The 60,948-nt window shown below is 45.6% G+C and overlaps 1 protein-coding gene across 1 annotated transcript; it reads right to left on the bottom strand.

Moving 5' to 3' along the window:
* Positions 1–1,530: 1,530 nt before the first annotated feature.
* ZNF831 (zinc finger protein 831) lies at positions 1,531–27,956 on the bottom strand. Its single transcript, XM_025470566.3, has 5 exons — positions 24,282–27,956; positions 23,075–23,211; positions 7,026–7,177; positions 2,982–3,131; positions 1,531–2,075 (listed from the first exon to the last, which is right to left on the bottom strand). Exons 1-4 carry the CDS (start codon positions 27,954–27,956, stop codon positions 3,085–3,087), a joined length of 4,011 nt encoding a protein of 1,336 aa, XP_025326351.1. The 3' UTR covers positions 1,531–2,075; positions 2,982–3,084.
* Between the last annotated feature and the right edge of the window lie 32,992 nt (positions 27,957–60,948).

The raw sequence follows: 60,948 nt of genomic DNA, 5'->3' as shown, positions 1-60,948 counted from the left end.
ACAGAATTCAATGATGTTGTGTTCATCTCCACTGTGCCCCCCATTCTGAAAAGAAAAGTATTCATTTCAGAGCAGTGACCTCATCAGGAGAAACGCATCAGGAACTGGGTAACCACAACAAGAGAATCAGTAGCTGCTTCCACTCAGGTGGTGTCATCTACTTTATATGGATGTGTGGGTTTTTCAATGGCTTTTTCTAATGGAAAAACAGCCTTCAAGTGTAAGCACATGCACACGTGTGCACATACACACACACACACACACACACACACACACACACACACACCTGCAAAATTTCTCTTCTTATATGAGACCCCAGCTTGGGAAGTAAACAACAGAGAAACTGAGGTCATGACAAGGGTTAGTGGCCAGCTTCCCCTCCACTAGAAGAGATGGTCTTTTGTTGACCTACACCAGCTGGTTCAAGTTGGCATGGAGTAATTGCCAAATAGAGAAGTGCCCCCCAAGTCCTAAGCTGCCACCAGATGAGAAACACTTCCCTTGTCCCCCACTGCAGCAGGGTCCATCACACATTTCATCTACCCTCTGACCTTTGAGATGCTGCTTCCCACCCTACCCAGAAGACCCAACTGCAGTAGCTTAATCCCCACCACAACAAACCACTCCATTAAGATGTCCTAACAGTTGCATTTCAGAGGCTTAATGCTAAAACCAAATGGAGTACACTGCACGGCAAAGCACGGCCACTACAGAGTGGTTTCCCATTCCCCCTCCTTAGAGGGAGGGTTTCTTGTAGGTCTTTGAACAGCCAGGATAGACAACCTGCCTCTTTTCTTTCCTTCCTTTACCTCAGTGGTCCTCAAACATCTTGTACATAAGAATTTCTGCTCAGAACTATAGACACCAAGCACACTCTTATAATTGAGTTATAGAATTTTCAGAGACAATATTGCCCAGAGGCAAATCTCCCACTCAAGATTTGGTCCCACCATTGTGTAAGAGAGGACCCCAAGTTAAAAGATATCAAGGTGACCATCCTCAGGTTCAAAGTCTCCATGTGTAACTCTCCGGAGCTTCCATCTGTACAACCGAGGTGGCATTAGAGAGAGACTTTCCTTAAGGTCAAAGATGGTGGTGCCACCAAACTGAGTCCAGCAAAGGTAAGGGAAGATGGATATTTCTTTTTAGATGAAAAAGTTTCTTTCATAAGGAAAATCAAGATAAGGTTTCTTTTAGGCTGCTTAGCTCACTGCCATCCAAACTAGACACCCACTGGACTCTTTATTATTGATGCCTCTCCAAAATACAATCAGAAATGAAACCTACAGGTTGCCTGCCCTTCCCCTTCATTCTCAAAGAAGCTTTAGCTCAACTAGGCTGAGCTTCAAGGTGACTTCCTTCTGTTCAGTTCTTCATTCAACAAATGCTTACTAAGAACCTGACACCATGCTATGCACAGGTCCAAAGGCAGAGATGACCCATCAGCTTGACAAACAGGGCCCTTATTAATTGTGATCACTGCCACTGGGGAAAGACACCTAAAATGAATCCATTCACCATAGGGACCAAAATTTCATAGCAAATAGTGGGGAATTAAGGACTTTGAGAATTTATCTTGGAAATGAAAGCTGTGGAAGTAAGCTGATAAACCAACAAAGATAAAACAGAAATAAGCCTTCAGTGTGAGCGGTTATAATGGCAAACTATAAGCTAATTGTTGAAATCAACAAAGGTTAATCCAGTGCTGATGGGGGCAGAGTACATTTTTACACAAAACTGCAGAGCACACCAATGAGCTATTCTTCAGTTTACATTTACTTTCATAAGAAGAGGGAGAGGGATTTTCCCCCTCAAATTATTATAGGGCCTTGTCAATTTTTCCCAAGGGCTTCTCTCAACTCTCCAGCATGCACCTCGTTCTCTTGGAATTATCCTCCTCAGATCTCTCTTGTCCATTTGTCATCTAGTCAGATTCTGTCAATGAGTTTCAATCAATCCAGTCGTCACTTCCATCAACTTCATGAAATTCTATGGCCTGAGCATGATTTGTGGTTTCACTTGGCAATCAATTTACATTATATTGTGAAAATTCATCTGAATGGCAGGGGTGAAAGCTAATGGTGAGGAGAGAGAGACAGAGAGAAAGTGGTATTTAAAAGGGGTCTAAATTTAGAAGGAGTCAGTTTATTGGAGAATATTCTTATTCTGTGACAATCATTACACCTCCTCAGGCAACCTCTGACTGGGGTGTCCCATAAAGAAAGTTTAGATTACAAGGTCCTCCCTTAGGTAGGTGTGTGCTCTACTTGGGACATTCAATGACTTGATATCTTAGAAAGTATCTTTTAAAAAAAAAAAAAAGAAAGTATCTTTTGATGAATCCCTGTGATGAGGAACCTTGAGCTTCTGAGATTAAAGCCACCTAACAACCATACCTACACCGTGATCCTGAAGTCCACAGGAATGAAGAAGCAAGTTCTCCAAAACGGCAGTACTCCTGCCAACTGACAGTTACCACTGCTACTGATAATTCATTGCTATTGATAGCAATGCATTGATATTTTAAAAAGAGACTTCCAGCTTCCCCCACCCCCTTGCTGGAAACTTGGACGGGATAGACTACTGGATTCAGGTTTAAAAACAGACTCAGTTCTCAGGAGAGTCTCAAAGACTTCAATCACTCTACAATTTTATAAATTAGGTCTTTATCTTTCCTAACTCCTCTGGCCTTCTGCTTGCAGATGACTTCACTGCCAAGCCATCTGTTAATTGCAATGATTAGTATCAAGCTATCAGAATAGTTTAAAGAAGAGGGAAATTAAGCATCCTTTTAAAAAATATTTTTCAGAAAGATCCTCTTCCTCTCATCTTTATAAATTGTTGACAGGAAGAGTCACTAAAGCTGAAGAGGACAATGAATCGGTTATGACATCTTCTTTCAGCCCCCAGACACAAGTATTCTTGCCTACTTATTTGAAGAGGCTCTACTGATTCGAATTAGGGTCAAAGGTTTTCTCTACCTTTTAATTGGGAAGTTCCCCTCAATGACAATTCTCAACTTCTCTGTTGCATTTTGTCAAGTTCCTCCTCGAAGTTACAGCCCCTAGGTCACCTAAAATTCTATCATTGTCCTGCCGTGGAAAACAGGTCCTCCTTCTCCTCCATGCCCTCTGAAAGAAAAATATACACAGCTGCATGCATTCACAGGCACTTGTGCGTGCGCACGCACGCACACACACACACACACACACACAGACATGGCAAGGTCAGCTTCCTCACTCAGAAGCCAGCCCTGATCTCTCCATGAGGGACCTGCCAGGTCAAAGGATAGAAGAAAATTGTTTGTAGATGGTGGGTGACCAACGCCCATCATTAGGTTCCTTTGAAGTAATGGCACTTTGTCTTCAAACACCCAACACTCAGAGTGCCCGTCACTCCACTGTGAAATATTGGTATGGGCAAGCAGTGGCAATAAAAATCCTCAAGCCCCTTTGATTTCCAGGAGGTATTTATTTTAATGCATTCTGCCACCCTCTGACTCGATGGTGTCCATCATGACCTGTCCACCCTGGGCTGGCTGGCTTACCCAACCAGCCATTCCTATTCCCACTCTGACACTTCAATAAGGGACAGGGGGTGATTAATACTCCCTGGGCCAATGCTTAGCCCACATCCCGCAGGCTCACACCTGCTTTTAATGGACATCCTCCACGCTTCTCCTAATTGCGGAGGGAGCCCTTTGAAAATGGGCACCAGTGACCCGGGCCTCTAGCTCAATCCGCTTCTCAAATAATAAACACGAAAGCATAGACATTTGTCACCACTCTGGGCTGTTGCTGGGGCATTATAATACTTATGTGTGGGGCTACATCCCAGGGGACATTTGAACTACGGATGGCCTCTCCTTTCTTTTCTTAGCTCCACAGATTGTGTTTCTGACTTTTTTGTTTCTTTGGGTCTGTTTTTATCTACCATTCATTGTGGCCCAGTTTGCTCTGAGGCTTTGCTATGAAAAGCTGATGCTGAGATAAGTAGATACAAGTGGGATTTTTCCCAACATGGAGGGAGTCTCCAGATGTCCTCCATGAGTCCATGTGGTTGGGAGCAGGACCACACCCTGAGGCTTTGGGAAAGTGACAAGTCAGAGGCTTCTGCCTGGTGTCTCTGCTCATGCTGGGGTTGACCCCCCAGGGTCACTGTGAGCACATGGGGCAATGTGCACAGTAGGAAGAGGCACCTGCTTCACTGCTGGGCTGTGGCAGGGAAAGAGAGGAGCTGACAGCCTCAGAGTCAGAGTGCAAGACTGGGCAAACTGGGTGGTAACTGGACCACAGGCCCTGTAGGCACAATTCACACAGCCATATGTGGAGGGCCTGCCCATGCCCTACCCAGCCTAGGGCTAGGGCTTCTCCCTAAAGAGAAACTAATGGGTCCTCTAGCCCAACACACCCATCCTGGTACTGAAGCTACTTCTAGCCACTTGAACAACTCTTTCCCCAAGTGTGAACATGTCCTGCTGGTGGTGGCCTGGGTGACTCCCTTTAATGATTATGTATTGGTTTGGTTTATAATAGAACTTTCCTACCCAAACTGCACATGATAAGAGCACAGACAACGTGCATCATTGAACACTAAATGTCCATGTGGGCCACCACTTTTCTCACTTAGAAACACATTTTTAGGTCAACTGTGGCCCCCAACATGGTATGTCCCAGTCTTAACCTGAAGAACCTGTGGCAGTTGGACAAAGAATCTTTGCAGACGTAATTAAATTAAGACTCTTAAAATGAGATCATCCTGGATTTAGGATCAGCTCTAAATCCAATGACAAGTATACTTATAAGGGAAACAGAGGGGGAAATCTGATTCACAGAAACACAGGGAGAAGTCTATGTACAGATGGAAGCAGAAGCCGGAGAGATGCACCCACAAGCCAGGGGCCACCCGGAGCCACGAAAAGCTGAAAGAGGCAGGAAGGCTCCTTCCCTAAAGCTTCTGGAGACAGTGTGAGACAACTGGCCTCCGTAACCATAAGAAAATTATTTTTTGTTGTTTTAAGCCACCAAGTTTGTGGCAAGTTCTTCAACAGCCATAGGAACTAGTACAGGTGGTGCCTAGTGGAGCACTGGCTTCAGTGGCTGGCCCCTGCCTCCCACGGGGCCCAGTGCACACTGGCCAATCAGGGCTCCATTGGCCTTTTCCAGGGTCTGCATTCTTGCCCATGAGCCCCTACTTACCACTCCTCAGTCCAGAAAGCCTCTGCTGTATTCTCCCTACATGTGCATTTCCAGATGAAGCCCTACATCTCTGGAGAAAACTTCCCCTTTGGGTTTCTCCCCCAGTGCTGACCTTGTCCTCTGCAAACAAGAAAAATTTATTACATGCCCCACACTCATTTGGCACTCAGCACCTGCCAGTTTTTACGCAGGTATGCTTATCGTGCTCAGCAGATAGTAACAATCGACATTTATCATCTGCCGTAGAGTCTGCACGGTGCCTGCTGCATATAGCAGCTCACCTGACACTCACACTGAGCCACTGGGTAGGTAAAACCTTTATCAACAGCTTAGCTGTGCAGACACAGATCCCAAGGGGGCAGCTAACTGACCTGCTGTGTCATCCCCAGTATGATTTGAGCAAAGGGTTGAACACCTAGTAAGTCCACTGGCCTGTCTTCACCCTAGACCACAGCAGGGATTGTTCCTCTCCTCTTCAATGCACAGCACAATGCTTAGGAATATAAACATGGCAGCTGACGTGAGCTTCCAGCAGTGGCCTGACTTAGCTCTCTTTAAGGCACTGGCAAGAGAGCTGGTGGGAAGGTTCTGCCATTTGGAACAACAGGCAGAGTTCCAGTTGGTTCTGTGGAGGGGGCAGGTATCACCCAAGCAACCCCCTTGGGCAGTTCCCTTGGCTGCATCTATTTGAGAAGAAGGAAAGTAACAGAGCTGAGGATGTGGGCCACAGAAGTGAAGAAAGGATCAGCAGGGCTCTCTGGGGCCTTCGGCCTCCCATCCCCACCTCATCCCAGCCTCACCCACACCATCATAACCCCCCACATTCCATAGCAAAGATGATGCTTTTCCTGGCCAACCTGGGGAGCAAATACTTACCTTGATTTAAATTCTAAGAAACAGCACACAAATCCTTGTCCTTGCCTCTAGGAGAAGCTTTTGGGGATGGCAGGGATGGGAGCAAGGTAGAGCCATCTGCCTGCAGGGGGCACTGGAGCTACACAAAGGGGGAGGGGAAGTATCCCCCCCCCCCCAAACTGTCCCCAAGGACCAAAACCTCAGCCATCAGACACAGCCCAAGGTCAGCCCCTGAGCCAAACAGACAATAATCAGCCACAAAAGGATGGTAATTTGGTCACTGCTGGCCAGATGGGACCCTGCAGCCTTTCCACAGATGCTCTTCATTTTTCCCAGTCAACACCTTGCATAGGGGCTAAGGCTGGGCTGCTGTTGGGGAAAGGGGGAAGGTAGAGAGAGAATGGAGGTCCCGAGAAGCGCAGCCATTTGCCCTGGTTGCCCAGCAATTACAGCTGAAAATAGGCCTTTTTCCTGGAAGCGCTCTGCATTAGTTCATCCTTGATTTATTTCTGAGCATGACAAAGCGTGCGCCTCTGCTGGCCTCCATGTAAGCAATGTTCCCTGCAGCTCCCACGCGTACTAACTGCTCATCTTTCTCTTCCACGCTGACTCTCAAGCCCCCCACTGACCCCCTGCAGCCTGAAATGGCCCTATAGAAAGAATCAAGTAAACTTCCTTTTAAAAGATAGGAGAAAGCGGAGGCACCAAGAGTTCTGACTCATGTTCCCGAGGTCCTGGAGCAAATCTGTCCCCGGCAAGGGACCCAGCACACATGGCCAGGAGTAAAGAAAGTGTGCTGACTTCTCTATATTCTCACCCAGGATTCTCCCCACTAGTTTGAGGCCAAACCTGTGTCATCATTCCTTCAGGGCAAGGATGGCTGGCTCCTGCCCATCCTGCATCCCCAACCTCCATAAGGCGCCTGATGCCTCTGTGTGCCCAGTGTAGATTTGCCTCCAAGAAGAACATTACCTGTCATTTCTGAAGAAGGCTGCTTGGGGGTTCCGTGTGGACCCAGCCCCTCGAGTTGGGGGAGGTGGCAGTCTTTTCTCAGCACCCTGAGTTGCCTGCGGGGTCCGCTCCCCCTCCGTTGAGTGCGGCTCTGTAAGAAACTCCCTTTGTACCTGTGGGATAGAGAAGCACGTGTGCAGTAGCCCGCCCTGGCAATATGGGCCCAGAAGCCCCCACACACAAACATTTACAAAGGCCATGCTCAATAAACCCCAAATCCCTGTGGGATGCAGCTTGTCAACTTAGAAATTCCTTATCCTTCCTGTCCTCCTTTTCCCCTCTAGGATGTGGAGACAATACTGGGACCTAACTCTATGAGGTCATTGGAGGGACTACACAAGATCATGTGGATGAAGTGCTTTCCATGCTATTCAGCACATAGCAAATGCTTACTAAAGGCTAGTGGATGTAATTAAATACTGAATCATATGGTCCTGACTACTTAAAAAACATGCTGCTCAATACAACTTCCAGCAATGACAGCAATGTTCTATAATCTGCACTGACCATGTGCAGCTATTGAGCATTTGAAATGTAGTTAGTATTTCTGAGGAACTGAATTTTACTTTATTTGATTTTAATCAATTTAAATAGCCATGTGGGACCAATGGCTTACTGTATTGGACACTATAGGCTTGGAGGATCTACTTTGAAAAAACGGGCACCACAGACTTTCCATCGAGAGAAGCCCTTCCAGATCATCTCATCTCATCTCCAAAACAGTATTCACATCCCAGTGGGAGGGCATGGCAAGGGTTGAGAAAGAATATACTAGAGCTTTTATTTATTTTCTTCCAGACTTTCTTGTATCTATTGCTATATGCCCTTTATAATATACATAATACATTAGTAAAGTACAATGTGTGTATAATTTCTAAGTAAATAGTTATGCATTTATTGGCATATTCAACCAAAAGTGCAACCAAAAACAGACAGCAAGCTGGTCTCATGCCACCATTTTGCGGCCCAAGAACCAAGACGCAGCGCAGCTGCTAGGAGCCCTAAGACACACAATACTGTGTGGCCAGGTGGAGCTAGACCCTTGATCCAGCACTCCATACCACTTTGCTATAGGCCACCATCAGTAGTCAGCTCTCTGAAAAGACCTTTGCACTGCTTCTCTCTACCCAGTCAAGTCACAAGGATGCCCCTTCTTTTACAAGCCTCAGTTTATGAGAATTCTACTCCCAGATGCTCTTCAGCCTGGAGGGAAGGTGAGGCGACCTGCCTGGCCATTCTCCTTTGTCATTTGAGCTACTGCCAGCCTCCAGCTGCAGCCCCCTAATCACCACGGCTGCTCACAGAATTTTAAATAAGATCTGCAGAATGCTGTATTCTCTTAGGCACTGATTTTTATGGCATCACAACAATGAGAAAGTGCCTTTTTTGTTCATCTTTTCTGGAGTCCGTGTTTGGGAGAGGCGCCACTCACATGGCACTGCTGCCTCCCTGGCCTTGGGCAGGAGCTGTCATTCCCCAGGGGTGCCTGCCTTGTTCTTTGAAGCAGTCGTCCCCGCTTGTCAAGTCCACAGGTTCCTGAAAGAGCTATCTGAGCCAGGGTAGGGAGCTAATCACAAGCCCCTGAACCAGTCAGGGCTCCTGCTGGGCCTGGGCGGAGAGTGATTTCAAAGTGTAGAGACAAAGGGAGGTAGGAAGGTGGGGGGCTGCAGGGAGAAGTCTTCTCTATGTGCTGCCGTGTCACCTTTACCCCAAGTCAGTGGGTGACTGCCACAAGCTTGCAGGTGTTAAGAATGGCACAGTTTGAACTGCAGGGAGGTTTTGCTTTTTGGAAAGTGGCCTAGTGAGGGACTGCTCAATGAAAATCATTAGGAGACTGTGAAAGAGTCCCAACCCCTGAATTCAGGTCTCAGGAAAGTGGAATCTTGGCCCTTTTGCCCTTGGGAGAGCCCAAGTGGATCTTGGTGTTGCCTTCAAAGCAGTATTTTGTTTAGTCATGGGCAGGGTCTGTTGCTCCCTCTCCTGGGTTCTCTAGAACATTCTGTATGCACCCCTCCTGGAGCATCATCCTCTGGGCATGAACACACAGGGCGTGGCAGGGGAAGCAAGCCTGTCACCATCACCAGCCAAACAAGGCCTCCTGCAGTTTAGCAGATGCCATGAGGACCTGTCTCAACTGCCATCACTCAGCTGCATATTGTATTCCAGATGCCAGGATGTTGGCTGCTAATGACTCATATTTACCCCCTTCTCAAGAGGGCTGCCCTTTGGCTGATGGGAGCCATCTTGCCTGAAGAGGCCTGGGTGAGCTTGCACATTCCCCAGGAAGGACCCTTAGCCACTGACTGACGGTTGCAGGGATGATAGCTCTGCCCCTTCCTCTCTGAGCAGGACCATCTCTGGTGCATCTCATACTCCAGAGCTTCCCATGGGATGAGGCAGGACTAGAGACTCAACACCAAACCTTGTTTCATCCTTCCCTTGCCCTGGTCTGCTTCCCTCACTCCTGAGAGCCCTCTCTCCGCAAATCCCCTATCCAGGAATGCTCATCTCAGGCTCTGCTTCTGGGGAGCCCAACCTCACACACAGGAGTGGAGCATTTCCCTTCTCCTCTGTCTCCCAGTGGCCTATGTCCCCCAGAGATGCTCCAAACATCCTGAGCTATGCTAGGATCCTTATAAATATGTAGTGTTGCTTTTGTGTGTGACATTGTTCCATGGAGCCATTCTTTTTCTCACCGCGGTTTTACTCAAGGTTATCTTCACAATCAACCTAGGTTTCTGTATTTATGTCTAATTCGCTGTGAGCCAACCTGCAGAGTGGTTCACAGGGTTTTGAATAAATCTGGCCATTTAGGGCCCAGATTTTAAATTTAGCTTCTATACTTGATGTGTATCCCCTGCGCTCCTGGTCTCTCTCCAGAGGTCTTCCTTTAAGAGTCTATGTTACTACTAGTTATGTAAGATCAGCACAATGTTTTTGTTGATAGGCCTCATGGAAAACTCATCAGAAAAAAGCCTTTTTACCCCACATTAGCCCCAGCAGAGATACTGGTGGCTGGCTGGCCAAGGTCAAGGACTCAGGAGGCACCAGTTTTAACTAGAGTTCAGTGAGTTGCTCTCAAGAGGAGGCAGGGTAAAGTTTGTGTCATGGATCTTGAGGCTGGCAGAAAGCCACTGGCCAGCCTGCCTACTCTAGCCACACCCTCCCTGCCCCACACACACTCACTGCCCCTTTGATCAGCCAAGTCTGAGGGAAGGAAGGTAGATTCAAGGAGAGGGTCAGGCCCCTTCACACAGGCTTATGGGGGGGGGGGGGGTGCAGCGGGGAAGGGAAACGTGTGTTGTCATACTGTTCCTCTCATTTGCTCCGACAGGGAATAAGGAAGCAAAAGGAAGCAGAGTGGAGCATGCAAACCTCCAGTGTCCCACTAAACAGGAGAGCCCTGGTGAATGTGACAGATGTCTCAGCCAGGGGTGATGGCAGCCAACACAGCTCTTGTGTGCATCTCCACCTCACCTCAGAGATTGTGCTGTCTCCCCTGAGAGTGCTACCTCACTGCACAAGTAAACTGTGTCACGACTGGAGTAAGCAGACACGTACCTCAGACAAACATCTGCTTCAGAAGGAAAGATCTAATATTCTCAGCACCTAGCTTTCTCTGCTTCTCCCATCTTCAATGATTAACACATATTTTAGGGTTCACACCGCATGCTTCTCCCATGTGACCCCCAATCTCTTCCTCACTCATTCTGATCCACTTGGGATTTCACAATTCATTGTTCCATTTGTCAGAAGCTTCCTAGAACAAGCGTTTCATGCTTCATACAGCACTGTACACAGTTACAAATTAATCAATAAAATCCAATTCCATGGTCCAGCGCTTGCTCTGGGCACAGCAGAGGCGTAGTCTGTGGGCACTCTGAATCTCTATGCCTCTAGTTAATGTCAGGGCAATTAGGCATCCAAGGATGAATTTTCTACATTTTTCCAATTCCACTCTGAAAACGGATCCTGCATTTTCTAATCCCTCTCCTTTAGCTCATGTACTTTCATTAACGAAAACAGCCATTTTCATTACACTGTGGTATTTGGAGTTGGCAATAAACGAAGAGACAAATGAAATCAAATGGAGGGCTCAGAGATAAACTCCAGGTATAAATGGGAAGTTAAAATATAGCAAATAAATGAGGAACAAAAAGTAAATTAATCCAAGGGTCTGCAAGCTTTTTGTATAAACATCCAGATAATAAATACCTTAGACTTTGCAGGCTACATACCACCTCTACCACATATTCTATATATATATGACCTTTTAAAATGTAAAAACCATGTCTAGCTCACAAGGACATATAAAAACAGGTCAAAAGTCAAATCTGACCCATTTTCATATGGACAAAAGTAAAAATAAATCCTTCCTAACATCAATATAGACAGACAGAACATAAGAGAATATGTATTTTTGTGTTTGTGACACTGGGAGACTGAAAGTAAGGAAAGATCTCTTAGGAAGACCAAAAAGTAATAATCATAAAGGAAAAGGCAGCTCCACCTGACTACATCAAAGTATTCACCTTCTTGATGATAAAAAGAAATCCATTTCCAACAGTACAGACGACTAGATACTCTGGGCTGACCACTGCCATACTTACTCCTATATTGAAAAGAACTAAAAATGCAAATTAAAATATAAAAATGTTTAAAACTTCTATATAAATGTATTGATGTTCTGATTAGGAAGTAAGATGTACTTAAGAATCAAAAACCAAATGAAAACTGAAACCTGAAAAGGTAAGAGAGTTTTCATTTTGAGGGTATTTGCCAAACTAGGTGAGCCAAATCTTCCATTTTTATGATCTGGGGGCTAGGGAGAGCAGAATTCCAACCCAGAATCTACCCTACATGCAAATCAAGTGGAAGACCCAATCTCTACTCCTGCAAAAGCTGAGTACTCTGAGGGTCATACCTTCAAATACAGGTGAATTAAATACACCCTTCCCAGGAAATGCTGGAAAAACTCCAATCTTATCCCTAAGTGAAAGGGGTGAAAGTCTCTTCTGTTAATTTCGTAACAATAAGACAGTCTTCAGGATCCCTGGGTGGCTCAGCGGTTTGGTGCCTGCCTTCAGCCCAGGGCATGATCCTGGGGTCCCGGGATCAAGTCTCACATCCGGCTCCCTGCGTGAAGCCTGCTTCTCCCTCTGCCTGTGTCTCTGCCTGTCTCTCTCTCTCTGTCTCTCTCATGAATGAATAAATAAATAAAATCTTAAAAAAAAAAAACACTCTTCTCATGAGTTTACAATCTGAATTCATATAACACATGACACAAAAAAGCCTAAAACTAAGAATTTTATTTAAAGTAGTGCCCAAGGACACCCAGGTGGCTCAGCGGTTGAGCACCTACCTGCCTTTGGCTCAGGGCATGCTCCCGGGGTCCTGGGATTGAGTCCCACATTGGGCTCTCAGCATGGAGCCTGCTCCTCCCTCTCTGCCTCTGTCTCTGCCTGTGTTTCTCATGAATAAGTAAATAAAATCTTTAAAAAATCTTAAAAAATATATAGTGCCCAGTGCATGCCCTCAGGTACCTAGCAGAAGCAAAGCATATCATTACTGGAGAAACACACCTCCAACCCAAGTCTCTTCTTCCTCTGTCTATGTCTCTGCCTCTCTATCGCTGTCTCTCATGATTAAATAAATAAAATCTTTAAAAAAAAAAAAGTCCAAAAACAAACAAGGAAAAAAGTTACAAGTGAGAGCTAATGCCTAAAACAGAGTCAGATGTGCCATGACTTCCTATGTTGGCATTATCAGATGTAAAATATTAAATGTGTTTTTAGAAAAGGTTGCAAATAAAAGTAAAGATTACAGAAATTTTAAAAAACAATTCTAAAATTCATATGGAACCACAAGAGACTCCAAATAACCAAAGCAATCTTGAGCAAGAGCAACAGAGCAGGCACATCACACTTATTGATTTTAAAATATATTACAAAACCATAGTAATAAAAGTATTATGGCACTGGCATAAAAACAGACATATCGACTAATGGGACAGAATAGAGAAATAAACCCACACATTTATCATAAACTGATTTTCAACAACGGGGGCAAGAATACACAATGAGAAAATGACAGTCTCTTCAAAAAATGACGTTGGGAAAACTGCAAAATAGTGAACTTGGACCCTTATTTTATACATGCAAAACATGTATAAACAGTGCACATGCAAAACAGTGAACTTGGACCCTTATTTTATACCATATACAAAAATCAATCAAAATGGTTTAAAGACTTAAACATAAGATCTGAAATTATAAAACTTTAAAAAAAATAAAAAATAAAACTTTTAAAAGAAAACACAGAGGAAAAGCTTCTAGGTATTGGCCTTGGCAATGATTTCTTGGATATGACACCAAAGGCAAGAAAAACAAAAACAGCTGGGACCACATCAAACTAAAAAGCTTCTGCACAGCAAAGGAAACCATCAACAAAATGAAAAGGCAACCTAAAAAAATGGGAGAAAATATCTGCAAATCATTTATCTGATAAGAGGATAATACCCAAAATATATGAAGAACTCACATAACTCAATAGCAAAAAAAATAAAAAAATAAAAAATTAAATAAAAAAAACCCCAACTTTAAAAAAAATGGATAAGAAGACCTGAGTAGACCTTTCCCCACAGAAGTCATAGAAATGGCCAACAGACACATGAAAAGATGCTCAACATCACTGATCATCAGGAAAATGCACACCAAAACCACAATGAAATATCACCTCACACTTGTTAGGATGGCTATTATCAAAAAAATAAAAATAAAAGATAGTAAGTGTTGACAAGGATGTGGAGAAAAAGGAATCCTTGTATTGTGTTGGTGGGAATGTACACTGGAATGTCCACTATGGAAAACAGTATGGAGATTCCTCGAAAAATTAAAAATAGAACTACCCCTATGATCCAGCAATCATGCTCTTTGGTGTACACCCAAACAAATTGAAATTAGGATCTCAAAGAGGTAACTGCACACTCACGTTCAATCCAGCATTATTTAGAACAGCCAAGATATGGAATCAACCCAAATGTCTGTCAACAGATGAATGGATAAAAAAGATGTGGTACATATACAACAGAATATTACCCAGCCTAAAAAATGTAGGAAATCTTGCCATCTGCTACAACATAGATGAACCTGGAAGTAAAATAAGCCAGATACAGAGGAACAAAGACTACATGATCCCAATTATAGCAGAAATCCAACACAGTCAAACTCATAAAAACAGAAAGGAGAATGATGGTTGCCAGGGACCCCAGGAAGAGGGAATCAGGAGGTGTTAATCAAAGAGTACAAAGTTTTACTTATGCAAAGTGAATGAGTCCTAAAGAACTACTGTATACCACAATGCATATAGTTACCAATGCTGTACTGTATACATAAAAACTTAAGAGGGGAAATCCTATGCAAATATTCTGTCCAAAAAAAAGGAGGTGGAAAGAAAGAAGCCTTTAGAAATTATAGGTAAGTTTAGAACATCATATATGAAGATGGTCTCACGGGTATATCCTCATCTTCAAACTCATCAAGATGTATACATTAAATATGTACAGCTTTTATGTATGTCAATCATAGTTCAATAAAGAAAAGACTGAAGATCAAGACTATAAAAATGGTCAAGCAGATCTGAAAAATAATTAAGTGTAACTTTTTGGAAATAAAGAATATACACTAATAGTCAAATTTAACACTCGACAGATGAGTAGAAGTTGAGGGAGGGAGACAATTAAGAGGCCATTGCAATAGTCCAGGGGCTTTTTCTCCTGACCAACATAGTTTAACAGTAACTAGATTTATTCTCCCAAAGAAAAAAACTAGGCAAATATATGAAAGAATGGTTTTCAGGACCAGAGATATCAAGTAATTAAAGCAGTGATCCCTTGAGAGTAGAGAAACAAATGAGGTAAACCTTGTAATTGCTCAGCTTACTGGTAACAAAATTTATCAGGTCCAGCACCATCTGTTGGAAAGACTATACTTTCTTTTGAAGCTTTGGTGAAAATCAATTGACCAAATACAAGTGGCCTATTTCTGTACTGTCTCTTCTGTTCCACTGACCTATTTGTCTATTTTGATGTGAATACCATCCTGTCTTGGATATTTTAGCTTTTATAGTAAGTCTTAAGGTCAGGAGGTGTAATCAAAACGGTGTGATGCTTGCATCAAAACAAATAGATGAACAAACAGTACCAAAACAATTATATGTCCACATGTAAAAATAGGAACTTTCATCTATACATCACTTGATACAGAACAATTAAGTAAAAATAGATCATAGGCTGGAATGTTAAATCTAAAAGTATAAAACTTTAGAAGAAAACCTGGGAGAAAAACCTTTGTGGCTATGAGTTAGGCAAAAACATTGTGGTTATGACACCAAAAGCACAATCCAAAGAAAAGAATGATAATTGGACTTCACCAAAATTGGAAATATATGCTCTTTAAAAGACCCTGTTAAAGAGTGCCTGGGTGACTCAGTCGGTTAAGCATCCGCCTTCAGCTCAGGTCATGATCTCAGAGTCCTGGGAAGGAATTCCACATGGAGTTCCCGCTCAGAGGGGAGCCTACTCCTTCTTCCCACTTGTGCTCTCTTGTGCTCTCTCTCTCTCTCTCAAATAAATGAAGTCTTTAAAAATATATAAATAAAAGAACCTGTTAAGAGAGTTTAAAAAAAAAAAAAGGCACAGACAAGTTACAACCAGAATGCAGAAGAAATTCTCAAAATTCCGTAAGAAAACAATCCATTTTTATAATGGTCAAAAGATTCGAAAAGATACTTCACCAAAGAAGACACATGAAAGGCATATAAGCACACGAAGAGATACTCCACATCATTAGTTATGAGGGAAATGCAAATTCTAGCTTTTGGGATACCACTACACACCTATTAGAGTGTCAAAAGTAAAAAGAGTGGCCACACTAGCTTGCCTTGCTGGCAAGGCTGTGGAGAAGCTGGGGCTCTCACACAGCGCTAGAGAACTGTGAAATAATACAGCCGCTTTGGGAAACAGTCTGGCATCCACCACACGATCCAGACATTGGACTCTTATTAACTCAAGAGAATTTGAAGTATATATCCATACATTTCAGAGTCTGTTCCTCTGTCTCTTCTCTGTTCATTGCAGGTAGGAGATGGGTGAAATAGGTGAAGGGAGTGAAGAGCACACTTATCGTGACCAACATTCAGAAATGTACAGAATTGTTGAACCACTGTATCATACGCCTGAAACTAACATAACATTGTACATACATCATACCTGAACAACAAAAATAACCAACTCAAAATTTTAGAAAATAAAGTATATGTCTGCAAAGACTTGTGTATGGGTATTTATAGTAGTTTTTATTTGTAATAGCCCTAAACTGGAACAAACCATTAATGTCTACCAACAAGTAAACGTATGAACAAACTATGACATATCCACCCAATGGCTTAGTATTTAGCAATAAAAAGGAATGAATTATTGGGTGCCTAGATGGCTCAGTTAGTTAAGCATCTGACTCATGATTTTGGCTCAAGATCATGATCTCTGGGTGATAAGATCGAGCCTGGTATTGGGCTCTGTGCTCAGTGGGAAGCCTGTTTCTCTCTCTCCCTGTGCCCCTCCCCTTGCTCACATGCACTCTCTCTAAAATAAATATTTTTTTTAAAAAAAAGGAATGAATTATTGACACGTGCAACATGGATGAACCTCAAAATAATCAGGCTGAGCGAAAAAGACATAGACCTCGTATCCTGAAAAAGAGCATATATTGTGATTCCATTTCTATAAAATTCTTGAAAAAAAGACTGCTGTATAGTTACAGAAAGCACACCAGTGACTACCTGGGGATGGGAGGAGGGAGGACATATGGAAATTTGAGGGATTTTTGATAATTATCGTGATCATGCTTTTGGTTTCAAAGGTGTGTACATATGTCAAAACTTCTTAAATTATACACTTGAAATATATATAACATTACAATTCAATACACCTTAATAGAACTTTAAAAATAGTAACTCAGGGGGTTGAGAAAATTAGTAAAATTTTAAAGAGCGGTCTGAAAAAAATATCCAGATTTTAGCACAGAAAGACGAAGTTATGGAAAACAGAGGTTAAGACGCATATAAGAGAAGATCTAAGATACTTATTTCAGTGTTCCAGAGAGAGAAGACAGAGAATGGGATAGAGACAATGTTTGAAGAATGATGGTTCAGAATTTTCTAGGTACACATCAATCCACAAATCATAAAAGCCCATGGATTCCTAATGGAATAAATAACAGTGACATACACTTGTATACATCAAAATAAAACTATGGAACACCAAAGATTAAAAGAAGATCTTAAAAGTAGCCAGAGATATGAGACCTTCAAAAGAGATGAGCACACTAATAGCTGACTTTTCCGCCACAAAAAAAAAAAAAAAAAAAAAAAAAAAAGGAAGCCAAATGACAGTGCAGTAATAGCTTTGATGTGTGGAGAGAAAGTAACTGTCAGCCTAAGGTTGTATACCCAGCAAAAACATTTTTCAACACTAAGGAAGAAATAAATGTATTTTCAGACTAATGAGAACATAATTTTTCTTCTTTTAGAGAAGTTCTAAAAAATATGCTTCAGACAGAAGAAAACAATCCCAGAAGTAAGGCCTGATATGCAAGTAAGAATGAAGAGATAAGATATATACAATTATATGGGTAAAAGATATAGAAATGGGCTCAAAAAGACAAGAGAATAGACTTTAGAAAATATTCACAGTATGTATAATGGCAAAGTACAAAATAAAATAATGGCAAAGTACATACACAAACCTAGAATACATACCAAATCCTACATATTCTGGGAGGGCACAGCATATAAATCTCCTAATAACAAACATTAGTAGGAATATGGGAGCAGGGCAAACTTTCACTCATAGCTGGAGGAAATATAGTGACACACCTCGTCCAGAAAGCAATTCAGAAATAATATGTAAAGTTGAAAATGTGATTACCTGATAACCCAGCAATTCCAGTTTCAGGTATATTTCTGAGAAAAACCTCTTGCATTGTGCCTAGGGAAGCATGTATGTATATGCATTCATTCACTGCAAAGTTAGCAAAAAAAAAAAAAAAAAAAAATGGAGACAATTTAAGTGCTCATAAATAGGGGAATGGACAATAAAATGTGTTATACGCATGGGAAGGAGCACTCTACAGTACTTACAATGAATGAATTTGACCAACATGGCTAGATATTCAAAAACATGATACTGCGTTTAAAAAATCAACTGAAGTATGACTAATTCAGTATGATATTTATACACGTTTTAAAGACCCAAACAATTGTATTTATTATTAGCATATACACTGATGCAAAGTATGAAAACACAGATTGAAACAATCAGTACCAAATACATAAAACTACGTAATATTTATGTATATATACACAGAATATATGTGTATAATATAAATATACACTATATAATGTAGTATTTTATTTCATTTTTTTAAAGGCTCAGAAACTATGACAAAATGTTAATATTTGCTAATTCTGGATCATTACCCAGGAGTCTGTTACACATTTTCTGAACTTTCCTGCATTTTTAAATGTTTTTCAAAACAAGAGGAAAAGAGAATAGAATATCCGCTACACGGGTTTCACCATGTGCTGGGAGCTAAGGCCTACGGAGAATCTCTGCTATAGTATTTCACTTTCTGGTGGATGTGAAGACAACTGAGAAAACAGGCCTCTTTCTCAAGGAAACGACATGTGAGTGGATAAATGAGAGAGAGAACACACATACACACACGAGTGCATAGACAGATACATAAATTGATGCATACGTGCACATATACATCATACACATGTGGATGGAAAGACAGTGTGGAATAATGCCCCCACCCTCAGAGATGCCCATGTCCTAATCCCCAGGGCTGTGACTATGTGACTTCCCCTGCAAAAGGGATTTCATGAATGTGGTTAAGGGCATAGACCCCAAGATGACAAGAGTATCCTGGATTATCCAGGTAAACTCAATCTAACCACATGAGTCCTTAAAAACGAAAGAAGAGGCTAGGTCTGAAAAGTGAGACTGAACAAGAAGGAACAGAGACATGAAGTGTGCAAGGAACCCAGCCCACCTTTGCTGGGTTGGGATATGGAAGAGGGGCCACTGGCCAAGAAGCAAAATTCTGCCAATCACCCAAATGAGCAGGAAACTGATTCTTCACTGGAGCCTCCAGAAGGAACACAGCCCTGCTAACACCTTGATTTTGTCAGGTGGGATCCGTACTGAATTCTGATCTACATACAGAACTATAAAACAATAAACTGGTGTTGTTCAAAACAAAATTTACATTAAGCTGGTAATTTGTTAGAACAGCAACAGAAAACTAGATCAATAGATTAGGTAGGTAGATAGATGGACAGATGAATGACAGATGATAGACCCTTCATCGAAAAGTTTTCCTGTTTGGTTTTCTGCAAAGTAAATATACATTAAACAAATTCTATGTTATTGTAACTTCTGTTTTAAGCTGGCCATAAGTTACTGTGTGAGAAATGGATAGATTTCAATATACTAAAAAGAAAAAGTAAGCTCTGTGCTTGGCCTCCTAGACAGTGAACTTGAAGCCCTTTTAGGCGAGGTACTACCTTTCAGAATTTTCCCAACACTGGCACTCAGACTGGGCACTGAACCTCTGTTTCTGAAGATGGACCAGATATGAAAGAGAAAGGGAGAGGACACTTCTCCAAGAAGCTCTATCATCTAACTATGCTGTCCATCACCAGAAAATGAGACCTTGTGTGAGTCAAACAAACTGGTCATCTCCTTTATCAAATTTCTACAGGCCAAATACTATCAAACCAGCGGCTTAGTAAGAAATTTTCCTTTAAAGGGAACTCTTTTCTTAAAAGCTCAGCATTGTATTCTCTTCTGAACACCTCCCCAAAGATGTGTGTCCTTCATTAAAAGGGCAAGTCTTATTAGCAACCACTCATCATGGGTGGTATGATGGAAGACACTGGGTCAGAAAACTCAGAATGAAGCTCCAATTCCATTAGCCCTGGGTGAACCAGGGAAAGCCATTTCTGGCGCACATACCCTTTCACCATTGTTGGTGTTGAAAAAGTAAGCTACCACGGATTCCATGCCTCAAAAAAACAAATTCTGCCAAAAAGCTGTGAAGGTAATAAAACCACATAGTGGGAGGGAAATGATGGGAGGGAGAACATTGAGGTACAGAGGTCAGGGAGGTCCCACCACAATAGTGACATCTAAGACAAGGGGGAGCCAGCTGCATGAGGAGCCAGAGGTGAGCAGCGCAGGAGGTGGTAGAGGGATCTGCAAGTGCCAAGGTCCGAAGCCTTGGGAAGCTGGAATTAACTCAAAGGACAGTCACAAGCCAATAAAGAAAGGCACAACTGACGGCTGAATCATGGTCATCCAATACATGCTCAATGAATATAAAAATTTCAATGGCCTCATCCTCATTTCACCCAGTCGGGGGGGCTCCAGGATTCAGACCCCTCCTCCTTGTTTTACACTGGCACCAATGCCCCCTCCTTACCTTCCCACCCACAGGCTCTTACTGACAAGCTCACTGATGGGGGAGGCAGTCTTTTGGCTCCCACAAGGCCAGAGTTAAGACCAAGATTTGCAAACTGAAATGTAACACAACAGGGAGAGGTGGGGACTGAGGCAAGCTACAGAACCCAGGCACTGCCCACAGGGGTGGCCACTACTCTGCTGCTGCCATGCAAGAAGGCAAGGCCAGCCTCTCCCCACAGCTTCAAGATAAGCTAGAAATTCAGATTTTTTTTCGATTTTATGTATTTATTCATGAGAGGCACAGACAGAGGGAGAAGCAGGCTCCATGCAGGGAGCCCGATGTGGGACTTCATCCAGGGACTCCCAGGATCATGCCCTGGGCCAAAGGCAGCACTAAACAGCTGAACCACCCTAGAATCCCCTAGAAATTCAGGTTTTTATGTGAAATCTCCTGGTATATATTTGGCTACTAAGAGTCAAAAATTTTAAATACAGTCAGGTCTAATGAGATCCTCACCCAAGCTATGTTTGGCCCAGGAGGTGTTGCATACCTCTCCAGGCCTCCCAGAGCATCAGCCTGGTACCACCAGGCTAGTTCAGGAAAGCTTCCCCTCCACATGTGCACAGTGATTATCTGTTGTATTAGTTAAGCTGAAGTCTTGGAAAGGTGGGAGCAGCCAATGAGACACACACACTTGTCCCTTACCCCACATCTCCTGGGACCATGACTGAGGCCCAGAAACAGGCTTGGCAGCTGTCACTCCATGTCAGCCCAGTGCAGGAATACTGATGGGACAAGGCCACAGGCTAATGTCCCTATGCTCCTAGGATCTATGAGCAACTACTTACTCTTTTTCTTTTAAGATTTTATTTATTTATTCATGAAAGACACAGAGAAACAGGCAGAAACACAGGTAGAGGGAGAAGCAGGCTCCCTACAGGGAGCCCGATGTGGGACTCGATCCCAGGACCCTGGGATTATGACCTGAGCCAAAGGCAGATGCTCAACCACTGAGCCACCCAGGTGCCCCAGCTACTTACTCTTTGGTGTGGCTCACATGCAAACTTTCCCTGGGGGCACTATCCCTCCCCAACTCTGCATGGCTCAGGGGTTTGGAGTAGGGCTGGATGTCCCTGACTCATAGGCAGTGACCCTTTTTTTGTTCATCTATGAACAGCTGGGCTTCCTTTGGAAAGGATGAAATGTGGTTTGGGGCAGCACAAAGAACAGCTCCTCCAAGAGTGCTCCTGGGGCTAGCACCCCAAGCATCATCTGGGAACCTGTTAGAAATGCAGACTTTCAGGCCCTACCCCAGACCTGAGAAATGTGTCTCAGCATCACGAGGAAAGCCAGAAAACTCCAGGTGACTTTCATGCCCACTGCAGGCTGGAGAGCACAGGGCAAGCTGCTCTTTGGGACATGGGCATGATTACTGATTCAAATCTGGGTCCTTGGAGAGGCCAATCGGTGTCTCCAGGGGGGAGGGGGGCATCACTGTACAGTGCCTGGCACATAGCAAGTCCTTGGTGATGCCAGCTCTGGAATGTGATCCCGGCAGACAACTGAAACAGAGGTAGGAACCTCGTCTCAAAGCCTGTCCAGAGGGAACATCATCTCTAGCCACAGAGGTTCTCAGCAACTATGGAGAAGAATTAGGAATTTTCACTGCCTCTTGAAGAATATCTCAGCCTTGGGTCAAATACTGATAACTGGGGGAGAAGGAAGGGGAGGGTAAGGGGCCAAGACGTGGAGGAGGAATTTGGGAAATCATCAGGCCTCCGGGTTCAGAGTGCAAATTCGAGAATGGGAGATAGGGGGGTGGGAACCATATGAAGTCACTCTGAGCAGACAGGAGGCCATGGGAAAACCAGATCCAAGAGCCTCTGGGGCAGCACAGAGGGGCTTGGGCCTGGTGAAAGAGTGGCCTTTCCCCTCATCCCCAACGGCTAGAAGGTTCTGAAAAAGGGGCAAGACTATCAATGATGAAAAAGTGGTATTAGTAAAATCTATGCATCCCGTCTGTTGTCAAGAGATGCTGTGCATGCAAATATCACAGAGAAAAGTCTGGAAGGAAGCACCCTGTGTGCTAGTGGCATTACCAGAGCAGCGGCAGTACCAGGATGCTTTACCATCTCTTCTTCGCTGGCCTGTATTTCCTAACTTTTCTGCAAAGGATATGCACCACTTGCATAAATAAAAAAGCAATAAAAGCTGTAAATAATTAACACGCTCTCTCCTCAGGACTTAAACGGGTGGATGTGTTTTCAACTCAGTTATTTCAAATATTTACTGGATTCCTGGCCTTGGAGAGGTGCCCCCGAAAAGCACACAGTTGGGGAAACTGTGCAGTTGCATCGATGGGGAACAAACCGATTCCTTTACCCACAAACCTCCAGACTCTCACCCTATACAGATGCCTCTGGAACCCCCCTTGCAGTTTCTGACACTGGACACATGTGAGACAGAGGTGGTCACACACCCTACCTTCTGGAGCGGATACTCAGCTTCTGTTTCCCGCTCCCCCGAAACATCTTTGCCTTCCTCCACGGCAGTCCTTTCTTCCATTCGGGCTCAGATACCCGTTCCTGGGACACCATCCTTGAGGCCACTGGGCAGGAGAGCTGAAAATACCAGGCATGTTGGCATCATAAAGCTCAAAGCCCTATGGTGTTAACTGGAGGCCCAGGGAACACCACAGCCAGGTCTCCCCCACTGCCCCAACTCCCCCTCTCCAGGAACCTCCATACCTAGTACCTAATTGCCTTTGGAAGGAAGGAGGGCCAAACTGGGTCTCAGATCCCCTGTCTAGGACTTAGCATATTCTTTATTAATCATCACTCTCGGGACAAAGAACAGCCTACAAGGCTCTAGAATCCAGGCCCTACCACTGTTGTGTACGATTATGTCAGAACAGAGGATCTGGGACCCTCTTCAGCTTCCCTGGCCCAAGACATCCCAGAGTAGGACATAATCCAGACGCATGGACTTGCTCTCCAGATGGGACCACAAACTTACCACTTAGTCACCAAGTAAGAGCTCCAGAGCGTCCGGCCTTTCCTTTTAGCCACTGCTCCCAGGAAACTTGGATGAAAGTTGCATTTGATCATAGTAATAGTTTCCTGAGTCCCTGGTATAAAAACTCATGCTTTCTTTTTTTAGTTTTAAGTAATCTCTATATCCAATGTCAGGCTCAAACTCACAACTCTGAGATCAAGGATCACATGCTCTACCATCTGAGCCAGCCAGGTGCCCTAATAACTCTCACAAACATTTAAGAGATGGTGTTTCACCTGGAGTTTCTCTCTCGGTGACAATTTCTGGTTTATGATCTTATGTCACCCACAGAGCTCTCCTGGGCAGTACTTCATTTCACTTTTTGCTGCTACTGCCAGGAAGCTCAGAGTTAAATTTAGTATCTAGTGATGAGAAGCATCTCATCTAGGATCTTGAGTACAAAAATTCCTTCCTTTGAAATATATTTTTTCATGATTTAGTTTTGTGTACACTTTTGGCCTTTATCTTATCCTGCCACGTATCGAAGCCACACCTCCCTTGGGAGCAGGCTGAGAAGACATTATCACAAACAGCGGGTGTTTCAGGGGTGCCTTCAAGCCCCCTCTCCATCATTAGGAATCCTGCCTGCCAAGCACACTCCCCCAGCCCCGGGGCCCCAGGCAAAGGAGGATGTTACCTTTGATGTCTGGACCTGCCCTCCTTCTCCCAGGCCTGTCCTCGTCTGTCCTCCCACCACTGCCCTGCTCACGGGCTGGGCATCTGGACCCTTGTCCTGGGGGCTGCCACCAAGGAAGTGCAGTGCCAAGTACACAGAAGCGGCCTTTTCCTTCTGCTCTCTGGGCAGAGGCAGGCTTCGGCTCAAGCAACACCACGTGAGTCGGGGCTCAGCCCTCAATGATGGGAAAGGGCTGTGGGCCCTGAAGCTCCACCCAGTGTCTGAGTGGGTACACGAGGCCAGCTCTGGCCAGCTGGGAGGAGTGGGGGCCGAGAGGAAGGAGTGGCAGGAATTGAGCCCAGCCAGAGGCCCTGAGGGAGGGTCTTCCGGGACATTCTCAGGAGTTCCCCCCAAGTCCCTGCTGAGTGCACAGGGACTCAGGACACCCCCAGACAGCCTGGCTCCCACCGCAGTCCTGCCCATGCAGGGGTGTCGGGTGTCAGGGGTCCCACTCTTCCGGGTAGCACACGTTGGGGTGGGCAGGAAGGAGGTTTTCTCCCTAGGGGCTCCAGTAGATGAGCCAGGGGACTGTCCCGCTGTTGGAGTGCCAGTGTCCATGTCTCCTTTCTCCTTTCCCTGCACACCCTTGTTCTTGCCCCAGGGCCTGGACCAGCTGGGGTCCTCTTCAAAGCTTTCTGCCCCACCAAGGACCAAGCCCGAGGCTGGGCAGGGAGGCAGGAAGGTCCCCAGCCCTGACCCAACAAAGGATGTCTGTTCTTCGGGCCACCTTCTCCTACAGAGAGGGTCCTGGACTTGTCCTGGCCCCAGGGCCACAGGAGCTGGTGGGTGGGTCTCTCCCTGAGGCAACCTGAGGAGGTACTTGGGGGGAAAGAGGGTATCTACCAGGGCAGTGAGGGCACCAGACGCCCGAGACTGAGCAGCCAGGTGGGATGGTGCTGCAGGATGTGGCAAGATCTCTTCCCTCAGCCCCACCTGCCTCGGGGCCACAGAAGGAGCAGCAGAAGCACCGCAAACCTCTAAGGGCTTGCACGGCTGCCCAGCTCTGCCCCTCGCCACGCTATCAGTGCTCTCACGTAGCCCCCCTGGCTTATCCCCAGAGTCACTGTCCTGGTTCTGAGATGGCAGAGAGGTGGCCTGCAAAGGGCCACCTGGGACCTCCGTTTCTGTTCCTGGAGGCTCTGATTGCTCCTGGCAGCTCAGCTTCTCCACTTTCAGCTTCTTCCTCTCTGAGGGGAGCTTGTTTTCTGAGGCCTGGGGCTCCCCAGAGCTATCGCTGGGCCGCCTTGGCACAGTGTGGGTCCACGGACAGGTCTCCTTTCCCCCACCATCACAGGAGCCTCCTTCCAGCTCAGGGTCTGGCAAAACTGGTGTGGGAGCCTCTAGGTCACCTCCCTTGAGGGGACCGGGTGCTGGGGGCAGCTGACACCCCAGCCCCAGCCTTTCATCTGGAGAAAGCAAAGGGCTTTTGCTGCCCAAACAGGGGGGTTCTCTGCAGTTGAAGGTGGAGGGTGAGGTGGCCCTGTTCACCCCAGGCTGGTCACTGACTCCTGCTCTGGTGACCATCTCCCTCTGCTTGGGGGGCTCTATCACCAAGAAGCCCTCCGGGGCCAGTGAACTTCTGCAAGGTCCTGGTTTGGCTCCCACAGGTGCATCCCCATCGACAGGGTACCTCCTGTCCTGGGACGAGACTATGCCCTCATTCCCTGGTAGCTCTTCCTGGAGAGGAAAGTCCAGCTCTGTCCTACTACCCACTGTCACCTCCTTCACCTTCTTGCCTCCGTGGCAGCTGGTTTTCATTTTCTGGTAGATTCTCCTGAATGTCTCATTCCCATACACCTGCCACTTATCCTGGGAGAACATCTTCAGCTTCCTCTGGCTGCATTTCTTATTGGCTGCTCTGCCCTTGCTGGCTGCCCCCTCCCCAGCAGCAACTTTGTTTCCATCTGGGTCTTCTGCAGGGGCCAGGCTGTCTCCAGTAGGGGGAAAGAGAAGGTCCTCCACAGCAGCCTGTCTGACCAAGGCCCGAGGGGGACCACTGAGGACATCCACCAGTCGGGTGGGGGCAGGCTTGGGGCTCAGAGGTTTCTGCCTCCTGGGGCAGGCGTCCCTGGGGTCCAACGGTTCCTGCCAGGTCCTGGTGCCCTCGACAAAGGGCAGTGAGTTGCTCCTGGTGACAGGCACACACGCCACGGTAGTGGAGAGCTGAGTGGGGACAGAGTGAAAGAAGAGCGGCCTTGCCCTGTCCGGAGGGATAAAAGTGGACCGGGCCGAGCTGACAGTGGCAGGCCTCCTCCGGCTAGGCTGCAGCGCCCGAATGTCAAAGTGGAAGGAGTCCTTATAGGTGTAGGGCATGGGCAGGTCGATGCTACCTTGCTTGCACAGGACCGTCTTGCGGGGCCGCACATTGTCCAGCTGGGAATCGTCCACCACGGCCTGGTTGTGGGAGATGAGCCAGGCAATACGTTCCTCCAACTGCTTCTTCTCCAACTGCAGGCCGGGTCCCCCGGGCCCCAGGGCCACCTCCCCCTCGGACACGGTGTTGTGCTCCAGAGGGCTGCCAGGGGCCGGCGGCTGCTCTGCGCTGTCCGAGCGGGACAGGTAGCCCGAGTCAGTGCTCTCACACTTCCGCAGCCGGCCCTCCGAGGCTCTGGCATCCCAGGGCTTCTCTGAGGACGTCGCCATCTGCTGCTGTTGCAGGGAGCACAGTCGGCTGGCAGTCGGGGATGTCTGCTCTGGTGGCTTAAACCTTGGCTGGCAGCCAGCCAGGGCAAGCCCAGGGGAGGCTGGATGGGCAGCAGCATCCATGGGGGTCTCTCTGTCAGCAAATGTGGACCCTGGACAGGGAACGGCTTCCAACTTCAGACCCAAGGTCTTGGTAACAGAAGGTAGATGCATGGCAGACACTGAGCACTGCCCAGCACCTTGGGTGCCTGGACAAAGGGGTCTCTCTGGTCGGGCCCCACCACCCACCCTCTGGCTGCAGCTGTCCCCCATGCCATCTGCTCTGGAGCTCTCTCCAGCCTTCTCCCCCTCCTCCAGGAGGCTGCCCCCACCTCCATCGGACTCTGAGGACAGCCGAGAGTGGTTGAGGTGGGTCTGGGTGCGTCTGTGCTTATACAGGTTGCTCTGGGTCTTAAAGGCAATGCCGCAGGTGGCACACGGGAAGGGCCTCTCACCAGTGTGGGACCGGATATGCTTCTCCAAAACACTGGGCTTCAGGCAATCCCGACCACAGTGTGGGCAAAGGTACTTGCCGGCATTCCGTACCTTGCCAGGGCTACCCAGCGTGGGCCCCACGCCTGGTGACAGGACAGGCAGAGTGCCCACAATGTTCACGGTGAGCGCCGGGGCTGCTGGCTTCCCCACGTGAGTAGGGCCTGGTCCTTCAGGCCGCAGCAGGGGGCTGAGAATAAAGGGTACACTGCCCCCGTCCAGGCTGTGTGTCACTAGAGGGGCACGTGGCTGGAGGCCCCCTGGAGGCACTGTGTGGTACAATGGAATGGGCAGGGCCTTCAGGAACACGGTAGGGGCCAGACCCTGCTCCGGTGGCAGAATGACAGGACCCAGGGTCAGGTGAGGTGAGACCTGCCCACCTGGGGCTCCTGGCTGTCCAGGAGCAGGAGCTGGCTGGTCCCTGGCAGGCGAGGCAGGGCGAGTGAGTTCTGGCACCTCCATTCTGTATCATCTGGGTGGCCCAGGATGCCTGGCAACCTGTAGGCAACAACCAAACTTTACCATGGGTACCTCTCTTTTCTCATCATGCAATAAACTCTTCCCTGCCCCCACCTGGCATTTCATCATCCCACTGAAGCCTGGTAACAATCCCCTGAGAGAAGTACTGCTACCCCACACTACGAAAGGGAAGACAGAGGCTCAGAGAGAAGTACTTGACATGCAGCTAATACATGGCAAAGCAGGATCTGGACACAAGGCTGTCTGAATACTGCCTCTTACTTCACATGCTCTAAGGGAACTCTTAACTCTTGCCCTCTACACAGGTCCATGGTAGGCTTGTTGTCACTGTCATCCCCCAACACGCAGCACAGTGTAGAGGGGACACTCAGGAAATGTGCTGACTTCATGAAAAAGAAAAGTCGTGTAGCTCAGCAAGGTCCTCAAAGTCCATACTGGTTCCATGCTAGGACTTGGTTCCCAGATCTGTAAAATGGGCAGAGAAAGAGCACCTCCCTAGGCTCTCTTCACTCTGGAGTTCTTAGTCTCTGCTGTTGGATGAGGACAATGAGGAAGGAAATGGAACTGAAGGGAAGCCTAACAGATATTAGCAAATGAAAATAGAAGACTCCTAGCTAAATGAATTTCAGATAAACAATGCATAGTTCTTTAGTGTAAGTATATCCCAATCTTGCATGGGTCATGCTTATACTAAAAATTATGCATTATTTACCTGAAATCCAAATGTAATGGCAGCCTGTATTTTTTCTGGTTACCCACCAGGATAAGGAGCACTTCCTCAACCCCAGGACTAGGCTTGGGTTTCTGCTCAGAGGTGGGGCTTCCAAAACCCCTCCAGATCCAACTGGGGCACAATTAGCTCCCTCTCAGCCAGAAGGAAGAGCTGGGAAAATATTTGGCAAGACAGCAAGAGAGATCCAGCCAGGTTCTTTAAACTATGGGAGGGAAAGCCAAAAACAATGGGAAGAGGAAGGACAGGCCCATGGCTACATGAATGGGGGTCTCCAGATGCTTTTTGCTCAGACACCCATGCCCTAGGAGCTTCATAAGCACATTTTGATCACCCCCTAACTCAACTCCTTAAGAACAACAAAAGATATATTCCAGACTTTTGCATCAAACTGGGTAAGGAAGAAGTAGTGGCATGCAGGAACTGGTTCATACTGGCTCATACCAGCTCACACTAGCTCATGAGAGCTGATTTTCAGGAATTTTGCAAGCCAGTTGTTAAATATGGCCATAATTAAGAGTTAAATTATATAAACTTATAAAAAACAAAGGTATATGACTGGATATTCACATGCAAAAGAATGAAGTTGAACTCCCTATCTCACTTCATGTACAAAAGTTAGTTCAAAATTGATCAAAGACCTAACTAAATGCAAGAGGTAAAACTACAAAACTCTGAAAAGAAAACACAGGAGTAAATCTTCATGACCTTGGATTTGGCAACAAGTTCTTAGATTTAGAATCAAAAGCACAAGCCATTTTTAAAAAACCTTTTAAAATCATGTTTTATATAATTTTATAGTAAACTTTCTAAATTTAACTTTATACCAACTTTTTAAATTTTTTTTTTTTACCAAAATTAAACTTTTGTGCATCAAAGGACTAGTGAAAAGACAACTCACAGGATTAGAGAAAGTATTTGCAAATCATCTATCTGGTATGTCCAGAATACCTAAAGAATTTTCACAACAAAAAGGCAACTACTCACTAAACAATGAGCAAAGAACTTGAATACACATTTCTCCAAGGAAGATATATAAAGAGCCAAAAACACATGCAAAGATGCTCAATACAATCAGTCACTAGAAATATGTAAAGCAAAAACACAATGAGATACGACTTCACACCAACTAGCATGTCTACAGCAATAACAACAAGATGGAAATGACAAGCGTTGCTGAGGATGTAAGGAAATCAGAACATGTTGAGTGCCACTTCTGGGAATGTAGATGGTGAACATCATTTTGGAGGCTCCTCAAAAAGTGACACACAGGGATCCCTGGGTAGCTCAGCGGTTTAGCGCCTGCCTTTGACCCAGGGCGCGATCCTGGAGACCCGAGATCGAATCCCACATTGGGCTCCCGGTGCATGGAGCCTGCTTCTCCCTCTGCCTGTGTCTCTGCCTCTCTCTCTCTCAATTCTGTGTGACTATCAAAAAAAAAAAAATTTAAAAAAAAAAGTGACACATAGAACTATCATATGACCCAGTAATTCAACTTCTCGGTACACACCCCAAAGAACTGAAAATAAGGGTTCAAATAAAAACTTGTACATGAATGCTTCTTATAGCGGCACAATTCAACACAGCCCAAAAGTGAAAACAACCCAAGTGTCTACTGACAGATGAATGGATAAACAAGATGCATGCAATGGGGTATTTTTCAGCCATAATGAGAACGAAGTGCTGACACATGCTACCACAGGGATGAACCTTGAACATATGATGCTGAGTGAAAGAAGCCAGACCCAGGAGGTAACATATTGTAGCATTCCATTTATATGAAGAATCTAGACTAGGTAAATTCATAGGCAGAGAAAGCAGACTACAATGGTTGCCAGGGATGGACAGGTATATGCGTGGATAACCGTTTGGGTGCAAGGCTTCCTATTGCAGTGATGACAATGTTCTGGCAGTGGTATGACATTATGAATGTAATTGAATGCTGCCGAAATGTCCACTTTAAAATAGTTAAAATGGTAAGTTTAATGTTACATGACTTTTACCTCAATAAAAAAAAAGGTATTAAATACTTAAAGCTCATCACTTGCTAATTATATTTTATTATATCTTACCATTATCAGTGCTCTGGGGTTAGTTATGTTGACTGCATTGGCTTCATGGAAATGCCATGTAATGGTGTGGCACTCCATGTCACTGTATCTTCCCAACTTCAGGTTCTGTGATGTCATGTTCATAGCCTGGGACTTGCTGTGGTGGGGGTATTCACACCACAGAAGTTGGCAAATGCTACAAGCCAGTCTTCCTTTTTTTAAGATTTTATTTATTTACTCAACAGAGAGAGAGAATGTAAGTTAAAGCAGCAGGCAGAGGAAGAAGGAGAAGGAGAAACAGGTTCCCCACTGATCCCAGGACCCTGGGATCATGACCTGAGCCGAAAGCAGAAAGCAGACACTTCACCGAGTGAACCACTCAAGGGCCCCAAGCCAGTCTTTTTTTAATCCTGAAACCAACTCTTCCATCCTCCGTTCCACATAGACCTAAAATTATGGCTTTCACGCCACCACGCCACTCGCCTCAAAACATTTGACATGTTATCACTTTCTGAAGGAAGATTTAAAGACAAAAATCTTTAGAGATCATTAGAGGGTACTGGAATTCCTCAGTGTTGATGTTGAGGGAAGACAATGGCTCACCTCAAGATGCTGTGTCCTTTCTACTAGCTTCCCAGGGGAACCATCAGACTGAGTTCCTGTCCCTGCTTCCTTGGCTTCCTGGCAGGTATCCCTGAGACCCAGATCCCTCAGTTCTGAGAACAGGTCACTCTGCCAGAGCCACAGGGAGGATCATCTGAAATAGTCTGTGAGAACACTGAGTGCAGCACCAGGCAGGGAGTAAGTATTCCACTTATCCAGGTTTCTACAGATAAGCCTTGATATTGTGCACTATTAACCAGTGAGTCCTCCCCACCCTTTCTTCCCTCCTACCCCACCTCTTCCCTCATCAGCATCAGTCAGCAGGCCCCAGTCACTGCTTCTGAAAAGAAATGCTATCTCATGTGAGGTTCCTCAAAAAAAAGATGTCATCACGAGGATTCTGTTTGGGAGGTAATCCCAGGGAACACTCGTAGGGGAGAGAGAAAGATGAGATGAAGGAAGCTATAAAATGTGTGTCATGGGGCAGGTGAGCTTGATACCAAGGAGGAATGATGAGAAATCAAATATAACATACATCAGGGGCACCTGGGAGGCACAGCAGTTGAGTGTCTGCCTTTGGCTCAAGTCATGATCCCCGGGTCCTGAGATCGAGTCCTACATCAGGCTCCCTGAACAGAGAGCCTCCTTCTCCCTCTGCCTGTGTCTCTGCCTCTCTCTGTGTGTCTCTCATGAACAAATAAAATATAAACACACACACACACACACACAGCTAGAGAGCTGTCATACACCTAAGGTCCTCCTGACGCAGTGAGGTGCTGGCTATGCAGATGGCCAAGTGTACACACTGGGCAGCTCTGGGGGCCCTAGAAAGCTGTTGGTCCCACAGTGCTACCCAAAGCTGGCTCCAACAAGTGCAGGGGGAGATGGGTAGGCAGGGCTCTCCCTGGAGTTGCTATGATACAAACAGAATAAAGTCTTCTGGATTCCAGAGCCTAAAGCCTAAGGAGGAAATCCATTTCCCAATCCTCTTTTATGATGGCCCCTGAATTGGGAGGAGGTGGGAGGAAGAAGTAGTGAAAGGAAAAAAAGCCTTCCAAAGTTGGCTTCAGGGAGAGCTGAATAGAGGGGTGACCTGAACCCCACTTCCTGGGGCAATCAGGTGAGGGCCCAGGACAGAGCAAAAACAGCCCATGATGCATGTCCAGGCAAGCAAGATGGAGGAAGCCTACATGGTTCCCACGCTGCAGAGTGAATACCTGAGCCCCACAGAGGGGCCCCGGAGCAACCAGGAAAACTCAACTTGGGTCCTGGGGTCCTGGGGGTCCCTGAGGGCTGAGCACCATGTGCCCCCTGAAATCAGCCCATCCTTGGGGGAAGGAGAAAAGAAGCCCAGACTGCCGTGGACAAGCGTGGGGCTTCAAAATAGAAATTCCAGGAAAAGAGTGTTACGTTTCTGACACACGTGCCACGATGATTATTTTGCTCTCTCTGCAGCCTGTTCTGTGATCACAGCAAAATTGACGCCTTTTAGGAGCAGCTGATCCCTGCCGGCAAGATAATGAGCCAACTGACACCTCCCTCCAGGGAGATGGCACATTTCTCAGGGAAACCTCAAAGGGCCACCACTAATTTTTCTTACTTTGAATCAAGGCAGTAGCAGGTCGTATTATCCCCACTGGGCTAATGGGGAAACTGAGGCACAAGGTTGAGAAAGCAGGCATGTCAGGGAAGGCTCTGGGAAGACCACCTGATTGGCAAGACTCATTGCCAAGTGCTCACCTCCTTGCCATTCTGAGGGTTTGCTATGCGGAGAGCTTAAAGGACCCCTTGCCTCCTCCATCCTGCCACATATGCTGCCCCCACCTCCTCAGAGTCCCCCAGGCTAGCAATACTCTTTGGTATGTGTGCAGCTTACAGGAAAGTGAACAGAGAGGCGGGAGAAAGTTGTAGGAAGAAAGTGACTATTTCCAAAGCCTCCTTTTTAAAAAAACAACCCATAAAGGGGCCTGGGCAAAGAAAGAGCATGGAAATGCCACAGATAGGTTCTAAAAATGAATGTTTGGGGCCCTGAAAGAGAAGGCATTGGAGATATGTACCCAACATGTTAAACACATTGAACTTTTCAGGAACAATCTAGTGCTGAATCCACTGTTTCAGCTAAAAGTTTCCCAAACAACAGTCTGTCACCTGCTGTGCCGTGGGGACCTCTCAGAGCCCTACTTCTTCTTTGGCCCTCCAGCAAACTGGGGTTTGCTGGAATATGGTTACTTCATTTTTTTCAAGTTTTTTTTCTTTTTTAAGTTTGTTTATTTATTTGAGTAATCTCTACACCCAGCATAGAGCCTGAACTCACGACCTGGAGATTAAGAGTTGCATGCTCTTCCAGCTGAGCCAGCCAGGAGCCCTGGAACATAGTAACTTTAAAAGAGAGCTAGGTATACAAATAATGTGAATGTACTCAGTGCCACTATATTGCACACTTAAGAGTGGTTGAAAGGATATATTGTATGTTATGTGTATCTTACAACTTTTAAAATGTAAAAACTAATAATAATAATAACGGTATAGGGGGATGGCTAAATCATTACCCAATAAGCCAAAACCTTACATTCAAAAAAAAACCTACCCATGGATGTCTATAGCAGCCTTCATCATAATTGCTAAAACTTGGAAGCAACCAAAATGTCCTTCAGTAGGCAAATGGGTAAACTGTGGTCCATCCAGACAATGGAGTATCATCCAGCACTAAAACAAAATGAGCTATCACGCCATGAAAAAACATGGAGGAACCTTCAACATATAGTACTAAGTGGAAGAAGCAAGCCAGAAAAGGCTACATCCTATATTATTCCAACTATCTGACTTTCTGGGAAAGGCAAAACTATGGAGATAGTTTAAAAATCAGTAGTTGGGACGCCCAGGTGGCTCAGTAGTTGAGCGTCTGCCTTTGGCTCAGGTCATGATGCCAGGATCCTGGGATCAAGTCCCGCATCAGGCTCCCCATATGGCCGCAGCAAGTTCCTCTCACTATAGGATCCTCATTTGTAAAATGGGGATAAACAAGAAGGGTAAAAGAGATACTACCAACAGGCTCTTATCATAAGTGCAAAAGGGGAACAATCCACTACAGTCATTGATGTTTCTCTCTTGTTTCCTTTTCCAAGTTAATCAGTTTCCCTCTGGTCAGCCTGAGGCATCTATCAGCCTAAAGAGATGAGAATTTTTACAGGTTTGAAGTGGCATCACTGAGCCTTATTTAGTGTCTGCCATGCATTGATCATTTCCATGGGCTGAGTTACCCAGTACACACCAGGCTTCCCCTTCAGAAGGCACTGCTGGTGTTACAGGGGAGGGGGCCGCTGTGAGGGGGGAGAGACTTGCCCAAGGGCAAGCTGCTGGGAAGCATGTTCCCTCCCAAAGGAGGAGGACAGACACTGAGAAACAAGGTAAGCTTCAGCTTCCAGCTTGCAAAACAGGATATCTGGTAAGACAATCATCTTGAGAGCAGACACTGTTGTTGAGGGTGAAAAGTTTTTCACAATTACCTCTCTTTATTTGACGTTTCAGGCTCCAAGGTGAGAAGACCTGCACATGAAGGCAAATGGGCCCTAAATCCAATGACCTGTGTACACATAAAAGGGTAGATACAGAGGCACACACTGATAGCCACATGCAGATCATGCGACAGTGCAGGCCAAGAAAGAGGGATGTGGCCACAAGCCAAGGCCTAGAGCCACCAGAAGCTGCAGGAGGTGGGAAGGAGCCTCCCAAGAGCCTGCAGAGTGAGCCCAGCCCTGCCCCCACCAGGATTTCTGATTTCTAGCCTCCAGACTGTGGGAAACCTCACTGCTATTGTTTCAAACTTCCCAGTGTCCCAGGGAGACTTGGTTACAGCAGACCCAGGACACTTATATAGGAAAGAGAAGAAAATGCTTCAATTTTTATATAGAAAAGAGAAGAAAGTGCTTCAATTTTTCTGGCCCTGGAAGATGGTGAGGGGGTCAGGTGCCCAGAAGAGGAAACCAAGCAGGACAGGAGAGGGTACAAGCTTGGGCAACATCAGGCTGTCCCCCATCTCTCTGTTGAAGCCCTCTGCAAGGAGATGGCCAGAGAGAGGCCCCAGAGGCTGAGCCATCCTGAGCTGCCACAGGTCCTTCCAAGGGCTGGATAGGGTCGGGCCTGGGGCTCACAAGGTGCTAGGAAGGTGGGCATCCGGTAGAAAGAATAACTCTGTAACAGACCCCCCCCAAATGGGCCGAGTAGACCACCAGATGCCATCCTGGAGATACTGTGGGTAGGTGAGGGACAAAAGGATAGGAGATGAGGGGACACAAGGAGACTAGACATTTATTTTAATTTACTCTGCAGAGTAGTTAGAAGGCTTGGGAGGCAGGGTCTAAATCCCACTCTGCACTTATTCATGCTGTGACCTCGGACCACCTGCACAACCTCCTTATGACTTAATTTCCTCACTGTAAAACAGGGAAATAGTAATACCTCCCCCATAGGTTGGTTGAGAGTGAAGTGAATTAAAAGTGTGCCTGGCCTAGAGTACCAACTCAATAAATAAATGTTAACTTTTCTTCTTGCCTCCTGCTAACCAAGAGGAGGGCTATAGAAAAGAGCCAGTCAACCACAGGCCGAGTTAAGGAGCGCTCTGCTCTACGTGTGTCCAAGTTGCAGGGCGAGCTCTGTCTTTTCATGCTATGAAACTCTGAGTCTCCGAGTCATTACATTTAATGGCTGTACATTATTAATCATGGCCCAGATGGCCCAGTTTCACGAACACTGCCCGGAACATAGTAGATATTCAATGAATTAACTACTGAATGAATAAACTGCAGCATTCGAGAAGACTATAAAGAAATGGCCTAACTTGGATGAAGAGCTGTGTCTGCCCCGTAGCAGATTCAGTGACCCATCCAGTGACTGCCCACCCTGTCCCCCAAGAAAGAAGAAGTCAACCATAAGCAGGGACCAGTGAAAGCGAGGACACCCCCTAGCTCCTGTGTCCCTACACTGTCAGGTATGAGGAGCAGGTGAGACTCGTGTCCACAGAACTCCAGGATAAAGAGACTCCTCACTTGACACAGACCACACTGTGCTGCTCCAGTCTTTCATCTCTCAAAAACCCCAAATTTCATACAGCAGAGCCACAACATGTGGTGAGGTTGAACAAAAATGAAAATAATCATTTCAGGGATGCCTGGGTGGCTCAGCAGTTGAGCATCTGCCTTTGGCTCAGGGCAAGATTGTAGTCCTGGGATCAAGTCCCACATCAGCCTCTCTGCAAGGAGCCTGCTTCTCCCTCTATGTCTCTGCCTCTCTCTCTCTCTCATGAATAAATAAACATTAAAAAGAAAGAAAGAAAGAAAATAATCATTTAAATCTCTCAGCAATGCCCCAGATGTCAACTCCATAAGCAAAAAGCAGAGTAAAATGAGCAAACCTGAAGCCCACTTAGTTCTCACACAATGAGCACCTCACTGCTGAGCATAATCCCAGTGCTAGCAGGATTTTTTGTGCACCATGCACTGAACAGACAAGTCCCCTATTGCATGTGTTGACCAAGCAAGGAAATAAGATAAGCTTCAATACCCAAAGAAAAACCGACTGAGTCTGAGGTACTGAGAGACACTGTTAGCAGGCTGTAAACACCAGCCTCAATCCTTCATACCTCCATGTTTCCAGCAGCCTTTGCAATGGACTTGGCTGCTCTTCCCATTAAGATCTGGAGACTTTTTTTTATCTGCCCCTCAACTCTGGGTGACAGAGTGGCATTGGTGATAGTGAGCTGGTTCCAAGCCTAGCACTCAAGAACTTCATATGTTTCCGCTCCACCCCAGCCATGAGAACAAGCCCAAGCTAGCCACCTGGAGGACAAGAGACCATGTGGAGCCAAGACAAGCCCTCTAGGGACAGCACCTTAGTTCAGCCAGTCCCCACAGATACATGAATAAGCCCAGCCAAGACGAGACCCTCTCAACTGAGCCCAGCCTAAAATACTGACCCATAGCATCCTAAGTCTAAATAGATGGTTGTTATTTTAAGCCACCATGTTTGGGGTGGTTTGTTAGGTGGTAAGAGCTAATTGAATAGTATAATAGCAACATGGTGCCCACCTGAGGAATTTTAAGGGTAATTTTGACCAGTGGTGATTTTTACCTTACTCCACGATAACCCACCTTTCCTGGGACACACTGCTGGGATAGACAACTGCATCAGCACTGAAAAGGGTCAGAATTGATTAGTTCCTCTGGCAGTGGCACTGTACTTTGTTTTCTTCAAATATTGCAAGGTCTTGATGTAGAGTTTCTTCAGCTCCCCTTTTCCCACCGCTGGTCACCCCCTCCAGGCTAACTCAGTGTCGATGATGGCCTCTGTACCTGATCTTTGCCCTGTTCTCTCGCCCATTTCTTTGAAGGGCCTACAGAGCTCATAAATTAGCATTTTAAGGTATAGCAAGATTATCTTCCACTGGTTCTTAATACAGCTCAAGTACTAGCATACTTTTTCACATTCATTTGAGATCAAAACTGTTTGTTGGAATGCAAAAGAAACAGCTAGAAGAGAGGCCACAGGACACACTGGAGAGCTCTCGCTGGCCAAGAAAGTTGGCAGCATGCATCTCCCACTCTCCCTGGCTTAGAAAATACTGTACATTCTGGCACACTTGAGTCTCATCAGCTGTCAGGATATCTCCATTAACTCGGTTTATTTAGTAAAATATTTCAAACAAAAGGTGGTAGAACAGGGACGCCTGGGCGGCTCAGCGGCTGAACACCTGCCTTCCGCTCAGGATGTGATCCTGGAATCCCGGGATCAAGTCCCGCATCGGGCTCCCTGCAGGGAACCTGCTTCTCCCTCTGCCTGTGTCTCTGCCTCTCTCTCTCTCTATCTCTAATAAATAAATACATAAAATCTAAAAGAAAAAAAAGTGGTAGATTTAGCACTGCTCAGGATGACATTAAATAGAGGATTCCAGTTTAGCTTCCACCTATTGAAAAACTCATTTTTTTCATTCATTCAAATGTTTATAGAGCATCTAGTCTGTCAGGTGCTATTTCATGTGCTGATTTCTCTTACAATACACCAGTACACAGGTGAGAGAGTTTTTTAAAACAAATTACGTAATGCATCCGAAAATAAGTGTTATGGTAAGGAAGGGCGGGAGGGAGGTGAGATAGGTGTGGGGGGAGACAGAGGCAGGGAGGGAGGGTTACCACTTTCAATGGGATAGGTCAGGTGAGCATCGCCTAGAAGGTGATGTTAAACACAGGAAGCTCCTGATGGCGTGAGCCATAGTGGCATTTGGCAAAAGATGGTTTTCAGGCAGCAGAACAGCAATGCCAAAGCCCTGAGGTGGGAATGTGTCTGGCATGCTTGACACATAATACACTAAATGGAAAGGAAATAAATACATTCATAGATACCAACCTACCCGACTATATATTTTGCGGTTCTTTCAGGGAAAAATCTATTTCCCTGGGTCTTTGTTTCCTCACCTGCAAAGCGGGGAGAAAAACGTCTAGGTACAAAACGACCAAAAATTATAGCTACAGAGGCACCCTTCTCAGTTAAATGACAAGAGGCCTGCCCTTCTCATCGTTGTCACTATGACTCTCCTCTCTGGCAGATGGAAAAAGCTCAGTTTAAAGCTCTCTTTTTGGCCAAGCTATGGGGATAACCCAAAATGGAGAACCATCCTCCAGGACCACCTCCCTTTATGCATGGAACACAACTTCAAAGGTCACCTTTGCTAGATGTCATGCATCCCAACACCAGTTCTCCCCAGCACAGGCCTGACCACACTGGAGGCTTATCATGACCCCTTGCAGCTCAGAAGACATAAAATAAAATGGTACATAACACCACAATTCATGATCGCCTGGTAGGTTATAAATAGACTTGGGTGTTTTACAGTATGAAATAACATTTCAGAATATGTTACTGGTGATGGTTACTGTTTTATATAAATACATTAGGCAGGGAAACAGCAAACAGATGTGCTGAATTCAAAGCAGAGTAGGACAGAGGGTCCTTAATATTCATGGAATTCAGAGAATTACAAGTTAACCCTTACCTATTCAACTGCCCACTCTGGGAATGCCACATTTGGGTAGGCATTCTTTGAGCATATGCACCTTGTGTGCACTAAATGCAATGCACAGATCCATATAACGGGCCGGTGGGCTCTACTCATTAAAGTTATGTCGATTGGCACCCATGAAGATTACCCTTGATACTCCTCAAACCTCCATCTTTCAGCAGTGCTAGCCTACAGTGAGTTTTATTTTTTCAATTAAGCTACAATTTACATGCAGTACTATTTACCTTTTAAGTGTATGGCTCTATGAATTTTGATAAACAGACACAATTGTGTATCCACCAAGAGAACAGAGATACAGAAGAATACCCCCTCCTCCCAGCTGCTCCACACCTCTTCTGATTAGCCCCTTCCCCTCCCCTAGCCTAGCAACCACAGATCTACTTTTATCCCTCTTGTTTTGCCTTTTCCAGATGTCATATACATGAAATTATAGACTATGTAACTTTTCTAGTCTGACTTCTTTCACTCATCATAATGCCTCTGAGACGCATCCATGTTGTTGCGTGTTTCATTAGTTCATCCTTGTTATTGCTGGGTACACCACCATTATGTGTGAGTGTGCCATAGTTTATTTACTTTCCCTACCTGCTGGGTGATGTCTGAGGAAGCCTGCGGGAAGAGTTGGGACATTCACCACTGCCTGACAGCAAGGAGGCCACCCTTGCCCATGGTGGCAGTGGAAGCCATGAGAACAGTAACAAGGCATCCTATCTATCCCAGGCACTAGGAGATAGCAGTGATGGCCTAGTGGGGAGCCCAACTATCACCCTTCCCAAGGACTAATGAAAAGCTCCCCCTTTGAGGTCAAGACAGAGTAAGCAACCTGGCCTTCTATCTACCCACTTCCCCTGCTGAGCAGTATCAAAGAAACCCAATTAAAACAGGTTTAATCAACCCAGGCTCTCATAACAGACCCCAAAAAGTTCACGTTTCAATCAAAACTCATTTGTCATACCAAGATATAGGAAAATCTCAAACTGAAAATAAAATCATAGATGCCAACTAAGATGCAAAAAAAATGTTGGAATTATGGGTTTTTTTAAAGATTTTATTTATTTATTCATGAAAGACACAGAGAGAGAAGCAGAGACATAGGCAGAGGGAGAGGCAGGACTCGAACCCAGGACTCCGGGATCACAACCTGAGCCAAAAGGCAGACACTCACCACCGAGGCACTCAGGTGCCCCTTGGATTATCTGACAAAGATTTTAGAGCAGCCATCATAAAAATGTTTCAATGAACACTTATGAATATGCTTGAAACAAATAAAAAAAAATTCAGGGGAAAAAAGAACAACCAAATGGAAATTTTTTTAAAAGATTTTATTATTTGGGATCCCTGGGTGGCGCAGCGGTTTGGCTCCTGCCTTTGGCCCAGGGCGTGATCCTGGAGACCCGGGATCGAATCCCACATCGGGCTCCCGGTGCATGGAGCCTGCTTCTCCCTCTGCCTGTGTCTCTGCCTCTCTCTCTCTCTCTCTGTGACTATCATAAATAAATAAAAATAAAAATAAAAAGATTTTATTATTTATTCGAGACAGAGAGAGAATGAGCAGGAGGGGAGGCACAGAGGAAGAGAGAGAAGCAGACTTCCCACTGAGCAGGGAGCCCGATGCACAGCTCAATCCCAGAACCCTGAGATCATGACCTGAACCGACGGCAGACACTCAACAGACTGAGCTACGAAGGAGCTCCCCAAATGGAAATTTCAGAACTGAAAAATGCTATAACCAAAATTTTCAAAACTCAATGGATGAGCTCAAGAGCAGGATGGAAGGGACAGAAAAAAGAATCAATCAATCTGAAGATAAAATAACTGAAATTCCCAGTCTGAACTACAGAGAGAAAACAGGCTGAAAAAATGAACAGAGCCTCAGAAACCTGTGGGACTAACAAAGTATAACATTCATGTCATCAGAGTCCTGGCAAGAGAAGTAAAAGGGGACTAATAAGCTCAAACAGTACTTCAATAATGGCTGAAAACTTCAATTTGGCAAAAGACACAAAACCTACAGATTCAGAAAGCTAATGAACCCCAAACGAGATAAAACCAAAGAAACTCTCACCAAAATACATCAAACTTCTGAACTCTGAAAACAAAGAAAAAAATCTTGAAAACAATGAGAGAGAAGTGACACCTTACTTCAAGGGTAAAAACCATTCTAACGACAGCAAATTCCTCCTCAGAAACTTGAGGCCAGGAGGATTAAATGGTATATTCTGAAAGGCCTGAAATAAAAGAACTGTCAACCCAAATTCTAGAGCCAGAAAAAAAAAAAATCCTCCTTGAATGAAGGGGAAATAGAGACATTCTCAAACAAAAGAGAACCAAGAGAATTTGTCACCAGCAGACCTATCCTAGAGGAATAAGCTAAAGGAAGTTCTCTAAAGAAAAAGGAAATAATAAAAGAAGGAAACTTGGAACATCAAGAAAAAAAAAGAGTAACAGAGTAAAAGTATAGGTAATATAGTATTTCCTTTAGAACATTTTAAATGATGTTTGATGGTTGAAACAAAAAATAACAGTCTGGGGGCGCCAGAAATGGAGGAAGGTAAAAGGAGGTAAAGTTCATACACTTCACTCCAAATGGTAAAATAGTGACACCGTGGACTCCAATGAACTGTGTGTCTATGATGTCATCTGGGTCTATGATGTCATACAGAGAGCAACCACATACTCAATATGGGGATAGCCAATGGAGTCTGCCTAAACCACAGGCCACAAATGTGGTGTCTCTGCAACAGTATAGCCTCAGACTGGAGATGCTGTATCCGCAGCCTTCTTGACAGAGAAACTAGGGCCCAGCAGACCAAGCACAGCATCTCTGTAGCTTGGGGATGGGGGGCCCTACACAAAGTGGCTGCCCTTCAGCAAGACCTATTTCCCCTCCACATAGCCCATGAGCTCTGAAGACCTCTGTTCCCACTGGTATCCAAATTTCCAGTGCACACCCACATCTCCTGCTTCTTGCCTACAGTCCAGGGTATTACCTACTGTTCACCCAGCAACTCCAGACAAATTCCTGTCTAGCTAAACTTCTCTGCTGTTCCATGGCAAAACCACAGCTTCTCCAATGAGGTCTTGAATGCCAAGTATGCCCTTTCTTGAGTACTCTCTCTCACCCTAGGTTATCACACAGAGTTGCTTTATATCTTATAGTTGGTCTTTTATTATAGTTCATTGTTCCTATGTTTAACTTCCAGAGTGTCACCTACTGTGGTTTCTGTCTCCTGATTAGACACTAACTACTACAGAATTCTAGGAGTGGTCCCAAGAGACAGAATCCTGAAGATGGGATCTGGGAACTGATGTGGTCATGCCCCTAGACTTGAGTGTCATGCTGAGCTCCTTGCCAATGAGAAATGTGCTGCTTGTAACCCATGACATGCAGTACCACCACAATTAATCAAGCTATCATCCCGTGGTTGACTGTGATGAAGTGCCAACTGGAGCACGTGCCTTGCGAGCTTAAGTGGCTTCCGCTCTTGTTGCGTGGCAGTAATGATGACGACAAGGGCTATGGTGTGGGATGAATGTTTCTGAGTGCCCTTGAGTGCTTACAGAGAGAAAATGACAAGCTCAGGTCTGTTAACTTCCACCTCAAGTCATGGTCTAAGAAGCAGACAGCCTCCATGACAGCCCTAAAAGAATCTCTTCTTTCTTATAACCTCAGGGCTGACATTGCTGAAAATCAAACACAAAATGTAATAGTGCAAGTTGTTGATTAAAATGGTAGCTGAATTCACAGTCTTGCCAAGTTTCTCATGTGAAAATAAGGTCATTAATAGGGGAAAAATGAGATCCTTGAAACATGAAATAAAAACATCTTATTGGACCTCAAGAAATTGACAATGTTAAAGTCTGAGTCATCCTGAGCCTCTCTTAGTAGCAGCAGTAGATTCCCTTCCACTGTCCAAGACGACCCGTCTCTGTCAGCTTAAAAACCCTGTGATACCCTCATTTGGGGCAGACACCTTGAAAGGGGCTGCTCCTTCTCCCAACCCACCCTAACCACTCCCTGTTGCCAGGAGACCCCTAACTAGAATCAAGTCTCAGCATGATGGAGGTGGGGAGGACATCAGGTATACAGTGTGACCCAGGAGGAAATAGCTTAATCACCAAAACAGCTGAAGGCCTTTGCTAATACATAGTAGCAGAAATGTGGAGAACACCTACATGGGAATGGATTCCAAGGACTTTGAGAAATACATTAGTGAGGGGCCATTGGCATCTCTGAAAACCTTTCTGGTTGCTGTTTTCTCAGGCCAAGTGTGACCATAGGGGATGCCACCCTTGGGACAGGCTCCTTGATTTCAATGTGATGCCTGAATCTCAGTATAGCAGAGGCCAAGTGGCAGCACTTAGTTGTCAAAGGCAAAGTAGGTATGTCAACCACACAGCAGTAGGGACGTGTCAATAATCAGAATTCTCTGGGACGCAGAGATCTTTAGGAGTGGCTGATTGATCATGGTGTACCAAGAGTGAAAAAGGTAGTCAGCCTGCTAGGACACTGCTTGATCTATATAACAAGAAACACTCTCTAAGTGTGGTAGTAAACAACTTACTTGAGTCACCAAATGGAGAACCAAGGCCTTTCATCCAGTTTTCAGACCTAAGTCAGTTCACAGACCAGAGGCCCCTGAATGACAGACCTACTAGATCTCCTGGAAAATGGACCCCACGCTATTGCCGTAAGAAACACTGTTGATCTTCCTTCTAGCCTTTTCCAGAAGGACCTTTGGCCACATACTAGAGTGACTATAGTTGGAATAAAAGGTAAATACTGAACTTTTCAAGGAATACTAGATACTCCAAGGGTAAAGAACTGAGAGCAGCTGAGGTCATACCCTGAGAGCAAGGAATCTATGGAACGGATCACCAAAGAAAGTCATAGATCTGGACTACATCTTCATGGCCACCTGCAGAAATGAAGGTTGGAAAAGCTTTGTGTGTGATCTCTATGCATGCTATACCAATGAGTCTATTTACATATACTAATCATCCCCTACTTCTTTCTCCTTCTTCACACTTTTAAATTTTATGCATGAGTTATTGGGAGGTTAACTTTACAACCCATTCTTCAGGGAAGAGAATATTCAGGAAGCCCTTGACTGAATTTGAAGAGTAATTAATATAGTCCATGACAGATATAATGATTGTTCTCATTTTGAAAGAGTTAAAATTTCTTTACTTGTAAGAAGGAAAGATGTGTTTTGTTAAGCAGAAATATAGAGTTGTTAATTATTGTTTTAAGGAAGTCCCAATATGCATATGGAAACTGAGTGACCACAGGGACAGACCATGTCAGTTTAATAATTTATTGCCTCTTAGCACCAAACTCACCCTTTGACATATGCTGTATGATAAACAATGCAATTTCTTTAAGTTTTTAAAGGCACAATGTTAAGGAACATTCCAGGAAGAAGAGGCTTCCTGTAATTTTCAGCAGGGGCCAAGGAGAGGGTCAGTGGTGTGGGTACAAAGACATCTGCTGGAGCCTACCCCTGCCAATGTCCCCAGATGCATTCCCCCTGCAATCTTGCAGCCTCAGCCTGGCACTAAGCTGTCTGCAACCCCACACATGGAAACCAAAGCTCCTGCTCAGCCTGCATGTAGTCTGTGCCTGTGGCCAGAGAGTCACATGGCTGTGTAGCTACTTCTACATCCTGTGCACAGACCACCCATGGCTGGGACATCCAAGAGAACCACTCCACCTCCTACCCATGCAGCCCATTAGCTCCAAAGGCCTTTGAAACCACTGGTGCCGATTCCCAATATACACCCATGTTTCCTATTGTCCATCACCTGCTTACTTCCTACATTCTAGAATGTGGCTTATCATTTACCCAGCAACTGTAGGCAAGCTCTAGTCTGGCTAAACCAGCAAGCTTCTCTGCTATTCGAGAGCCAAGCCACAGCCTCTCCAATGAGGCAGGAACCTCTCCCAAGCATGCCTTTCCTCTCAATACTAAAGTATCCTATAGATTTTCCTTACATCTTATAGTCACTGTCTACAAAGGTATTACTTCTTGTCTTAACTTTTACTTACTTAACCTACTGTGTAATATTTACTTCCTGCCAGGATCCAGAATGTCACATTAAGAGAGACCATCTTCCAGGCCATAACACAAACCTCAGCAGTAAGTGAAATCATACAGAATGTGTTCTCTGCCCAGGGTAAAACCAAACTCAACATCAATAACAAAAAGGCTAGCAGGAAAATCTCCAAACACTTGGAATGAATCAGCATACTACTACTACGTAACCTATGTGTTCAAAGAGGAAGTGTCAAGGGTAACAAATTAAAAACAAAACAAAAAACTGAGTGAATGGGGATCCCTGGGTGGCGCAGCGGTTTAGCGCCTGCCTTTGGCCCAGGGCACGATCCTGGAGACCGGGGATCGAACCCCGCGTCGGGCTCCCGGTGCATGGAGCCTGCTTCTCCCTCTGCCTATGTCTCTGCCTCTCTCTCTCTCTCTCACTGTGTGCCTATCATAAATAAAAAAAGAAAAGTGAGTGACAATGAAAATACAGTATCTCAGAATTTGTGGGGTGCAGCTAATGCAGTGCACAGAGGGAAATGTAGAGCAGTAAAGGCTTGTATTAGATGAGAGAGAGCCACAAAGCAATAATCTAAGTTACTTCAAGAATCTAGTAAAAGAAAAACATCAGAAGCCCAAAGCAGGCAGAAGAAAGGAGGTAATAAGAAAAAGGGAAGAAATCAATAAAATTGGAAAATAAAAAAAAACAAAGTCAATGAAAAGAAAAGCTTGTTCTTCCAGAATCTTTCAGAATCCCTACAAATATTGAGAAAGGAAAAAAGAGAGAAGATATGAATTAGCAGTATCAGGAAAGAAGCAGGGATATCACTACAGACCCTGTGGCTATCAAATGGATAAAAAGGGAATTAGGAGAATAAATGTGAAACTCAGGTAAGTTTGAAAATTTAGGGGCACCTGGGTGGCTCAGTGGTTGAGCATCTGCCTTTGGCTCAGGTCGTGATCCCAGGGTCTTGGGATCAAGTCCCATATCGGGCTCCCCACAGGGAGCCTGCTTCTCCCTCTGCCTGTGTCTCTGCCTCTCTCTCATAAATAAATAAAATCTTAAAAAAAAATAACCTAGATAAAATGGACAAATTCCTCAAAAAGCACAAACTACCACAATTTGCCAAATATGAAAGATCATTTGTATAGCACTCTATTAAGCAGATTGAATCTGTAATTTTAAAACTTCCAAAAGAGAATTCTCCAAGCCTTGATGGTTTCACGGAAGAATTCTATGTAATATTTTAAAAAGAATTAACATCAATTCTACATAACCCCGGAAAAGAGAAGAGGAGGGAAGACTTCCTAATTTTATGAATCTACGCATTACCCTGTCACCAAAACCAAAAACAGCACAAAACAGAAAACTAGGAGCAACATGCCTCACGGACAGAGGCAGAATCCTTCACAAAAATATTAGCAAACAACTCTGCAATATAGAAAGAACCATACACCAGAGTTCCAGGGATAGATCAGTGGGATCCACCATATTAACGAGTAAAGGAGGAAAACTGCACAATCACACCAACTGATGTAGGAAAAACTTGTGATGATAGTCAAAACCTACATGTGATTAAAATCTCTCAGAACACAGAAATAGAGGGAAAATTTCTCAACTGGATGAGGAACATCTACAAAACATCTACAGCTGACATTACACTTAAGGGCAAAAAACTGAAATACTTAAGATCGGGAACAAGACAAAGATGCCTCTCATCACACTGATTCAACAGAGTACTGCAAGTTCCAGCCAGTGCGATAAAGCAAGAAAGGAAATGAAAGACATAAGGATGGGAAAGGAAGAAATAAAACTGTCCCTTTTTGCAGATGGCATGATTGTCTATGTAGAAAATTCCAAGAAATCTACCCCCCAAAAAAGATTCCTAGAACTAATAAATTCATCAAAGTCATCTGATACAAGTTCAACATACAAAAGTCAATTCAACTTTTATAACTAGCGATGAACAGCTGGAAACCAAACTTAAAAGACAATGCCATTTATAATCACTCAAAAAAAATGACATACTTCTGTATAAATCTAATGAAACCTGTACAGGACCTATATGCTGAAAAGTGCAAAGCACTGATGGAAGAACTCAAAGAAAGTCTAAATAAAGAAAGAGACACTATGTCCACAGATTGGAAAATTGACCTTAGTAAAGATGTCCATTCTCCCCAGACTGCGACACAGGCTTAAGCTGGTCCTATCAAAATCCCAGTAAGACTTTTTAAGAGCAAAGACACTAGTACTCTAAAATTTATATAGAAAGGTAAACAACTGCAATAACTCAGTTTTGAAAAAGGATAATAAAATGTGGGACGCCTGGGTGGCTCGGTGGTTGAGTGTCTCTGCCTTTGGCTCAGGGCATGATCCTGGGGTCCTGGGATCGAATCCTGCATCGGGCTCCCCGCAGGCAGCCTGCTTCTCCCTCTGCCTATGTCTCTGCCTCTCTCTCTCTGTGTCCCTCATGAATAAATAAAAAAAAAATTTAAAGAATTTAAATTGTTTCAACCTATTAAAAAAAAGGATAATAAAATGGAAGAAATAAAATGAAAATGGAAGAAATAAAATGAAAGAATCAAATCCGTGAACCTGATTTGAAAATGTATTACACAGCTACAGTGATCGAGACTGTGTCCCTTTTAATAGAGGAACAGACATACAGATCAACAGAATTTTCTTTAAAAACAGAATTAGAAGGCTAATTCTAATTAGGCTAATTCTAATTAGCCTTCTAATTAGCTAATTCTAATTAGCCTTAGGGTGGCTCGGTGGTTTAGCACTGCCTTCAGCCCAGGGCATGATCCTGGAGACTCGGGATCAAGTCCCACATCAGGCCCCCTGAATGGAGCCTGCTTCTCCCTCTGCCTGTGTCTCTGCCCCTCTCTCTCTCTCTCTCTCTCTCTCTGTGTGTGTGTGTGTGTGTGTATGTGTCTCTCACGAATAAATAGATTCTTAAAAAAAAAAAAAAAACAGAATTAGACCCACACAAATATGCCCAGCTGATTTTGAACAAGGGTTCAAATGCAATTCAGGGGAGGGAGTATGTAACTTTTTCAAACAAATTATACTGGAGTAACTTACATCCAGAGGTACAAAAAAAATAAAAGTCAACCTCAACCTCACAACTCACGTAGACAAAAATGAACTTAAAATGTGAAACCAAGTGGAGTGTAAACTCTAATGCCATAAAGCTCTTGAAGAAAATACTGGAGAAAATCTTTAGGATCTAGGGCATAGGAAGGAGTTTTCTGACTTGACACTAAGAGCATGAACCATAAAAGAAAAACTGATAAACTGGACCTCACTGAGATGAAGAATCTTTCCTCTGTGAAAGCCCCTACTTATAAGACAGTGAAAACAGTACTCAGAGACTCACAACCTCATGAGAAGGTGTTCAACATTTTTAGCCATCAGAGAAATGCAAATTAAAACCACACTGAGATATCACTGCACACCTATCAGAATGGCAAAAACAAAAAATAGTGACACCACCAAACACGGGTGAGGACATGGAGCCACTAGATACACTGGTGGTGTGAGTGTCTAGTGGTCCAGCCATTCCGGAAAAGAGCTGGGCAGTTTCAATCCAGGAATTGTACTCCTGGGCATTTATCCCAGAGAAAGGAAAAGTTCTGTCCACACAAAGCCTGTACACAAATGTTCATAACAGATTTATTTATAAGAGCAAAAAACTGGAATCAGCCCAGACGAAAGTTTAAACCAACTGTGATACATCCATATCATAGAATACTACTTGACAATAAGAAGTGGCAAACTATTAATATACAGAACAATTGGGATGACTCTCCAGGGAATTATGCTGAGCAAAGAAAGTTAACATGCTGTGTGATTCTACTCATTTAACATTCTTGAAATCACAAATTCTAGAACAGGAGGACAGATTGGTCCTTTACTAGGAGTTAAGAAGAGGAGGGCAAGAAAAAAGTGAGCATGACCATCAGGGAGGGATACCTGTGATGATGGAAATGGTCTGCATCTTGACTGTACCTACATCAATATCCTCGTTGTGATCTGCAAGATGTCACCACTGGGGGAAACTGGATAAAAAGTACATGGGATCTTTCTGGATTATTTCTTTCAACCACAAACAAATCTACAATTATCTCAAAACAAATGGCTAACTAATAAAATAATAAATAGTACTTACTTACTAAAAAGAGAACTGAAATAGGAACCACCTTCCAGTGTGAGTGTCAGTGTATTAAGTGCAGCACCTGCAGTTTCCCTAAAGCCATGTCCCTGGCCCAGATTGCCACAAGGCTCCCCTTCAAGAAACAGACTTAACGGGTGGGGGTGACTGGGTAACGGGCACTGAGGGGTGCACTTGATAGGATGAGCACTGGGTGTTATTCCATATGTTGGCCAATTTAACACCAATAAAAATAAATTTATATAAAAAAAAAGAAACGAACTTAACAGGCACCATTTTTCTTGACATGGTCTTCTTTGTACCAATCCCTCTGCCTTATGTATCCTTATATTCAAACGACATAGTACATCACCACCATATGCAGAAAAGCTCTGCCATGGCTATGAATACCAAGTGGTCACCACAGCTAAAGCAATGGAAGTCTGAAAAGAGCCTCACTTGGTTGCAAGCCAAAACAGAGAAAAGGCTTCCTCCCTATGCCCCATACAGGCTCTGCACAAATTCCCCAGAGTGGCCATTCCAGGGCCACTCAGCCACCAGTGCAGCACCACACCCAGAAGGGCCGAGTGGGTGCCAGGACTCCCAGAATGACACCTGTCTCCAAGTCTGCTGCTGACAAACTCCATGACTTTGAGTAAGTCATTCAACTTCTCCAAGCCAAGTACTCTTGATCTAAGAAGTGGGGCTCATGTCCACTTTTTCAAAAAACTGGATAACACAGTAGATGTGATTGGCGTTGTGCACAGCAGGTACTCCATGTGCTAGTATTTTCCCCCTTAATCAAACAGAACTCCCCCACCTCCCTTCTGCAAGCTTAGTTCCCTGCATACATGTTTACCACGTCTACCAGGAGAAAAGTCTCTGCCCCATACCTGTTGGCCTCTTATAGTGGCATTTCCCACAGGCCACCACGCAGTGACCATTTAGGCTCCTGTGGCTCTCCTCCTCCTTAACTGTACCCCTCCCCCAACTTCTCGGTCTAAGTGCCACTGACAAAGCCCATCTTCATCCTTTGGCTTCTCAGGATCTTCCCACAGCCCCCAAGATGGCTGCAGAACCTAAACATTTGCTCTGCCCTAAATGCCTGTTCTTATCTGGGACAGAAGAATCAGGCACATTATTTTAAACTGGCCCTGACGCTGATTTTGCTTTTCCCAGCCAGCCGACGCTATCATTTTTCTAGCTTGCATCCTGTCCCTCACTGCATTTTGGCAGATAACATCTCTGGTTTCATTCTTACAGAAAGATTTGCTACGGGAACAGAGAAACACGTTACCTCTCAGAGCATGGCTCCGTGGCTTATCTGACAGACCCTCCAGCTCTCAGCTATTTTGGACACTGGAAAGCCAAATATGTGTGTAAATACGTCGTCCAAGGTCCACGCTCCCTTGTAAATCTCATTGAAAAATGCTACCCTTGGGTGATCAGTACAAGTGCTATAAATAGGATCTGTATCAAATACCTTTTTAGAATCTACTGTACATTTAGTTTTACAGACTCTTGGGCTAACATAATATTTCTAAACAATTCACACCTTCATTTTAATTAGGTCTATCATTGGAAAAAATGCTTACAAAGCCACAAATTTCCTATAGGTTGTTTTTATGTTTAGTCAAACATGGACTGCAGACCTGGTTTCTGACAGCCATTATGAACTGCAACAAATATTTTGACAAAAGCAACAGTGTTGTTAAGCACACAAGAGAATTACTGAACTGGGTCAGACCCAGTTTTATGTAGTATTTCTTTTTAACTATGTGCTTAAAGACAAATATATCATTAAGAACACAGAGTAAAAAAAAAAAAAGTTTGGTTTTTTTTTTTTAGCCTGACATCTTCTATATGCTTATCTCATGGGACATGTTACATACCTTTATGAAGAGTGATGATTTGCAGCCAATGATATTCCAACTCAAACACAATGACCTGGCCAGAAACAGAGAAGACATCCACAGTTCAAGAAGAGATCTGTGGGCTGCACCACCACCACCACCACCCGCACCCCTAGGAAAGAAGGGCTCACATACCCTCCCATTCCATGTAGGGAGTTTGCGACTCTGCTGAGAAGGTGTCTGAGGCATCTTCCACCATCCCCACTCTGCAGGAAGCATCTCAAACCACAGAGAGATGCTCCCTGCATCTTAGAAAATAAAGCAAAAGAGGATGGCTCCCCCATTGCTTGGCCTTTGAGTCAACTCTGTTTAACTGAGAAAAGCACCATTTTGAGCAGCATGGAGGAGACTCAAGCAGAGATGAAACCTGGGCTGGCTCCAAAATAGGAAGTACATTATTATCTATATATGACTTAATGTCACAGCAGCAGCCCTTAGAAAACAGGAAGAGATAGACACAGACAGGGGAAAAAACAGAGCCATAGTTCACATCTAATAATTGTGACTATTGATCTAACAACCCATAAACAGAGACTGCTCCCTGGAAATGATGGTGTACAGCCCCCTGCATTATAGGAGAGGTTTTTCAGGACAGGCTGGTAAGAATTGGAGCTAGTGTGGTCCTTTTCCTGGATGTGGAGCTGGAAAGAGTGTCTGCACAGCCTCCACCTGCACTCCTGGAGCTTCCCGAGGGCCCAGAACAAGCATTTCCCCCACAAGTGACGATGGCAGGAGACCTCACAAGGATCTCTGTGATGCTGATGCTCTCCCTACTTACAACTTTGATACTTTGTTCCACATGGAATTGTTTGCATTTGTTTTTATTTTTGACACACTGCAATCAACTATTAAACTGACGACTCCATCCTAGGTGCCTCTTAAGTTGTGTGCCCATGGTGAGTCCCCCTCTCAACCCACAACTTTGGAAGGCACAAACATGACAGTGATGGAGGATGAAAAATACAGTTGTTCTAAGTAATGAAGGCTGGGAGACAAATGGGGTACGCTAGTGGAAAGTAGTACATTCAAGAGAGAGACGAGGCGAACCAAATGCAACACTGGCAACACAGACCAGGTGCTACTAACTCCTTTAGGCCGGTGTCCCATTGCCCTGAACGTGCCACTTTTTCACTGGGAGAGGGAGGTGTCCGTGTCTCCCACTTTGCCATCAGTAATGTCCCGCTGGTTATGTGTCTAAGACTCGTGTTCAGCTAGGTTGGTTTAGGGGCTGAGTGATCTAGGCTTTGGAAGAACCAAATGATGCAGATGCACATGGCTTCCACTCCCTGTCTGTCTCCCTGGCATCAGTGAGTAGGCACCTCACTGGCTCTGCCTGAGCCACAGGGAGCATGCAGTTTTAAACAGGAAAGTGACTGATGCAGAGCCAACTTTGATGCAACTGGTCCACACAAGCAAGACAGAACTAAGTTGGCATGTGCAGCATGGCCACGCCTCAGTGTCTCCTCCCCTCCCCAAGACCCCCGGAATCTCCAGAACCCAGCAGCCACAAGTAAATACCTGCCTGGCACTGACATGACCTGCTCTGATTTGTTGGTACTTGTACCTCTTCTGTTGTTAAATATTATAAGAAACACTCCTGGCCACAAGAGACATACAAATGAAACCTTGCCAAAGCCCAGAGGAAGGGGGCTTCAGGAGCCTTCCTAGAGGAAAGGACAGATGAACTGAACTGGGCACTGCAGGATGTGTAAGAATCTGATGGGCAGAAGTGGCACTAAAAAGCAAGGTGGGACGGCTGGGAAACTCAGAGGGGCCAAAGATGACATCTGCATGCTCCACTGCCCCTGCAGGGAGAGGGCTCCAGGCAGCTGTGGATCGGGGGTGTGGAGGATACTGGAAACATAAGCTGGCAGGAGCGCACAAGACACCCGAGCTCTCATGGTGAAGATACGGGCCTTGCCTACAGCCGGGGAGGGCCCCCAGCAGCCTGAGTGCTGCGGGAACGAAGGGCCAAAGCAGAAAGGTGTGAGGCTCCTCAGGGCACTGCTACCCCGCCCCCACCATTCTGTGAGGGGCCTGGCCCAAATGTGTCCCCCCCGCTTGGCTAAGGAGGCCCTCAAAGACAAATTTGTCTCTATATCCTAAGAGGACTTTGATTTGCCTTTTTTCTCCAAAGTCAGTCTGAACACACTTCATTAAGATAAATTAACGGAGGAGTTTCCTGTATAAGAGCTAAAACATTGATTAAAATACAATTAACACCAAAAACCCTTTGGAGTTGATTGAAAATAAATACATTGACAATGAATGATAAACAAAAGGTGATATAGCCATACAATGGACTATCATTAGGCAACAGAAAGGAAATGAAGTCCTGACACTGCTATCATGCAGATGACCCTTGAAAACGTTAGGCTAGGTAGGAGAAGGCAGCCACACAAGGCCACATGTTGTAGGCTTCCATCTACAGGAAATGTCCAGAACAGGTAACCCCACAAGGAGAGAAAGTGAGTCTGTGGTTGCCATGGGCTGGGAGAGTGGGGGGAATGACTGCTAATGGGTACACGGTTTATTTTGGGGGTGCTGAAAAATGTTCTGGGATCATAGTGGTGACTGCACAACTGTGTGAATATATTAAAAACCACTCAACTGTACACTTTCGAAGGATGGATTTCACAGTATGCGACTCACACCTCAATGTAACAATAATCACTCGTCAGCCAGGCTCTTGAGCACAGAACTCTCCAGAGTGGGTGCATCAGACAGCCAACGAGCTCGGCATGGGCAATTGTCACCAAAAAAACGAAAAAGAATATAATTTCCAAAGAATGGTGAACTTACTTTCTCCAGCCTTTTTTTCCCCAAGAAACAAACAGAAAAGATCTATCACTCCCTTGCCAGAGACAAGTTTCATTCGGCAACACTGCAGTCTTCCATGACAATTCTTGAAACAAAGCTAATACGTGCAGCTACAAGCAGCAGCAGCAGCAGCACTAGGAGGAGACGCCCGACACCCTGGGAGGCCCTGTGAGAACAAGCGGAACAATCACACACACACATTCCTGCTGAGAAGCTGTGGCCAGGAGTAGAATGATGCCCCGACTTTGGGATTCGGTCTCGGGACTTCCCCCAGTCCCTGAGTGTGCCATCCCATGGTAGAGAGAGGAAGGGAGAGGCCCTGGCTGCAGCTGGCCCCCTGCCATCCCAGACTGCCCGGGGACTGGCCAGCCTCCCCGGCAAACAGGGCACAAGGGAATCATTCCCACTGCCTCCTGAGTCAAGTCAGTAGCAGCTACCAGACTGCTCCCCACATCCTGCCCCCTGCTTTTCTTGGCCCCACCTCTGGTGGCTGTCTTCAAAGCACTGAGTGGACCCAGCACAGCACCTAGCACAGTGTCACAGCCCCAAAAGTATGCATTAAAGAATGAATGTTTGTCTGTTTCAACACAGTATGTGAAGAACCAAGGCCACACGAGGCCAAGCAAGACAGATGCCATCCCTTCTTCTCTGCACTCTCCCAAGATGGACACTCTTAGCAGAGCTCCTCTTCTGCAAGTGCACCCCCTTCTCAGGTCGTGTCCCCCATGTGTCACTTCCTCTCTGCCAGGCCTTCGAGCACACCCTTTTGCACACCCAGTGCAGCAGCACTGGGCACAGAGTAAGCCTTCAGTCAACATCCACTGAGGGACAAGCTCTATCAAATCCCTTGCTCCCTGGGCCAAACCCAGACCTTGCACCAACTTACAAACTCACAAACCAGGCGGGACCTGCCTGACATGGGAAAGCCTGAGGCTCCCAGCCACAATCTCTTTGCAAAGGCAGTGCTGTCGCTGCAGGCCTCTCTGGGAGTAGGAGCCAGGGGGCAGGGGGCGGTGGGACAGGTAGCTCTAGGGCTCCATTGCAGGGTGCCTTGGGGACATGTGCACTCGGATTCACATTCAACCCCGGTCCTCTGTGGGTTCGGCTCCCCTCAGAGTCCTCCCCATGCCATTCACTGTCGGAAGAGGTTTGCAATCATAATCCGTGTGTGCTGGGAAATGAGGTGTACCTGTAGAGCCCCTTCAGAAAGGTGCACTCCACAGATGTGTGACCTCGTGCTGACGGCTGCTGTTCTCATTTCTGTGCAGATAGAAAAGGGCCCCCCCGAAGGGTAATTGTGCGAGTGCCCCATGCAATTATCTGTCTGCACGTCCTCGGGGCCACTTAAACAATGTTTTTATTTAAAACATGATGCATCCAGCCAGTTTTTGATTATCCATGGTAATGGGGGTCAAGGATCAGCTGAATAATTGAAATGGAAACTTGATTCCCACTGAGAGCTTCCCTCTCCCCCACCTCCTTCCTTCCTTCCGCAGAGGAGAGAGGCGCTGTGGGCCCTTGGAAGGGGGCGCTGGGCTGGCGGGACCAGGACTCTGTGGCTGGCTTTCTGGGGGACAGGAACAACGCCCTTCCCTTCAGAGGGGCTGTGCCGGGAAGGGGCTGGACCACAGCGTCCCCTCAGCACCAAGCTGCATGGCACCTTTATTTATAGTTACAACAGATTTCTTCAAATTGACTTGCTTTTATCATTTAATGTATCCCAAACAGCATCATTATAATAGTAACAATGGATGTCATCCTCAGATATTTTTGTGACGTCCATTAAAATAACTCCCTAAGTGTTATGCCTTTTTAAAAGGGCCTGTAGAAAGATAGCAGCCAGAACTTCGAGATGATGTCCTGGTGACTCACAAGACAGTTTCCCCCAAACTGTCCTGCTTCCCCTCCCCGTGCAGTGGAAGCTATTTGGGAATAAATGCCCCCCTTCCCTGACCCTTTCCGGAACAGCTCCCATCACGCTGATGGTGATGGCTCCATCAAGCTGGCTCCCGCCTCGCACCGGCTGTGATTGCGGGCGTTGGGGGAAAGGTACAAAGCCTCCCAGGGCCCATTACACCCGATGTTCTCCCGCGGTAATTGCCAGCTGCCGTTCACATCCCCAAACCATCGCCCCTGGCTGCCTGAGTGACAGTCGAAAAGCGAGGGGAAGGCAGGGTGTTTTGTTTCCCTACAAATTGTATCCCTATTTAGGAAGACGTGATGTGGCTCTTGAGCACTTGGCTATCAGACTTTTAATCACAGAGTGTAAAAATGAAATCATTTCCAGCACCTGAAGTGATTTTGCTGGCGTCACCCACTGTTTTTGTAGATTAATTTTTTAGAGCAGAAAGAAAAAGCCTTACATTTCAGCTGTAACAAGAAAATCTGGTTTCTCCTCTCCCCAACACTTCCAGAAGTTTCTTATGTAAGGACTTTGTTTTTTATTTTTATTGTTTTAAAGGGAAGAGTTCACTGGTCCAGATGGGGAACAAAATGGCAAGGTTAAGACCCCACCACACCCCATTACTTGGGAGACTGGCTAATCAGTGTCTTTTGGATGTATTTACAAAAACAATATGTTTAAACATTTCAATAAACAGATTAAAACACAGATTTGTATATTAGCCTCTGCCAGATGCTTCTCCAAGCCAAGAATCCTTTTGTCCTTATGAAACCAAATGATGATTGTTCCTCGAATCCAAGGCCTGGCCTGAGAGACCCTGAGCCTTCCTGGAGATTTGGTTTTCTCTTCCTCTTGGTGGCCTCTGATCTCACGTTCTGGCTTTATTTCCCACTGTCCTAACCTCTGGGTGTGTTCTTACTGTAAGTTCCCCCAAAGCCTTTTTGGAAGGAAGTAGAGCTTGAGTTGTAAGTCACCCAATTTCCCGCCAAAGCCAGAGTCCACAGTCCCATCCACATCCAGAGGGAAGAGTTGGCATGACCTCAATATCATGCTTCCAGCAGCACAGGGACTTACAGCTCCCAACAGGACTTGCATTTAAGTGCTGGGAATTTCAGGGACTTTGATTTAAGCACTAGAAAAAACACACAACTTATCCATAATACCTTCCTCAGATTGCCCATCACTTCCTACCCTGCAGGAGAATCTGTTTAGCACATCTCTTAAGACCAGGCTTTAAAGATGAAGTCTTCCAATGTGGGAGAATTTGCCCACTCACTCAGGGTCCCTAACCCCTCTCCTACCATTCCCAATGGATGAGGGCTCCTGGAATTTAGAGATAAAGCTACTTCAGCAATCATGTAACCCAGCAACGTCAAGTTCAGGTACATATGCCTCCTGCCTGCCCCCCCGCCCCATGGCTACTTGGCCATGGCACGCTTCCCACAGAGCAAGGCCTCAAAAGCCTCTTTATTTGGACCTCTCGAAAATCATCCCCAGCAAGCTTCTGTACTTGAGCTTGAGATAAAACCAAGTGGCAAGGCAGCCCGAGTGGCTCAGTGGTTTAGCACTGCCTTCAGCCCAGGGCCTGATCCTGGAGACCTGGGATTGAGTCCCGCGTCAGGCTCCCTGTGTGGAGCCTGCTTCTCCCTCTGCCTGTATCTCTGCCTCTCTCTCTGTCTCTCATGAATAAATAAATAATCTTAAAAAAAAATGGCGATCTCTGCATTTTAAAGATCAAAGAAGGGGAACCAGAACCCACCTCTCACTAGAGTGCACACCATTCACCACAACACCAAACCCTGGTTGCCACTATTTTTGTCATGGTGTTACCTGCACTTATATGTAGATACCGACACCTGCCCAGGTACTGTGCCTAGCCCTGTTTTTCTGACCACTAAAAGGTTTTCTGGCTTTGTCCAGTCTGTCCCTTCACTTCCCACTGCCTCAAGAGGGTTTTGTCTTCACTAAACAGCTCTTTAATCTTTTATGTGATGTATAATCAAGACAACTAGGGAGAAAATAAGGACAAGTCCAAACAGGCAGAAACTAACTCCAAAAAAGCAATGGAAAAAAAGAGACATTACTCCTCCCAGGTGCCTAGGAATTTGCATTCAACAGGTACATGCTCACCACATAGGTTCCAAATTCTGTTCTAGGTCAAAGGATTGGGAGAGAATAAAACAGGTAAGGTTCTTGCCCTCATGAGGCTGACATTCTAGTGAGAGACATCATTATAACTACGAAAACATATCAATGAGATGATCTCAGACAGAGATGAGTGTGATGAAGACAGAAAACTGAAGTGATTTGATGAGAGGGTGAGGACAAGGGAAGGAAGAGCATCTTTGGGAAGAGACCTGAAATATAAGCAAGATTCAGCCATGAGGAAACAGGAGGGCACCGGCTTCCAGACAGAGGGAGTACTATGTACAAAGGCCCTGGGGCAAGCACTCCCTTGGCAGGTCCCAGCAGAAGGCTAAGGGCATGCAGAGTAATAGCAAAGAGGAGAGAGATGGGAAGACAGGCCAGCGGGTAGGCAGATGACAGATGATGCAGAGCTTTTTAGGCCACAGGACAAATTTTATTCTAAGAAGCATCATACAAGGTATGGAGGTGGGGAAAGCAATTGAGAGAAATAGTAGGGTCAGAACAGGGGAAGGAACTTAACAGTCTCCATGGGAGAAACTGAATAGGAAAAGAAAGAAGAAATTTTATAAGTGCTACTGTGGATCACACTCCTACCTCCCAGGGCTGAAAAACTCCAAGCAAAAGACATGCATTCTCAAATCACTCACTGTTTTCTGCACTGGATCTGCTGCTCATAAAGCTGCTCTGAGACTAGACAATATAGGTGCCCATTATAAAGGGGTTAGATATGTATCCTATAGGATTTACCAATAGGTATGACCATGCATGTGGGCATCCTTGGACAAGTCCCAGCTCTGGATGCATGTTTCCTTGTCCCTGAATGGGAAGAATGGATCTAGACTGTTTAAATGTTCTCTCCTCTATGAGGCATGACCCAACTCACTCAAGCAGTGGGGACCTCCTCCACTTTCAGGGTCCCATGGCAGCGTGCACATCCTTCCTCAAACGCTCAGCACAGTGTGCTGTAATGACCAGTTTACACATCACTTTCTCTCACTAGACTATGCCCTTCTTGAAAATATGGACAAAAATTTAACTTTCTTAGCCTAGCCCCAAAGTGAATGGCTTGGTAAGCAATTGTTGACCAAGGCCTCCCAGCTGCATGGGGAGCTTTTTCATGAGAGTCCACTGCATGAAGAAACAGGGCAGTACATCCCTATCTAAGGCTATGCTGGCCCACGCATTTTCCCACAGAGTCCCTGACCCTCTCTAGCTCAGCAAAGTGGGGACACCCCACCTCTGACCTGCCCTTCACAGGGTGTGTTGGGGGGCCCTTGGGACAGTCAAACACGTCCATCCAGCCTCCCAATCAGGTCTTGGCAGCTGGGAGACCCAAGCTGTCTGGGCAGCATCCAGCACAATTAAGCTCTTCACCTTGTGGGCCTCTCTCAGTGAAGCAATCTGCTCCTCTTGCCAAGCCTTCTGCTCCCCGGGAAGTCCAGCCTGTGCAGATGTGCCTGGACTAGTGAGGAAAGCCAAGCAGAAATCAGCCCTGACCTCCTCCAAAGTCAGCCAATAGGTCTTGAGCATGCTTAACATCTTGTTGACTCCTTCCTGTTCTCCTTGGGTCCAGTTGCAGAGAATGTGGCTCAGAGGGGAAGAACTAAGAATGTGTGGGCCAGCAGCCAACGCACATGTTCTCCCAAGGAAGGTGCTGGGGAGGCAAGGACCAGGGGCATAAACTCAGGGTCAGGGTTTGCATGAGACCCTGCTCCAGGCGCTAAGCTGTGAGCCACTCAGCAGGCTGGAGATGACAATGGCAGCCCAGGAGAATTCTGGACAGACTGTACCATCACAATTGGTGAAAGCCATTACGTGCCTTCACCCTGGCCTACTCAAGGATCCACTCCCCACTCCACAGCCAGGGGGGATGGCTCCCAAACACACAATCACATCCTCCACCTCATGCTGATGACACCTCTTGGTGGTCCTTCGCTCCTGGAACCAGGCGATCTGCTCGGCCTTCACTGGCCTCTGCACATCCCTAGTACCTCCCCACACCTCTCATCCAGCGTCTACATCTCAGCCACACGGGCCATGCAGCTACTCATACTCCAGCCCATGTCACAGTACCCCCCAAACCTTTAGCTCTCAGCCAGTTCCCAGCTCCTGGCGGGAGCCTGCTGGCACACTCACACTCTGACCAAGTCAGACCTCCGTACTCACCACAGTTGTAACGAAACGTTACATGTGTCATGACTTGCTAAATGGTGCAAACCCTAAAGGCCAGGGACCCTTCTACCCTGTCACCAGATGAGGTGGTTTCCCGACATGAGCGAGTAAACGGACGAATCCTCCACCCAAACCGAACAGCTCAAACCTCCACCTACTCCCCACACCTGCTTACACTGCTCCCTCAGCCTGGAATCCTCAAAGCTTACCGCTCATCTAAATCCAAATGTTACCTCCCCGACAGTGGCCTTGGGGGTTCTCCCAGCAGGAAGCGATGCCCTCAGCAGCACCTTCTCTGTAACATTTCTAGAGGCCTATCCTTACCCACCTCACACTAATGAATTTAGCTTGGTTTTCTGAATCCT

Source organism: Canis lupus, chromosome 24 (genome assembly GCF_003254725.2).
Source record: "Canis lupus dingo isolate Sandy chromosome 24, ASM325472v2, whole genome shotgun sequence".
NCBI classification, from domain to species: domain Eukaryota; kingdom Metazoa; phylum Chordata; class Mammalia; order Carnivora; family Canidae; genus Canis; species Canis lupus.
The sequence above is the reverse complement of the archived record's forward strand: the minus strand, read 5'-3'. Positions and strand labels throughout refer to the sequence as shown.

Coding starts and splice junctions, on each gene's coding strand:
- ZNF831 (XM_025470566.3), bottom strand. CDS start 27,956: ATGGAGGTGCCAGAACTCACTCGCCCTGCCTCGCCTGCCAGGGACCAG. Junction 23,212..24,281: donor GGCAGGTCCAGACATCAAAG/GTAACATCCTCC, acceptor TGGTATTTTCAG/CTCTCCTGCCCAGTGGCCTC. Junction 7,178..23,074: donor CTGAGTATCCGCTCCAGAAG/GTAGGGTGTGTG, acceptor TCTATCCCACAG/GTACAAAGGGAGTTTCTTAC.